The 71,402-nt window shown below is 45.9% G+C and overlaps 5 protein-coding genes across 5 annotated transcripts; 2 read left to right on the top strand and 3 right to left on the bottom strand.

Moving 5' to 3' along the window:
• Window positions 1–3,373: 3,373 nt before the first annotated feature.
• LOC127312906 (uncharacterized) lies at window positions 3,374–4,288 on the bottom strand. Its single transcript, XM_051343444.2, has one exon. It carries the CDS (start codon window positions 4,200–4,202, stop codon window positions 3,507–3,509), a length of 696 nt encoding a protein of 231 aa, XP_051199404.1. The 5' UTR covers window positions 4,203–4,288; the 3' UTR covers window positions 3,374–3,506.
• Window positions 4,289–4,430: 142 nt separating this feature from the next.
• Window positions 4,431–7,212, top strand: LOC127312905 (uncharacterized). The gene is made up of 3 exons (XM_051343443.2): window positions 4,431–4,826; window positions 6,236–6,527; window positions 6,761–7,212. Exons 1-3 carry the CDS (start codon window positions 4,658–4,660, stop codon window positions 7,059–7,061), a joined length of 762 nt encoding a protein of 253 aa, XP_051199403.1. The 5' UTR covers window positions 4,431–4,657; the 3' UTR covers window positions 7,062–7,212.
• A 4,179-nt stretch (window positions 7,213–11,391) lies between these two features.
• Window positions 11,392–12,938, bottom strand: LOC127312908 (uncharacterized). The gene is made up of 3 exons (XM_051343445.2): window positions 12,417–12,938; window positions 11,909–11,956; window positions 11,392–11,644 (listed from the first exon to the last, which is right to left on the bottom strand). The coding sequence occupies exons 1-3, from the start codon at window positions 12,799–12,801 to the stop codon at window positions 11,535–11,537; spliced, it is 543 nt and encodes a 180-aa protein (XP_051199405.1). The 5' UTR covers window positions 12,802–12,938; the 3' UTR covers window positions 11,392–11,534.
• Window positions 12,939–17,232: 4,294 nt separating this feature from the next.
• Window positions 17,233–21,409, bottom strand: LOC139833941 (uncharacterized). Its single transcript, XM_071824316.1, has 4 exons — window positions 21,288–21,409; window positions 18,232–20,203; window positions 17,964–18,150; window positions 17,233–17,249 (listed from the first exon to the last, which is right to left on the bottom strand). The coding sequence occupies exons 1-4, from the start codon at window positions 21,407–21,409 to the stop codon at window positions 17,233–17,235; spliced, it is 2,298 nt and encodes a 765-aa protein (XP_071680417.1).
• A 1,052-nt stretch (window positions 21,410–22,461) lies between these two features.
• On the top strand, window positions 22,462–26,952 carry LOC139833942 (uncharacterized). The gene is made up of 2 exons (XM_071824317.1): window positions 22,462–23,854; window positions 25,118–26,952. Exons 1-2 carry the CDS (start codon window positions 22,462–22,464, stop codon window positions 26,950–26,952), a joined length of 3,228 nt encoding a protein of 1,075 aa, XP_071680418.1.
• The last annotated feature ends 44,450 nt before the right edge of the window (window positions 26,953–71,402 follow it).

The following is a 71,402-nucleotide window of genomic DNA, read 5'->3' on the forward strand; positions in this document are numbered from 1 at the left end:
ACACAGCACATTAAACTTTCTTTCTCCCCTAATCGTATACCAAGGCAGCCCTTGGAGTGGGGAATTTTTCTCTCCCTCCCGACATGCCTACAGGCATGGAGGAGTTCGGCACCTGCATTGCTTGCAACGCAGCGATCCAAGTTACTGTTCATGCGCGGATGAACAGTGCCGTGCATGAACAGTGAGTTGGGTCCATTTTTTTCTTTTCCTACTTTTCTTATATTTTTTAGGGATTTTGTTAACAATTTTTTATGCTGAATTTCTAGCTTTGGTAATCCTTTTAACACTACTTTATTAATGAAAAGCTTTAATTTTCAGCCGTGAATTTAATATATATACATAAGCTGGAAAAAAATTCGCAGCAATTCATCGGTACAAATATTTTAACACTATTTCACCGCGTTAACTATTTAGCAGTTATTTTTCTGAAATACATTTTCTCGGTAAAATTTTTAGACGTCAGAAGTAATTTGCCGATGTCAACTTATTTAAGGGTGCATATTCTTGCGACGGTAAATTATCAACAGTGGACAAGCATGGGCCGATGTCATTAACTAGCTAACAGTAATTATCCGAGGGCGCATATTTCAACGATGATAATTTCTCAACTGTGCAACAACGTGGTAATATCAACCTCAAGTTTAGTTTCCGTACTAATTTTTCGCGAGGTGGTAACTACCTATATTTTTCTAGAAAGCAATTTCTTAGTAGATATCTTGAACATTGCCGATGTCAACTATGAAAAACACTGTTAACTACCTACTATTAATTATTTAAGGCCACATATTTCTTTGTCGGTCATTTTGCAACAACGCACAAGGGTAGTAATTTTTACATGAACCTTCAACGTAGTGTGGTTCTGAACAATAATTACCCGCCGATATTTCTTTAATAGTGCATAATTCTTCAATGGTGATTCAAAAAAAAATCCAACATCCGCCCCCTCTTTTACTCAGGGAAAATAATGTTGTGTTCTTCCACGGTGACATCGAAAAAATGTACTTACTCCATCATCCGTCGCATTTTCGCCTGGGATGACCTTCTTCTACTCCATCACCCGTTGCCTCTTTCGGCCGGAAAAATACTACCACTTCCTTTTCTAGCAACACCAAAAACAAAAGCACTCCGCCATCCGTCACCTATTTCACCGGCACTTCCGCGGTACCTCATCAACCCAAATATTGTTTTATATCTACAATACTTTAACCAACGATTTAGAAATAAAAGCACTCCACCATTCCTCACATACCAAAGACGCGGTGGAGTTTTAGATGTTTATTCAAAAGGAATCCCGTACTCTTAAACCTAAAAAATGCTATTTAAAAAAAAGAATGCTGCACCATAGACAACACGGGCGCGGCGTGCGCCGCGCCGCAAATTTCCTAGTTTGCTTAATCAATACAGTATCATATTGATCTGAAATGAGTAGATAAGTTGGTTGAACCTTAGAAGAAAGTAATGCATATGTTTTAGTTGAGGAATTACATTAACCAAAATTTCAAGCAATTATATGTCTATTCATGTATGCCATCGATTTTTTTCTCTATGTTGGGCCCATTGAGAGCATCTCCAGTCGCGTCCCCCAAACCGTCCCCCAAACCGCGCCGGATCGAGCGTTTGGGGGACGTGTTTTGTTCGTGCCGCGTTTGGGGGACGTCGCTCCCCAGCCGCGTCCCCCAAACGCCGCCCCCAAACATTTAAAATAATTTTTCTTGGCATTTTTATTTCAATTTCCACAAACTAATACATAATTGGGAACGTGGTTTACACGAAGACATAGTTTGGAACATGATTTTCCACAAACTAATACATAGTTTGAACCATGGTGGACACAAATATAAAATATTGCAAAAAAACTAAACCTAACTAGGCCGTGCATCGAAGGTTTCCTGTGTTCGCTGCTAAGAAAGAACACTCGAGGGCACACCAGTCCACCTAAAGCTGGAAAATCCAGCGGGAGGATGGTGCCCTTGTTGGTTCTACCGATGAGGCGAACGAGCGAAACCTCCGTGCACGTATTCGGCTGCGAAGAAACAACACTCGGTCGTCCTCCTCGTCGGTCTTTGTCGTCGTGGGAGTCCCCTGTCGAGCGTGGTAGTCCCGGAGGCGGCGCCTCTCGTCGAAGACCTTGACGCTCATGTCCCTGTTGCCGTAGTATGAGAACACGAGGATGAAGCCGGCTTCGAGGCTGTGGTTGCGCGCGAACTTCTCCCAGCCGATGTTGAGGTACATCTTGCCGCGCGCGTCGTAGATCGCGTCGACGATCCACCGGCAGAAGCCGCACGAATGCTCCCGCAGATGCATCTTGCGCGGGCGTACGCCGCCGACGTACTCGGCGAAGGAGTCCGGCAGCCTCTGGATGCCGCGCGGGTCGCCCTTGAGGACGTGGACGAACTCGAACAGGACGTCCGGCTCCACGTCCATCTCCGACGAAGACGACGGCGTGGGAGGCGACAGCGAGCGTTCAGCTATGCCGCGACCACGACCACGACCACGGCCGCGGCCGCGAGGTCGGCCTGCGCCTCTACCAGACATAGCGTCGAGTCTTGTTGAGAGATGGTGGCGGCTAGGGTTTGGGAGAGAGGCGCTAGGGTTTGTGTGTGAGAGGGACGATGAGAGGCGCCCCTTTTTATAGGCCGGAGGGAGGCGGAGGAGCGGTGGCGCTCATTACGCCGGCACGCAGAGCTAGGCGCGACGGGACGCGTCGCTGCGCCCTCTGCGGGAACTGCACCGTCGCTGCGCGCCAATAACTTCCGTCGCGAGGTAGGCGACGGTTAGGTTTAAATTAATTGTGCCGCTGACGGGTCGGCCCCGCCACTCCCCGCCTCGCTTTTCGTTGTGTCTGGCGTCCCCGGTGCGTCCTCTGTGGGACGGGGACGGGCTCGGGGCGCCGGACACCGTATAGGGGCGTGCCGGACAAAAAAGGGCTTTGGGGGACGCGGCTGGATAGCATTTTTGGTCCGACGCGCCCCAAATCCCTTTGGGGGACGCGACTGGAGATGTTCTGATAGTGTTCGCCCTGGGGCCCTCGAAATCCTAGAGCCGGCCCTGACCATGTACTTGCAAGCGTGGAAGTTTGTGGCTAGAGGACAAGACAAGAAAGCCTTGGAGGTAGTGGATCGACAATATTAAGACGATGCACTCTTTGACCCGAGACAATATTTCATCTTTTCTGAGTTGCCAAGCTTCGCCTGATGGAGCGTGTTTCAGCTTGATGTTAGGGTACATCTGTTGGTGTTTGCACTTTCCTGGACACATGATCACATGTCCAGATGATGTGTATGGTTGGCATCGCATCAATTAGAAAGGAACATCTTGACAATCCGTGGGTGCAAAGATAATGACGAGTGCAAAATCACTAGCGCAAGAACCATAGATACATGTATATGTATATAGCAAGCCGATGAATCGTGCTCGTGAGCTACCAGGAGAAACAAATTAACCGAACAAAATCACAACGAGATGACAGAAATTACCAATGTTTCTCAAAGTTACCAACTGGAAGTCTACTGCGCACCGGCGACGGCGGCCGGCGCGGCGTCGCTAGGGTCGTCCTGGTCGTCGACCCACGCCCAGTAGTGCCGCTTCACGGTGATGGCCGCGCCGCCGCCGTCGTGCCCCTCGCCCTCGCCGCCCTCCTCCGTGTCGAACTCGCCCTCCTCGGGGAGACCCTCCACCAGCTCGGCGTCCACCGCGTACAGCAGGTACCTGGCGGGGAGGCCGGGGTAGGACGCGGACTCGCGCTCCTCCACGCGCGGCCCCGCGTCCGCGCCCGCGCCCGCGCCCAGGATCCGGACGCGCACGCGCTCGCCGAGCTCCTCCCGCACCGCGCGGGCGGCCGCGGCCTCGGGGCTCTCCCCCGGGCGCATCTTCTCGGACACCGGCCGCGGGCCGCGGCGCCGGAGCGTGCCGTCGGAGAGAAGCTGCCGGGTCTCCACCAGCAGCGCGCCGCGGCGGTTCCGGATGCGCACGGTGGCGACGTGGACGGCGCGGACCACGAGCGCGGCCGGCGGGGTGGCGGAGGAGGGGAGGAGCGTGCAGTCGCCGCAGGAGAGCTCCAGGAAGAGGTTGAGCAGGTTCTTGGTCCCCGGCGCGGACCCCCAGGAGGCGAGCGCGGGGGCCGGGAGGCGCGGACGGAGGTACGCCGCCAGCGCGTCCAGCGTCGGGAAGGCTAGCGGCCGCGGCGGCGACGGCGGCCGCATCGGTCGTCGATTTGGTGCTGCGGACAGGAATTTCTCCACGCTGCGACGATGGAATTTTCTCCGGTGGGTTGCGTTGCGTTGCCGGAATGGAAGTCGGGTTAGGCAATGCTGAAACGTGGGCTCGGATAAATGGGCTTGTGCAGGCCCATACTTCCAAACAGCCAGCGTCACGGCCCAGCACGAGTTGGGTACGGAAACGGAAGCCCAGGAGAAATCGGGGGCCCATCCATCCATCACAAAACAGAAGGAACCGATCGAGGAGACGCGTCCTCCAGTTCTCTCCCCAAATCCCCACCGGAATCCCAGACGCGTCCAATCCCTACCGGCGGCCGGGCTCCTCCTCGCCGTCCGCCGCCGCCGCCGCCGGCCACCGATACCTCCAAGGCCCCTTCGAGCGCCGAGGCTCCCCTCCCCTCCCTTCGCCACGGAGCGTTTGCTTTTGGCCGGCTGCAACGATGGATCTGGGGACGGAGAATCGCCTCGCGGCGTTGCTCCTGGAGGAGGCCCGGAGGCTGCGGGCGGAGGCGGAGAAGGAAGGGGTGCACGCCTACCTGCAGAAGCCTAACGTCAGGCACCGTCCCAATTCGCGGTTCCTCACCGCCACCGTTCTGGGTGTTCAGCAAGGTTTGGTTTGCTTTCTCCTTTGCATTTTGTTTCATGTACTTTTTAGTTTTGGTGAACTAGTTTTTCCAGCAGACATGGTGATTTACTAGAACTAGCTGCTGTGGTTTAGGCTCGGAACTCGGCTAACCTGATTAACTAGCTTACCCGCACAAAAAATACCCTGATTAACTAGCTAGAACCAGTTATTGTAAATGGTCCTGACTGTCATAGCAAATCTTTCTGCTAGTCCTCCTAGGTAAAAAACTTAGTACCTCCTGTCGGATTTAATCGACGTGGGCTGTACTACTTAGATACACTGGCGATGCTTTAGCTCCGCGTCGGTCTTTTCTGATCGGAGGGAGTACATCTGAAGGAGCACATTTTGTTGCCGGCTTGCAATTCGAAATCTCAGTTTTAGATACATAATTAGGCCTTGTTTACTCCTAGAGTATTTTCTAACCTCTAGGTGTTGGGGATTGGGAGGAGATTTGGTGAACCCCTCCATTTCACCCAGTCCCCATTTTTCCCCAGACTTCCCCCGCATTTCCCAACCTCTCTAGTTACTTTTATTTTGGGGATGGGAGGGGATAGGAGAGGACTGAAATCATATAATAAAAACTCAATCTTTGCACCCACGACATGATAATGGACAATCACTCAATGAAAAACTCAATCTTTGCACTAGATGCATGATTGTCTGCTGCACGACCAGTTGATAACCAAGTACTAGGTATAATTTTGCATGGCAATACAAAGACACTTGTTAGCACGAACTCAGTGTCATGCAATTTTCCAAGACATGAACACACATACAAATACATGCTCGACCCAGCTGATGGGATCATTCATCCGTCCAGCTGCTGCCAAAAACAGTTGATGCTCCTTCCAAAAACAGTTGATGGAATCATTCATCCGGGCAGCAACTGCAAGAAACATGGAGTAAATAAAATATTTCAAGCCTCTGAATGAAATAAATAACATTCAAACTGAGGTTCAGCGCTAATAAAATATTAGAAGCCTCTGGTTTGAGACATGCAGTAAATTAATACAAGCATGCAGAATAATACTAAATGCTAGCAAAATATTCAGACTGAGCTCAAATGCTACAGCCGTTGACATGCAGCAAACTGACGATGCAACCAGATGGTCGAACGCCCTGGACTATGTTTTGCATACATACAAACATAGCACCCTGCGCTGTAGTCACTTGCATGAACTCAACGGCAAACTGTAATAGATAAGAAAGATCAGCTACCAGCTAGCTTGACACAGCTAATAGACAAGAAAGATCAGACAGAAGCAGACCACCTGACAAATGCAATAGATATGAAGGAATCATACAATCAAAATTCGAAATTCAGTTTTGGATACACAATCATGTGGAAATACTTGCTGTGCTGTTGAACTAAAGTTCCCTTGTCTGTCTGCAGCGAATCGAGTTGTGGAGGTCAATGAGATGTGGCGTGCCAGGGGGAAGGAACTGGAGCTGGAATCGAAGATGGAAACCCGAACCAGTGGTGGCGTTGACTCGAGATCCCAGAAACGAAAGAGCTCGAGAGACCAAAGTTTCAGCTCTAAGAATGAGCAAGACAGACCATATGCTAGATCTTGTTCGTCGAGGGATCCACGCAGCAGTTCTTATTCGGACAGGGAGGATAGTACTTCTTTGGACCGGGAGGATGGCCTAGGTGATGATGAAATTGAGGACTTTCTTCACTCAAGGTCAGTTACAGCTTAAATGATTTTCCCCTTAACAAAAACATAGAAGGAAAATTGCGATATGAAAATCCCATGTTTGTTACCAATGTTCAAGTTTATCCGTGGTTAATCTCAGATTATAGGGTTCCAATATTCTTGTTTAATAAGAAATGTGGTTAGCCTATGCATTTTTCGCTGTCTTATGGATAGACAATCTGTTTAGTCCAACTTTTACTAAATGTACAATTTTATGTTAGGGTGAAGCGCGGACGAGGAGCTATTGGTTCTAGGATGGATGAGCCTGGTCCATACCTCACAGCTCCATCATCTAGGCAAGACGAGTTAGCAAGTCCAGATGCGCGAGTGAAAGAAGAACTCAAACACAGAGTTTATGGTCCAGAGAAGCCATTGTTTTTAAGATCTAAATCCTCAGATGAGGAGCCATCCACCTCCAAGAGGAAGCACAGAGAAAAAAAGAACAATAGCAGTACCCGAGAGAGAAAAGAGGAGAAGAGGAGACATAAGCATCACCATCATAAGCATAGAAGTCATAGCTGAGAGACAAAATAGTGTTATCGAGCAAACATGTAACCTGCAATGTGGCTGATTTGTGATATGTTGTATTGTCGTTACTTGTTCACTTGAATGAAACTCTTGTCTGGAAACATGACACCGTGAAGTAAATAAAAGGTATCTTTTCGCGTTCAAATTCTTGGTCCTAACTTGTGGCCAGAGTACAACATTTAAGACTGATGAATTTTCGAACATGGCATGAGTAGCACGAGTTAGTGATAATTGTGGTAACCAAGAACATGATTGAATGATGGAATACGCAGAAGTAAGTGATAAATTTCAACTGAACAAAATAACCAGGTAGATATAGAAAATTTTGAGATGATGCAACTAAAATTACGTAGTAATAGTTTACTCATATGGTAGCTCTTGCTTAGCAACAATCGACAGCCAGATGAAACTGAAGCCTACAGGTGACGCGCGGTTGCTCTACTTGCCGTTGGCTTCGCCGCTGCAGCAGCACGAAAGGATCAGTTATACGCCGTACAAATTCAGGTAAGATTGATATGGATTCAGAAAGAAGATGTTCAGGCTTCCAACTAATACTATAGAATGCTCGAACAGGTTTAGTCCATCCAGGTTTTAGTTACAATCAACCGGAGAAGCAAGTACTAAACAGCAGTGAGTGAAACAACAAATTGGCTGACAGTATTTATTTCTAGGATTCTAGAGAGACGGTAATAATGTTGACTGAAGAGAAGGTGTACCGGGCTGCTAGTCCTCCTAGGTAAAAACTTACATTTGAAGGAACACATTTGTTTGCCAACTTGCAATTCGAAATTTCAGTTTTAGATACACAATTATGTGGAAATACTTGCTGAGTTGTTGAACTAAAATTCCCTTGTCAGCCTGCAGCAAATCGAGTTGTGGAAGTTAATGAGATGAGGCGTGCCAGTGGGAAGGAACTGGAGGTATTAATCAAAGATGAAAATCCGAACTAGTGGTGGAGTTGACTCGAGATCCCAGAAACTAGAGAACTCGAGAGACCAAAGTTTCAGCTCTAAGAATGAGCAAGACAGACTATATGCTACATCTTGTTCGTCGAGGGATCCACGCAGCAGTTCTTATTCGGACTGGGAGGATGGCCCAGGAGACGATAAATTGAAGAGTTTCTTGGCTCAAGGCCAGTTACATCATACACAGTTTTTTCCTTAACAAAAAATGTAGAAGAAATAATGCGATATGAAATCTCATGTTTTGTTGAAGATGTGATGTTTCTACTTTCTATCAGTGTTAAGTTTATCTGTGACTAATCTAAGATTGTAGGTTATAACATTCGTTTTTAATTTTTATAAGAAACGTGGTTCATGCATGCATTTTCCGCTGTTTTATTTTTTTTCCAAGCGATCCCACTAGATCGAATTTTATTATCACCAGATAACGAAATACAGCGTCAGCGGCTCAAGCCAGAAGAAAAACTGCCCACTTAGAGGTTTTATATATTTACATCACCAACGGTTCAAAAGCCAGAAGATTTAAAGCCACTATCCTACCTCCTCCAGAGATTTACACGTATATAGCAAAAGCATCAACATATATCCATTTTTTGAGATAGGCAAATCAAGCGATAGCATCATCTTAATCATCCTCTTCCATCCTCCTGGCATCTTCCTCGCCTCTATCAACATCCATCAAACGGAGGGGACGGCATCCATCAGTTGTTGCAGAATTTCCTCCAGGAGTAGCAGAAGCACCAGCCAATCTCAGCAAACTGTCAGCCTGCACGAATGTCTTCTGCGTCTTTTCCTTCGTGCAAACCTGCCCAGTGTTTCCTAAACACAATGGAATAACTAATTAATTTAAATGGATTTTTTACCAACTTGTGTTCAAAACATGCCCTGTTTCTGAGCTTCAGATAGCCCAACAAAAAGCAGCCAACCCAGCAACCCACCAATTGCCTGACCTACTGTAGTCCACACAAATTTTGCAGCAGGACAGTTAAAGAATAAGTGAGGGATGGATTCATTCTCATTACAGAACTGACAAACAGAATCCCCCTGCTAGTTGCGTTTCAGCAAGTTGTCTTTGGTAGCAATAGCATCATGCTAGATAAGCCACAACCAAACCTTTATCTTGAGAGCAATCTTGCTCTTCCACAAGTGTTTGAAAGTTTCACAAGTGTTTATATACAGAACCAACAGTGAATTTGCCACTTTTTGTCCACTTCCAGAAAGGTTTATCTGACTCATCACTGAGCGCAGTTTGAGCTACAATCTGTAACACCCATGTATCTGTAAGGCCATATCTGGAGCCATCCATCTCCTGAAGTAAAAGTTCCAGTTCAAAGCAGCTGCATCAGCTAATGTAATCTTCTGTTCCACACATATGTCATATATATCAGGAAATCTTTTCATTAAAGGCATTTGATCACACCAAGCATCTCCCCAGAAACTAGTATTCCTGCCAATGCCATTGCCCACCTTCATTCTCTAATATACTGTATATGTTTGACCTGAAGCATGTCCTTCCACAGGGGAGAATCACCAGATCTATACTTTGTATATAGGCCATCTGTTTAGTCCAACTTTTACTAAATGTACAATTTTATGTTAGGGTGAAGGGTGGACGAGGAGCAATTGGTTCTAGGATGGATGAGCCTGGTCCATACCTCACAGCTCCTATCCATCAGGTAGACAAGACGAGTTAACAAGTCCAGATGCGCGAGTGAAAGAAGAACTCAAACGCGGAGTTTATGGTCCGGAGAAGCCATTGTTTTTAAGATCTTTTATGGTCCGGAGAAGCCATTGTTTTTAAGATCTAAGAGCATCTCCACTTGTCTCCCCGACGAGGCCCCCGAACGACGATATTTCCATCCGGACGGCGTAATTCGGCCCAGTCGCGCCCCCGGTTCCTCGTTTTCGTCCGGATTTGGGCCTAAATTCATCCGGCGATCCCACGCCATCCCCGGCCCCCCGGGGAGCGCTCGGGGAGTCCGGACGAAGCGAAAGCGCGCGTGGCCCCAACTTGTCGGCGACAATGGCCAGGGTTTGTACGGCAATACCCTCGGCTTCCCGATCTACGGCAACACCCTCGTCTTCCCGATCTACGGAAATACCCTCGTCGAACGAAAGCTTTGAACTCTCAAGTGGTGCAACATAGATAGATTATATATATTTCGAATATATTTCGAATAAACGTAAAACTTTAAAACAAACTTAAACTACTTCTTCTTCCTACATGGCCCCGCCTCATCGTCGTGGCGGCGACGCTTCCGGCTCGTCACCTCCTCGTCGGAGGAAGTTGAGTCCTCCTCCTCGTCAGTGTCCTCAGCCTCTTCGTCGTCCTCCTCCTGCTGCTCCTCCTCCGCTTCCTCGGCCTCTTCCTCGTCCTGCTCCTTGGCCTCTTCGTCCTCCTCCTCGTCGTCATCCCATGCGTCCTCCTCCTCGTCGTCATCCCATTCGTCCTCGCTGGCCGGTGGGGGGGAATCGTCGCTGCTGGACGATGCAGCTTTATCCCACCAATGGCGCCATCCAGGCGGCTTCCCCTCGCTGTCGGTGTCCGATGGCCAAGAGAGATCGCTCATGGTTGACGGAGGATGGTGAGGAGAGAACAGATGAATGGCCGCCGGCTGTCGGAAACCGTATATGTAGGTCTCTCGACGAAGAGAGCGGCGGTTGCTCTTCCGCGGAGTTCGTGATCCATTACGGCGGTTCTCGCATCGAGGCCACTTCGACCGTTCCCGACGAGTCGTTTCGGCTCTCCAGACCACTTCGCGACGGTTCAATGCGTGAGGGAACTCCGACGATTGCCCTTCCCGGTGACTGCACCGTCGCTATGCACGCGGTGGGTGCGCGTCAGAAGGCGACCATGGGCTCGCGGCTGGGAAAATGGGCCTCCCCAGGCCACAAAATACATCCATCCGGCGCTAAATAACGCCGGATTTCGGCGTGGGGAGCGCCAACGAGTGGGGATGCTCTAAATCCTCAGATGAGGAGCCATCCACCTCCAATAAGCACAGAGAAAAAAAAGAAGAACAATAGTGGCACCCGAGAGAGAAAGGAGGAGAAGAGGAGGCATAAGCATCACCATCGTAAGCATAGAAGCCAAAGCTGAGAGACATAAGAGTGTTATCGAGCAAACTTGTAACCTGCAATGTGGCTGATTTGTGATATGTTGTATTGTTGTTACTTGTTCACTTGACTGAAACTCTTGTCTGGAAACATGACACCGTGAAGTAAATAGAAGGTGTCTTTTCGCGTTCAAATTCTTGGTCCTGACTTGTGGCCAGAGTACAACATTTAAGACTGATGAATTTTCGAACATGGCATGAGTAATACTCTGGGAGACAGCTTTCTTTTGCAATTAACAGCTGTGGTAACCAAGAACATGATTCAATGATGGAATATGCAGGCGTAAGTGATAAATTTCAACTGAACCAAATAACCAGGTAGATATACATAATTATTGAGATGATACAAATAAAATTACGGGAAGAGTCTAGTCATAGGGTAGCTCTTGTTAAGCAACAATCGACCAGCAGATGAAACTGAAGCCTAGTGCTACGAGGGAAGGTGCAGCCATCAAGGTCAGGTGCCGCGTGGTGGCTCCGCTTGCCGTTGGCTTGGCCACTGCAGCAGCACGAAAGGATCAGTTATACGCAGTACAAATTCAGGCAAGATGGAGATTGATTCAGAAAGAAGATGTTCAGGCTTCCAACTAATACTGTACAATGCTGGAATAATAAAGAAGATGTTCAGGCTCCATACAGGTTTAGTTACAATCAAACGAAGAAGGTAGTAGACTAGTAGTAATAAAACAACAAATTGGCGGACAAGATTTATTTCTAGGATTCTAGAGAGACGGCAATAATGTTGACTGAAGAGCAAGTGTACCTGTAGAAGCAGCAGTTCCCGTTGATCCTGAAGAAGCTGCGGTACCACCTGAAGAACAAAACAACAACATTGCTCAGCATGCCAATGCATCGTTATAACTAACTTAAGTATGACGTGAATGATCTCTTCAGCTGGGATCTAATCAGATCAGTGAAGAGATGTAGCTCGTGCAGGGTGCAGCATGGATAGAAAATAATAATGACGCTGATCTGATAGAGATCCAATAATTGACACTCAGTTCTTCCGCAAACAGAGTTTTGTTTTGTTTTGTCGTAATATAAGGTGAAGTAATCGGCTCAGGGTAAAAGAGATTAGAAAGGTGCATGCCAAGACAAACTTTCGAGTGAGGAACAATCCACCTTGATCTAATAGACTACTACTGTTACCGATAAACAAACCGTAAAATTTCAGGGCTTTGGACGTACGTGCGTGCATGCCAGGCTAGGAACCAAACGAACACATGGATCAATCGATCCTGTCGGCAATGACGGGAGCTTAGCGAGCTTACCGGCACCGGCGGCGGCGTACTTGTTGCAGGTGGAGGCGTCGGTGGTGACGCCGCAGAGCTTGGCGAGGTGCACCCCCTGCTCCGGCGTCACGCCGAAGGTCTGCAGCGCGGCCTTGTTCATGAGGATGGAGCACACGCAGGCCGCCTCCATCGTCGCCACCTCCTTGAGCGGGTTGCAGCAGGAGTCCGGCACCGTCGTTGCGTCGGTGGCGTTCAGGTAGCCCCCGCACGCCGCGAGCTTGGCCGCGCACGACGACCCGGCGCCGGCGCCGGCGTCCGACTCTGCCGAGGACGGCGTGGCGGCCATGTAGCAGGCGATGGCGACGCCGACGGCGAGGAGGAGGGCCTGTGGCAGAGGGCGAGCGCGGCCATCACGGCTCCCCATCCTGCGAGAGCGAGGCTAAGCTGCTGGGAGAGCGAGCTAGTGTGGGCGTAAGAGTGTGTGATCGCGAGCACGTACCGCCGTGCGTACCTGTGGTTTAGCGTTGGTGGAGCGGGTAGAAATGGTGGCGCTCGATCGGGCGCGACCAAGGTACTACTATACTTGACATGCTGCTGCTGCATATGGATCTGGTCTAGTGTAGTGTTGCATGTGTACCTGCAGGGTGGTTTGGAGCTTGCTTGGCTGGCGACATGTTCGTACGTGGGCTGGAATCTTCCGCGCTGTTCAATTTGTACGTACGACAAGGTTGATCCGGTTCGCGAGGGATCGCCACCAAGTTGCCTGCGTGAGCCCAAGCCCCAAGCTTCCATGTGATGCTGCCCATTTGATTTCTATGCTTGTCTAAAAAAAAATGATTTCGATGCAACGCATATAATCCCTACTTCCCTAGATACTTGTCACAAATTTAATCAGGCGAAAATATGTCTACATTTGTTAATCTGCAATAAATATATATTTATAAGTGTCGCTAGTTTTTAGTTAACTTAAAACTAACTTAGTATTCTATCCGATGACGATATCACATCTCAGTTGCAACACGTATTGTAGCTTATAACTAGCATGAATCACGAAACAAATCTAACGGTCTAGAGCAGTTTTCTTAATTATCCTCACTCGCAACTAAAAAAAAATCTCCGTTGCATGCGAAACTAGAAAAAAAAAACTCAGTTACAATTCAACCTACAACTCATATGTATGAATAACGATGCAATCCAAGGGTAGAGTACTTAACTGTGCAAAAACTAGAGATGAAAACTAGCAAAACTGAATATTTAAAGTGGGTAACATCAAATGTAAGTATGTAACTGTTGATACACTAAGGAGTCAAGTCACACATTTTTTTTTTTTTTTTCGAAAAGGGGCAGTGCCCAGCCTCTGCATCAATATGATGCACACGGCTTTTCTTTCTTTATTTCAAAGTTCAGCATAAGAGTAGCAAAGTATAAGTTTTACATCACGGATCAGAGAGGGTTGAGACATGTATCAACCATCGAAAAATGGAGAAAAACTTCAAGCTAATCATTCTTCAATCGACTAGTGTGCCGCCACCCAGTAGCCTGGAAATAGAAGTCCTGAGTAACCGTTAGCAGACGGTTGCATCCAGTATCCAAACTCTCCCGCTGATCCTCCGGGAGCAGAAAGGCCCATTGATGAATCCAATAAGTGGCTCGTCGAATAACCTGCAAAAAATTAGTTCCCTTTTGTTTGTTAAAAATAATGTCATTCCGGCTGGTCCAAATTGACCAACACATAGCTGAAATTCCAATTCTTATTTTTGCTTTATCATCTTTGTCTACCCCATTAAGCCACTTACCAAACATATTGGTGATATTAGTTGGAGGGGGAAGATTATATGTTAAGTAGATCATACGCCAGATAATCTTCGCAAAGGGACAAGTTAAAAATAAATGTTGTACAGTTTCAGATTCATTACAGTAACAACATTTTTGACACCCTTTCCAATTTCGCTTAAGTAAATTATCCTTGGTGAGTAAGACTTTGTTATTGAGAAACCACATAAAGATTTTGATTTTGAGAGGGATTTTTAGCTTCCATAAGTATTTGCGTAGAAAAACAGTATGTCCCTGCATTAAATCTAGATACATTGACTTGACCGTAAAAACACCTGATTCATTAAGTTTCCACACAAACTTATCCGAATCATTGGATAATTCAACTCCCATAAGACGTTGACATAAATTTAGCCATTGATTCCATTTGTAATCATTTAAAGATCTCCGGAAAGTAATATTCAAAGGGGTTTGTGCTAACACAGTAGCCACCGTAATATTTTTTCGTTGCACTATATTATATAATGACGGGTATTGTTGTGCTAAAGGAGTGTTACCTAACCAAATATCTTCCCAAAAGCGAACTGAATCCCCCGTTCCCACTTTGAAAAACCCCCTACGGAAAAAGTCATTCTTCACTCGCATAAGGCCTTTCCAAAAGGGAGAGTCAGTGGGTTTAGCCTCCACTTGTGCCAACGTTTGATGTTTCAAATATTTATTAGTTAAAATTTGTTGCCACATTCCTTCCTCAGTAAGAATTTTGAACAACCATTTACTCAGTAAACATTTATTCTTTAGTTCTAGGACCTCAATACCAAGCCCTCCTTGATCTTTGGGTCGACAAACTATATTCCATTTTGTCAACCTATATTTTTTCTTTGTATCATCCGTTTGCCAAAAAAAACTCGAACGATAAAAATCCAACCGTTTTCTCACTCCAATAGGTATCTCGAGAAAGGAAAGCATGAACATAGGGAGACTTGTCAAAACTGAGTTGATTAACACTAATCGATCTCCATAAGAAAGTAATTTGCTACGCCAACAACCTAGCTTAGCCCCAAAACGACTTTCTATTGGATTCCACTCAGAATTTCTAAGTTTCCTATGGTGAACTGGTATACCAAGATATCTGATTGGTAAGGCACCAACCTCACAACCAAAGATCTGCCTATATTCACCCTCTTTATCTTTCGCATTGCCAAAACAAAAAATCTCACTTTTATGGAAGTTTATCTTTAAACCTGATAGTTGCTCAAACAAGGAGAGTATTAGTTTCATGTTGATAGCTTTTTCGGTATCGTGCTCTAGGAAGAGAATCGTATCATCAGCATATTGGAGAATAGATACACCCCCATCTACCAAATGAGGAATGAGACTTCCAACTTGACCCTCTTCTTTTGCACGGGATATAAGGATAGCCAACACGTCGGCCACTATATTAAAAAGAATGGGTGAGAAAGGATCACCTTGTCTCAAACCCTTCTTCGTTTGAAAATTATGACCAATATCATCATTGACCCTGATTCCAACAGTACCCCCTTGAACAAAGTGTTTGATAAAATGACACCATTTAGGATCAAAACCTTTCATTCTCAACACCTGTTGAAGGAAAGGCCATTTGACTTTATCATATGCCTTTTCGAAATCAATCTTGAAAAGGACGCCATCCAATTTTTTTCGATTAATTTCATGAATTGCTTCGTGCAATACGACAACTCCCTCAAGGATATGTCGACCAGGCATAAAGGCTGTTTGTGTAGGTTTGATAACTTTATGAATTAAACCAGAGGTACGCACCGTTGCTACTTTAGTAAAGATTTTGAAACTCACATTGAGAAGGCAAATCGGACGATACTGTTGGATTTGGACCGCGTTCTCCTTTTTTGGCAAGAGCGTAATGACTCCGAAATTAAGTTTATAGAGGGGTAACTCTCCACTATGAAATTGTATAAATAAAGCCATCAGATCTGCCTTGATTATATTCCAAAAATGTTGATAAAACTCTGCCGGAAAGCCATCCGGTCCGGGGGACTTATTACGTTCCATCTGAGAAATAGCCTCAAAGACCTCCTCCTCGGTGAAAGGTGCTGTGAGCAAAGTGTTTTCGTCTTGTGACAATTGTGAGATATCCGCCACACGCTCCTCCATCAAAGAGAATGAGTTATGCTCAGGTGCCCCAAAAAGTTGTTTGTAGAATTCAGTTATGTATGATTTTAAATTCTCATCACCAACTATAGTTCCTTCGTCTTGCTCCAATTGGAAAATTCTTTTCTTCCTATGCTTCCCATTTGCAATTAGGTGAAAGTATTTTGTATTGTTACCTCCTTCCTGGATGTTCTTAACTTTCGCACGCTGCGCCCATTTTTGCTCCTCATCACGTCTCAATTTATTAAGACATTCATGTGCCCGTTTTAATTCTTCTCTTTCTAATGTTGACAATGATTGGATTCAGCCTGTATATCCAAAGTATCAATGATATTTAGAAGACGCTCTTTCTCCTTTTTATATTTTCCACTTAAGTTCTTTGCCCACCCTCTGAGATAACGTCTTAAGTGTCTAATTTTATTTTGCCATGTTTGGATAGGTGAGGTTCCCTGGGCCACAGCTGCCCATTCAGTAGAAACCATTTCATAAAAACCATCATGTTGCAACCAAGCGATTTCAAAAGAAAATTTAGGTTTGTTGCCCCGATGTGCATGTTGTCCAGAGTCAATTAACAGAGGTGTATGATCCGAACCAGCTCGTGTGAGTGCCCGCACAGTGACTAAGGGAAATTTTTGTTCCCACTCAACACTCGCCAAAACTCTATCCAATTTCTCATATGTTGGATTTTCTCTCCTATTTGCCCATGTATATTGTCTACCAGAGAGCGTTATCTCTCTTAGATTTAAATTTTCAATGATTGCATTAAACACAAAAGGCCAATGAGCATTAAAATTATTATTACTTTTATCCTCTGGTCTTCGCAAAATATTGAAATCTCCCGCTAAAAGTATTGGTAAAGTCTCGACCTCACATAACCGGACTAACTCAGATAAAAACTCCGCTTTATGGTTGTCTTGTGCTGCACCATACACAGGGACTAAAATCCACTCAAAACTGTCAAATTTAGATTTAATATGGAGCTTTACACAGAAATCACCATTATCCACCTTTTTAACTGAAAGTGTTTGAGTATTAATTCCTACAAGGATGCCCCCAGATCTACCATGCGGTGGCAAACAGAACCAAACAAAGTTCTGACCCGCAGCCAAGTTAGACAAGAAAGGAATAGTAAAATTCGAACGACCAGTTTCCAGAAGCGCAATAAAATCCAACCGGTGATCACGAATCGCCTCTTTAACAAAAATATGCTTCCCCGGATCACGAAACCCCTCACTATTCCACGTCAAACCCCTTAAACCCTCCATCAAAAATAATTTTTCTTTTTAAGCCTTAGTCTGTCACTTCTCCTAACTTTAGTCTTGTCATAAGACCTTTTTTTACGTTGACATTTATTTTCCTTGCGAGGAATCAAAATTTGTGAATGATCTTCACCAAAATATTGATCTTCCTCATCTAAGTCCTCACAAAGATTTGAAGCACGGCTCACTGCTAGACAAGTAGGTACAGTATCAAGACCCTCCTTTGCAGAGCTATTACTAGTATCTAGAAAAGTTATCATTCTTTGTTTTTCAATATCTTTAATTAATCTAGCCGCATGTAATCTATCATCCAAGTTAACTCCCATTGACACCCCAATAGCAGTAGCTTTATCAATTATTTGCTCATCAGTAAAAGCAGAAAAGGTAGGGATCGTTGATTTTTGTGTACCTTGAGCCTGAACGTCATCACGCTTAGAGGCAAGCATCATCGCTCTTTCCATCTGAGACACATCCGCATTTGGTTGAGCACTCAACCTAGCACTTGACCGAATTCCCTTCATCGAATTTGGAGTAATCCCTCCAAAGCTGATAACCTCTGTCATAGAAGGTTTGCAAATTGGAGTTGCACCAAAAGCCTTGGACGAAAAACATATATTAGGAGAAGAAAAAGCATTGTTTGTATGATCATTATCATTAAAAATTCCAAAACATGGTACCTTATTTACTCCAACAGGAGTCATACACTGAGAAGGGCTAGATGCCTTTCCATCATCAATAGAAATTTTGCCCATCGTATCCAAAACTGCAGCCCGAGATGCATTGGCAGACAATGCCGTAGCACACTGAGTAGGCGTGATCGACGTTGCTTCTCCGATCGACGTACTCTCATGCATAACGGGCTGGACTGGCTTCAGCAGAATTTGCCCAGTAAGTGTCTCGGACTGAAAACCAGATGGTACCAAATCTTCAGTTAAAAGCACAGGTGATGCACATATCATATTTGCTTCATCTGGTGAATCCTCTTGCACATCACAAACAGACACCACTTGCTGCCTCGACCCTAGAGTCTCTTTTATATGCTCATAAACCGATTCACTGAAAGTAACCATGGGAGACTCCACCATAAATTCCAACGGCTGTAGTAGCCCAAACTTTATTGGGGATACCTCAAGCCTATTTGCACCACCAGGTATATTGACATCAGTACCACCTGTAGTTGTATTCTTTTCCTCATCATTCTGTGAACCAAGCCTGCTAGCCTCATCCTCCTGATTCTCCCTATGTCCATCGTGTTCCATGTCCCCATCCCCATTAGGTGCATCATCCATATGCACATCAGAAGCTATATTGGGTTGAAGTCCTTCTACCTCAAATCTAAGTCTATAGAATTGTTCATGTACTCTGACATCCATCCTAGTAGGTATCAGACTTGAATTGAGGCAAGTGATACAAATACGCAAAATGTCATTAGCACGAGTAAAAGCCATATCTATATCTTTTGTCTTTCCAAAAAGAGACCCAAGTGCCCAGAGAGCCAGAAAATCATCAAGTACAGGAGTTGGCAGATCATGCACCCTAACCCAAACATCTTCTGCTGTCCATGCAGGTTCCACTGACCTTGTCCAAAAATCAAAGGTCATAAACATCTCTGAATTTGGTATATTAAATCTGCCAAAGTGTTGCACCCTAACCAGATCAATCTTGCTAGGAAAATTAACACGGTAAATATTTGGCTCCACCATAACCACATCCCACTGATAATTCTCTTCAGGTACAATCCACTGGAGTTGAGTAATTATTTCAGGGATTGTGAGCTGCCCACCAGAGACAGTAACTCGACCCATCCGAGTGTTCTCCAATCTTGGCCTAACCATACCTGAAAAGGGGAACTCCCAGAACATCAAATCCTCATGAGCCAGACCATACATAACCATAGTTGGTTTAGGAGCAGAAATCAGCGGACAATTTCTCGACAAGTGATCTGGGCTTTGACAACAATCACAGATGTTTTGAGTACAGTCATTCAGACAATGCCCTGGTTTGCCACATCGAAAACAGCCAGATCCTTTCTTTTTTTTCGCCATATGTGCATCCCCTGCAGCCTCCGGAAGGACAGGCGTTGTACCTTGTTGTTGTGGCGCTGAGATACCAGCAACTGACAGCAGAACTGCCTCAGCACGTTGTTCAGTTTCGCCCTGTCGCCGAGGAGCATCCCCAGGCACAGCCAGTGAACCAGTTGCCGTCGGTACACCAGAAGAAGGTGTCACCATGGTCGCAGTCGCCTGAGCACCCTGCGGCTGACTCGCTGTGAGCTGTTTTGCCAATGCCGCTGCTGTCTCTTTCACCAACAACATCTGAGCTGCTGATAGCCCATCTGGCAACATCTCAGTATCATTTGCTCTAGCAGAAAACCCAGCAGTATTGTTTCTATAGCCTGAATCTCTAGCAGAAAAGCTATTATTGAACCTTCTGTTATTGTAGTTACCTTGCCCATTGAAGGCACGGCGATCATTGCCGCGATGAAAGTTTGGAGCATTGTTGAACCTATCTTGACCTGTCCCATTATTGCGGTAACCACTCCCTGCCCGGAAGACTCCATCAAAATCACCTCCTTGCAGATCTCCACCATTGCGTGATCCAGCATCATCTCCCGCAGTACCACCATTGAGATCAACGAAAACTTTACACCTGGTCACATGAATGTGTGAGCCTTTCACACTCCTACTCAGGGGCTCTTTGTTTGGGCTGGCTGCGTGGCTGTGAAGGAAAAGCTGATGTGCAGGAAAAACTGTTGTTTTGAGCTAAGCAAAAAAGCTCGGGAAGCACCTCCCACCCGTGCTTTTCTGTGTATGTGGGAAGGAGACCTGCTTTGACAGAAGCCACAGCAAAGCCAACCCCTTTGTTTTGTTTGGCTTGCTTTTTTATGTGGAAGCTAAAAGCTGAAACAAAGAGGCTCTCACTGATTTAATGTTTTCTCGGCCATAGTTTAGGCCACTTCTTTGTGCTTGTTAGAAATCTCATGGCAACGATTTTTGTAAGTTCAAGCATGGAGGGATTTTAAACTACACCAAGGAATTGAAAAGTTGGAAACCAACACAAAGCTGACCTTTGGCCGGATGCGGTTGTAATATAACCAGTGGCGCAGCCAGAATTTTGGTTTGCTGGGGCGAACAATTTTGGGGATAAATATTTGACGCAAAAATGCAAGTTTACTATATAAAATTCGTAGGGTAAATTGTAAACGAAATTTAACTATCATGGTCAATGAAATAAAACTACCAAAAAAACATGAAAAAGCACAAAATACACTTAAAACCTACTAACATGGACTTCATCACTGTGAGATGCCCTTGGTAACCATAAGTCCATAATAATATGCCCCAAGGAGGTAAAGAGTAAAGTCCAAATAAGACCTACAATATGTGAATAAAGCAAAAGTAGTAGTGTAAATCATAGCAAAATTGTAAAGTTTTGGATTGATAGTTGGTTGCGGTCACTCATTTGTTTTGGGAACCACGTGAACCATTTCCGCACAAAACTTATTTGTTTCTTGTTGGATGTAGCCCCATCCCTTTTGGATTGATATATAGTTGGTTGCGGTCACTATGGATTCGAAAGGGGTCATGTTGTTGGCGCTCATGGAATTCTTAGGCAACCTTCCTCCAATAAGAATTTCCTTTTTTGCTCGACACCGCTCTTGTCTAATTGCAACCCAAGATTTTCAAAGGCACAGGTCTTGTTTGTCGGTGTAGCCTGCGGTGTTTTGACTCACCTTTTTATTTGGATCACCGCGTTGGCAACGCGTTCGGCATCGCCCAGGCCCTGGCTATTGGCATCGCCACAGCCGTCTCCCTCGCCCTCGAAATTAACATCCACGACAGTGTCTTGGGCCATTCGCTATCCATATTGATCGAACAACGGCTCCACATCGATGTCGTATCCCCGAGTCATTCCCTCCCGTCCGAAGGCGGCCTTTCTAGGATGAAGCCACCACCATTCATCAGGGAGTGCATGTAGGTGTCGTCGTGCTTGGCTTAGTATTCATGCCGATCATTGACCATTACAGCGCCGTTGGCAAACGGTTATGGACAAGCAAGCATATGGGTTGCTGGCATACCTTGTCGGCCGACGTTGGGCCGGTCATTCCATCGAACAAGATCCGGGGCACATGCATGTTCTCCGGAGTTATCACATGTGCCTTCTTGGCAGGTGCCACACCTGAGTCGCCACCTACATGCATGCGTTTGAGGTCAAGGACCCGTGCCACAAGGCCGCCCTGGTAGAATGGGACGTCTGCCAAAGATGATCTTGACCCACCGAGGCGGGTGGTCAACGCGTGCGCGATGGGAGGCGACATATGGTGCGTGCGACGTAGCAGAGGCTGCTTTGCGGCATTGGAAGGCACTGAGCTTATGATAGAGTTGTCTTGAACCTAGGCGAGCGCCTCGTGCTTGATTAAGGGATAGCATGCACAACGGTTGTGGAGGTTAGCACTTCGGCATTCGCGTTGGCCTAAAGGACCATGGCCATCTCAGCGGTGGCCTTAGCTATCGCGTCGGCAACTAGCTGACAATTCCTTGCCCACGTGAGAACACACTTGTTACCGCACTTATTGGTCTCGATGGCCCTCTCCGCTGGTGTCATCTCTTTCTTTGGTGTCGTGGCCTTCTTCTTGCAGTTGGCAGTGATAGAATATGTATTAGAGTTATACGTGTATACGTGTTGGGTTTTGTGTATATCCAACATATTGTATTTGTACTGTAACTCTTGGTCTATATATATATAAAGAGAAGGACACGCCGGCCACATTGTGTTGTGCAACCCTAAAAACACTTTCCCTAAATTCTATTATGGTATCAGAGCCTAAACGCTCCTAGACCTATTTCTTCCGCCGCCGCAGTCGTCTCCCGCCGCCGTCGCTAGCGTGACCCTCCCACGCCGTCGCGATGCTGCCGGCCGCCCCCGCTGCGACTTCGTCCTCGTCCACGGCCGCAACAACCAGCGCCGTCATCACCAGCGTGGTCTCCACCGCGCCACTCCCGGTCGATCCAATCTCCACCGCGCCACTTGGGACGATCACCTTCACACCGCCATCGGTCTATACTGGATCGATCGTCGCGGTGCCTGCTGATGTTAACGCGGGTCTCCCCGCGCCTCCGCCCGGAATCCCTGCCATGCCCGCAGGATATCTGCCAGGGTTCCAACTCCCGCTTGCGGGAACTCCGAGAGTCGTCTCTATCGCCTCAGCCATCACTATACGGCTGACGAGCGAGAACTACAAGATCTGGAGAGCTCAGGTTGCTCCCCTTCTGCGCAGCCACCTTCTCATGGGGTACGTCGATGGCTCAATCGTCTGCCTGGCTGCTCACACCGTTGTTGACAATGGCGGCGTCATGATTCCGCAGTCAAACCCTCTACATCAACGGTGGGTGCAACAAGATCAAGCCATACTGTCTGCGTTCGTCTCTTCGATGACGGAGAGCGTCGTGGGCATGGTCATGTTTGCCACCACGGCGCACGATGCGTGGGAGACGCTCGCCGGCGCCTTTGCTGCGACCTCGATCGCACGTTCCTCCAGTATCCACCAGCAGATGGCTGAGCTCAAGAAGAGAGACTCCACCATTAACGTCTACTTTCACAAGATGAAGGCCCTGGCTGATGAGCTGACTAGTATTGGTCAACCTCTCCGTGACTCCGAGATTATCTCATACATCCTCGCTGGCCTCGGCAAGGAATACGACGCTCTTTATGAGGTTGTGAATGCCAGGACTGAGCCCATGCCACTCCGTGACCTCTACGCGCAGCTCTGCGCCACGGAGCACCGCAAGTCCACTCAGCGCGAGGAGCCAGGCCATTACTACCCGGCGGCTCACTTTGCCCCGATACAGCCCTCGTACAGCCCCATGGTGAATGCTACAACCTTTGGCGCTCCACGAGGGTATCGTCCTCCGCAGTACCGCCCTGACAGTCGCCCACAGCAGCAGCAGCAGTCCACCCATGGACAGCTAAGGCCGTCCTCTAACACTCAGGGCAAGACAGGTCGGGCACCGGTGGTCTGCCAACTCTGCGGTGTTCCCCGTCACACGGCTGCGCGGTGCTATAAGCGCTTCAACCGTGATTTTCTTGGAGTGGGCAATGATGGCAGGGATACTGAACGACAGCTCTCTATGGCAGCAAATGCCGTTGCTTATGGTACTCATGGAGGACAGCAGATGACTATGGACCCGGCATGGTACGCTGATTCTGGGGCCACTCACCACATTACCCATGATCTCGACAAGCTGACTACCAAGGAGCCCTACCACGACAACGAGCAAGTCCACACGGCAAATGGAGCAGGTATGCGTATACATAATATTGGTCATGCTGTTTTACCTACTCCATCCTCTAAGTCACTTGAGTTAAATCATGTCCTTCATGTTCCACATGCTCGTCATAATCTTTTATCTATGAGTAAACTTTCCCATGATAATAATGTCTTTATTGAGCTTCATCCTCATGATCTTTTTGTAAAGGATCGGGACACGAGGGCACCCATTCTTAGAGGTCGTTGCCATGGTGGTCTTTACGAGATCAAGCCTCCTATCATCAAGCAAGCACTCAGTAGTGTCAAGGTGTCACGTGATATGTGGCACAGTCGCCTAGGTCATCCAGCTTTGCAAGTGGTCCAACATGTTCTTCATAGCCATGATTTACCTTCTATAGTAGAGTCAAATAAGAATAAGAGAGTTTGTGATGCTTGTCAACAAGGAAAGAGTCACCAGTTGCCTTTTTCCTTGTCCACACGTGTAACAAAGTCTCCTTTCGAGATCATTTATTCTGATGTATCGGGTCCTGCTCAAACCTCTGTTAGTGGACATCGTTTTTATGTCAGTTTTGTTGATGCATATAGTCGCTTTACTTGGCTCTATCTTCTTAAACGCAAATATGATGTCTATGATGTTTTTCTTCAGTTTCAGAAACACGTTGAACGCTTGCTAAATCGTAAGATTATTCATGTGCAAACAGATTGGGGTGGAGAGTATGAAAAACTTCATCCCTTCTTTCACAACCTAGGCATCTCTCATCGAGTTTCATGTCCCCATACTCATCAACAAAATGACACTGCTGAACGTAAACACCGACATATTGTTGAGACTGGTCTTACTTTGCTTGCACACTCGTCTGTCCCATTACACTATTGGAATGATGCTTTCACTACAGCCTGTTTCTTGATTAATAGGCTTCCCAGTCGCACTATCGACATGAAAACCCCTCTTGAGCGTCTTCTCAATGAAACGCCTGACTACACCTTCTTTAAGGTGTTTGGTTGTGCTTGTTGGCCTCATCTTCGCCCTTATAACAATCACAAACTCGAGTTTCGCTCTAAAAAGTGTGTCTTCCTTGGGTATAGTTCGCTACACAAAGGATACAAATGTCTCCATGTTCCTTCTAACCGAGTCTATATTTCTCGGGATGTCATCTTCGATGAAACTGTTTTTCCATTTGTCAACTTGCCCACTTCCTCCACATTACCACCTATCACGGAGTCCTCTTTACTTACAGCTGACCAGTTTATGGATACTGCATATGCCCCGCATTTGCTTGCTAATCATGGTGCAGGTACCGGTCGAGGTGCGCGTTTGGAAGTACTCACTCTGGACGATGAGTGCCTGGAGCCATCTGCCGAGGCGCACGTCGATCAGCCCGTGCAGCAGCCGCTGCATGGCTCGTCATTGCATGGCGCGCCCTTGGGCTTGCTGCCCATGCATGATGGAGCGGCTCATGCATCCGGCTTCGCTCCCGGCTCAGCTGCGTCGGGCTTTGTACCCTGTCCAGCCCAGGAACGCGCGAACGCTCCCGCGTCTCCGCTGGCCTCGAGCCCCGCTTCTCGCTACGATGCGTCTTCGCCTGTGACAGACACATCAACCTGTTCCAGTCCTGTGTGTCCGTCTCCGACAGCTGCTGACTCCCCTGTGGCTGCTCCCTCGTCCGCGACAACGACTGCTGTTGCACCTGTCTCGACAGTAGTGCCTCCCACAGCTCAGTCTCCTCCTGTAACTCGACGAAGCAGAGGTATTATTCAGCCCAAAGTCAGGACTGATGGTACTGTAGCCTATACCAGTATATTGGCTGCCCGTGACGCAACTAGAGACACTACTGAACCCTCTGACTATCGTACTGCACTTCGGATTCCTCATTGGCGCTCTGCTATGGAAACGGAGTTCTCTGCACTACAGGAAAATGGCACTTGGAATCTTGTGCCTCCTATTCCTGGTGTCAACTTGATTGACTCGAAGTGGGTGTTCAAGGTGAAACTGCGTGCTGATGGTTCTGTTGAGCGCTACAAAGCCCGGTTAGTTGCTAAAGGCTTCAAACAGCGGTATGGTCTTGACTACGAGGAAACATTCAGTCCTGTAGTTAAGCCCGCGACCATCAGATTGTTACTCTCTATGGCTCTCTCTCGGCGATGGCATCTTCGCCAGTTGGATATTCAGAATGCCTTCCTCAATGGTTTTTTGGATGAGCAGGTATATATGAGACAGCCTCCTGGATTTGCTGATCCTGATAAACCTGGTCATTACTGTCACCTCATTAAGTCACTCTATGGCTTGAAGCAAGCCCCTCCTGCTTGGCATGCTCGTCTCAGTTCAGTGCTTGGCTCCCTGGGATTCTCACCGTCTGCCACTCACACCTCACTGTTTATACTTCGGCGGTCTGATATTACTCTGTTTCTGCTGATCTATGTTGATGATATTATTGTCATTAGTTCCACAGCGGCAGCTATTCCCAGGTTGATTGCTCAGTTGCGGTCAGAGTTTTCTGTCAAGGATCTTGGCGTCTTACACTATTTCCTTGGCATTGAGGTGCACTCTCCATCCCCTGACAGTCTTCACCTTCGACAGCGCAAGTATGCTCTTGAACTCCTTGCGCGCGCTGGTATGCTGAAGTGTAGCCCCGTCACTACTCCTATGCCATCCTCTGAGCAGTTGTGTAGTACTGATGGTGATCTCCTTTCATCTGATGAGGCTACACAGTATCACAGTCTTGTTGGCGGTCTTCAGTATCTTACAGTGACCCGGCCAGACCTGTCCGTTGTTGTCAACAAGGTCTGTCAGTACCTTCACGAGCCTCGCACTCCTCATATGACTGCTGTCAAGCGTATTCTTCGGTATGTGCGCTTCACCATTGATAGTGGTCTGCTGTTTCGGTCCTCTTCCTCTACCTTGCTCTCGGCGTTCTCTGATGCAGACTGGGCTGGTAGTTTGGATGATCGACGATCCACGGGGGGATATGCCATATTCTATGGTGGCAATCTGGTCGCCTGGAGTGCTCGTAAGCAATCTACAGTGTCCAGATCGAGTATTGAGTCTGAGTATAAGGCTCTTGCTGATGCAACCGCGGAGCTTGTTTGGGTTCAGTCTTTGTTACGGGAGCTTGGTATATATCAAGCATGATCTCCAGTGTTATGGTGTGACAACATTGGAGCGACTTACCTGTCATTGAACCCAGTTTTTCATGCACGGACAAAGCACATTGAGGTTGATTTTCACTTTGTTCGTGAGCGTGTTGCTAAGAGACAGCTTCAGATTCGGTTTATCTCTTCGAAAGACCAAGTTGCAGATATCTTCACCAAACCACTTCCGCTGCCTTTGTTTGATCGTTGTAGGCACAATCTCAATCTAGTTTCACCAGTTGAGATTGAGGGAGGGTGATAGAATATGTATTAGAGTTATACGTGTATACGTGTCACTACGGGAGTCACGGGGTGCGCCGACGGCCCCGCACCGTCGGCACAGGGTAAAGCACCGTCGGCACCGTCTCTGCCGACGGTGACCCGTCGGCGTCTGCACGTCGGCACATATCGCGTCGGGGGCGGCGCGCTCACCGTCGGCACACGCGTACGCCGACGGCTGGGCGGTGGCCGTCGGCCGTACCACCGTCGGCGCAGCCGGCTCGCCGTGACCCAGCTCGCCGTTACCGTCCCCTCTGGGCCGACGGTGTAACCGTCGGCACATGCCGTCTTGTTTTTTCCCAGAAACGGCGCCAACGCACGGCATTTCAAACTGGAAAAAACGCGCGAAGCGGCAGCAGCTGTGCCGACGGTGTCACCGTTGGCACAGACCCTGCCATTTGGCACAGCTATGGGCCTGTGCCGACGGTGACACCGTCGGCACAGCTGTTGCCCAGATTTTTTTTATTTCCCTGATTTGGCTCCATTTGCACAGCAATTGCATATAAAATAGCAGTATCATATATGAATTGCACACATATAGCTCACATCACATATATAGCACAAATATGGCACCAAATCCCAAATTTAGTACAAATATAGCACACAAGCAATACGGTACATATAGTCATCCTACATAGATCATTCTACACATATAGCATGTGTCATGTAGCTAGTACAATGTAGAAACTATGGTGGTGCACCACCCGAGAGACGATCTAGCTCCGAGTGGGTGAAGCGAGGCCGCTGTACTTCGACGGTGCTCGGTGAGGTAGAACCACGACGAGAGCCACCGGAAGCAGAACCATGCCGAGGTTCGGCAGAAGCACCAGGAGAACAGCGACCGGGGTGCATCGGCGTACCATCAGGAGCGTCGTTCCCGGATTCTCCCAATCCCTACATGTTGGAGGGAGTTAGCAACTTAGCCATCTCACACCAAGTTAGCAACTTAGCCAAGTTAGCAACTTACCGGGGTCAACTGACGCTGACGCTTGTACATGCAATAGAACTCCTCCTTGGACGGGAACACTGGCGTCGGCCCCGGATGAGGTGGCTCTGGGAGTGGTTCCTCTCGCACTCCAGTCATCATGAACCGAGTGAAACTCTGCAAGAAACGGGAGAGATAGCTCATATTCAAACATGGGGACTTATGATGTTTTGCAACCATAGAGATTGAAACTTACCGCCATCTGGTTGCTCGTCCACTGGACATAGGCCTCTTTCACAAGGTCATGCTCCTTAATCTTCTCGAGATACTCCTCGTAAGCTACTGCATAGGCCTCCTCGAGCTGAGTCTACAATTTCAGAAATAATGCGTCTCATCAACATAGCCATTCAGGAACAAGAGTCAAAACAGAGGATGAAAGTGTGGATGACTTACATCTACCTCTACCCGAGAACGGCATGTAGTCCGCGAGGAGGTAGCGTAGCTGCCGGAGGGGAGGGTAGCCTTGATCTGCGTGAAGTTCCTCTGAGGCTTGAAACCCCCAGCAAGGCAGGCAGGACGTCCATGCGGCTGGCTGGACCCCGCCAGCATCATCGCCACCTCGTCGACCGGCTCGGTCATCGGGTCCTCCACCTCTGGATGGAGCTTGGCGTACTCCTCGCAGTATTTTTCCTTGCTCTCTTTGGCCTTGCCGTAGTACATCTCAGGCGCGGGCCGAGGCTCGTTCGGACCGGGCGTCACCAGCTTCATGTGCGTCCACGCTTCCATCTCACCAACTTCCCTCCCGAGCTTCTTCCCCTGCATCACAAAACAAATGTTATGCATATCATCGAAAATCAAAAAATGCAGCTTGTTCCATTTTTATATGTACCAGACGGTCCCGATAGCGATCGGTGCTGCTGCTCCCCGCACTGTGTGTTCCCTGGTGCCCACGGTTGGCCTTGTTCCAGTCGCTCACGGCCTTGAAATCGGGGTTTTCACCGACCCAATTCTTGACCAACTCCATGAAGGCGTCCCTCTTATTATTATCAGCCCAATGTGGTACAACCTGCAAAATCAAAACTCATTTGAAGAACAAACAATATAGTTGCAAGTTAGCCGCAGTACATAGAATCGCATTGACAATTACTTACCGACATGAAGTCCTCTATCGTCATAGCCGGGGCGAGTCCCTGCACAATCTCAGGCTTTGTGTACCTTACGCCCTGCTCAGCATAGAAGTGGCCGATGCACGTGATCCTCTGGTTGTACCACTGCTGCCGTGTCAACTTCTGACACATGTTACGGAGGATCACGTCCGCCCTCTCCTTATGCTCAGTCGCCACCCTATAATTGCGCTGCAATCAAGCATAACAGAAAGTGTGAGAGGCATGAGTTATCATGGTGGGGTTATCAACTACATATGAACGAAACCCAAAGAGTATGCATTACGTACCCAAAACTTCTTGATCACGGCGTCGGCGGCGGAAGTAAAGCCAGGGTAAGGCGCTATCTCAAAGTCTTCCCAAGTGTAGGCTAGCTTGGACTCGCCCCCAAGGACCGGAGTGTACATCCCCGGCCAGTACTTCCTAATAGCAGCTCCAATCAGACTCCCTGGCACGCGGACATTCTTCCCCGTATATGTGAAATTTCTGCACAATTATCAAACATTAGAAAATGCTAAGTGTCATAACGAAAATGAAATCACCTTACTACTTACTCTATCTTTCCTGGGACAAGGAGCCACTTCTCATCCTCCGTAGCAGGTTCCTTACTCTCATCGGGAACCTGCGCTTCCCCACGAATCCGCAACTTCTTCGGAGCCATCTCCGTCGAAGCCTCCTCGTCCCTAGACTCCTCCTCCTCCCTAGTGTCCTCCTCCTCCTCCCTAGTGTCCTCCTCCTCGTCCATAGACTGTGAAGCCACTGAGCCAGAAGAAGAGGGAATGTCAGCTAGAAGGAGCTGTGCATCCCCCCTCATCCTCCAGCTCGTCCTCCCCCTCGTCCTCCAGCTCGTCCACCCCTCGTCCACCCCCTCGTCCTCCCCGTCCTCCGTCTGCGTCTTCGTAACGCTGGGTGGGAACAATGGGTCTTCCACTCCGTCTGGAAGCACCCGGCCCTGGCTTCCGCTGATGCATCTGATCAAGCAAGGAGCTCGATGATGCCTTCCGTCCGCTCATATTGGGCAATTACCTGCATAAGAAAAGAGAAAATAATTAATAAGCATGTTGAAAATGAGTAAACACTAAGCATAATGACAATGTAGGTACTAAGCATAATGAAAAATGTAGGTATTAAGCATAATGACAATGTAGGTACTAAGCATAATGACAAATGTATGTATTAAGCATAATGATAATGTAGGTACTAAGCATAATGACAAATGTATGTATTAAGCATAATGATAATGTAGGTACTAAGCATAATGACAAATGTATGTATTAAGCATAATGATAATGTAGGTACTAAGCATAAAAGACCCTCACCATTCATCACCACTCTCATCTCTAGGCATTGGGTTCTCAGCCTCACTATCAAAATCAATATCATATGAGTATTCATGGTCGGCATTGGGTTCCGGTTGAGTCTCGACAATGTTGTCTTTGTTCGCATGGCGCTTGGTGAGCATAGCTATGTCCTTCAGGTCCACCATGGTCTCACCAAGCATTTGTACATCGTTGTGGAGATCCTGAAGACTGATGGCGTGTAACACACACGTTCGTTGGGAACCCCAAGAGGAAGGTATGTTGCACACAGTAGCAAGTTTTCCCTCAGTAAGAAACCAAGGTTATCGAACCAGTAGGAGCCAAGAAGCACGTTGAAGGTTGATGGCGGCGAGATGTAGTGCGGCGCAACACCAGGGATTCCGGCGCCAACGTGGAACCTGCACAACACAACCAAAGTACTTTGCCCCAACGAAACAGTGAGGTTGTCAATCTCACCGGCTTGCTGTAACAAAGGATTAAATGTATAGTGTGGATGATGATTGTTTGCAGAGAACAGTAGAAACAGTATTGCAGTAGATTGTATTCGATGTAAAAGAATGGACCGGGGTCCACAGTTCACTAGAGGTGTCTCTCCCATAAGAAATAGCATATTGGGTAAACAAATTACAGTTGGGCAATTGACAAATAGAGAGGGCATGACAATGCACATACATGACATGATGAGTATTGTGAGATTTAATTGGGCATTACGACAAAGTACATAGACCGCTATCCAGCATGCATCTATGCCTAAAAAGTCCACTTTCAGGTTATCATCCGAACCCCTTCCGGTATTAAGTTGTAAACAACAGACAATTGCATTAAGTATGGTGCGTAATGTAATCAATAACTATATCCTCGAACATAGCATCAATGTTTTATCCCTAGTGGCAACAGCACATCCATAATCTTAGAGGTTGCTGTCACTCCCCCAGATTTACGGAGACATGAACCCACTATCGAGCATAAATACTCCCTCTTGGAGTAACAAGCAATGACTTGGCCAGAGCCTCTACTAGCAACGGAGAGCATGCAAGATCATAAACAACACATAGATAGATTGATAATCAACATAACATAGTATTCTCTATTCATTGGATCCCAACAAACACACATGTAGCATTACAGATAGATGATCTTGATCATGATAGGCAGCTCACAAGATCAGACAATGAAGCACAATGGGGAGAAGACAACCATCTAGCTACTGCTATGGACCCATAGTCCAGGGGTGAACTACTCACACAACAATCCGGAGGCGACCATGGCGGTGTAGAGTCCTCCGGGAGATGATTCCCCTCTCCGGCAGGGTGCCGGAGGTGATCTCCAGAATCCCCCGAGATGGGATTGGCGGCGGCGGCGTCTCAGTATGTTTTCTCGTATCGTGGCTCTCGGTACTGGAAGTTTCGCGACGAAGGCTTTAAGTAGGCGAAGGAATTAGGTCAGGGGGGCGCCCGAGGGGCCCACACCACCTGGCGGCGCGGCCAGGGCCTGGGCCGCGCCGCCCTATGGTGTGGCCACCTCGTGGCCCCACTTCGTCTCTCCCTCGTACTTCTGGAAGCTTCGTGGAAAAATAGGGACCTGGGCGTTGATTTCGTCCAATTCCGAGAATATTTCCTTACTAGGATTTCTGAAACCAAAAACAGTAGAAAACAAAGAATCGGCTCTTCGGCATCTCGTTAATAGGTTAGTGCCGGAAAATGCATAATAATGACATATAATGTGTATAAAACATGTGAGTATCATCATAAAAGTAGCATGGAACATAAGAAATTATAGATACGTTTGAGACGTATCAAGCATCCCCAAGCTTAGTTCCTACTCGTCCCGAGTAGGTAAACGATAACAAAGATAATTTCTTAGTGACAATGCTACCAACATAATCTTGATCATACTATTGTAAGCACATGTAATGAATGCAGCGATCGAAACAATGGTAAATGACATGAGTAAACAACTGAATCATAAAGCAAAGACTTTTCATGAATAGTACTTAAAGACAAGCATCAATAAGTCTTGCATAAGAGTTAACTCATAAAGCAATAATTCAAAGTAGAAAGTATTGAAGCAACACAAAGGAAGATAAAGTTTCAGCGGTTGCCTTCAACTTGTAACATGTATATCTCATGGATATTGTTAACATAGAGTAATATAACAAGTGCAATATGCAAGTATGTAGGAATCAATGCACAGTTCACACAAGTGTTTGCTTCTTAAGGTGGAGAGAAATAGGTGAACTGACTCAACAATAAAAGTAAAAGAATGGTCCTTCAAAGAGGAAAGCATCGATTGCTATATTTGTGCTAGAGCTTTTATTTTGAAAACAAGAAACAATTTTGTCAACGGTAGTAATAAAGCATATGAGTTATGTAAATTATATCTTACAAGTTGCAAGCCTCATGCATAGTATACTAATAGTGCCCGTACCTTGTCCTAATTAGCTTGGACTACCGGATCATCACAATACACATGTTTTAACCAAGTGTCACAATGGGGTACCTCTATGCCGCCTGTACAAATGTCTAAGGAGAAAGCTCGCATTGGATTTCTCGCTTTTGGTTATTCTCAACTTAGACATCCATACCGGGACAACATAGACAACAGATAATGGACTCCTCTTTAATGCATAAGCATGTAGCAACAGTTAATGTTCTCATATGAGATTGAGGATGTATGTTCAAAACTGAAACTTCCACCATGATTCATGGCTTTAGTTAGCGGCCCAATGTTCTTCTCTAACAATATGCATGCTTAATCATAAGGTGGTAGATCTCTCTTACTTCAGACAAGACGGACATGCATAGCAACTCACATGATATTCAACAAAGAAATAGTTGATGGTGTCCCCAGAAACATGGTTATCGCACAACAAGCAACTTAATAAGAGATAAAGTGCATAAGTACATATTCAATACCACAATAGTTTTTAAGCTATTTGTCCCATGAGCTATATATTGTAAAGGTAGAGAATGGAAATTTTAAAGGTAGCACTCAAGCAATATACTTTGGAATGGCGGAGAAATACCATGTGGTAGGTAGGTATGGTGGACACAAATGGCATAGTGGTTGGCTCAAGGATTTTGGATGCATGAGAAGTATTCCCTCTCGATACAAGGTTTAGGCTAGCAAGGTTATTTGAAACAAATACAAGGATGAACCGGTACAGCAAAACTCACATAAAAGACATATTGTAAATATTATAAGACTCTATACCGTCTTCCTTGTTGTTCAAACTCAATACTAGAAATTATCTAGACCTTAGAGAAACCAAACATGCAAATCAGATTTTAGCATGCTCTATGTATTTCTTCATTAATAGGTGCAAAGTATATGATGCAAGAGATTAAACATGAGCACAACAATTGCCAAGTATCACATTATTCAAGGTGTTATACCAATTACCACATATATCATTTTCCAATTCCAACCGTACAACAATTTAACGAAGAAGAAACTTTCGCCATGAATACTATGAGTAAAGCTAAGGACATACTTGTCCATATGCTACAGCGGAGCGTGTCTCTCTCCCATACAATGAATGCTAGGATCCATTTTATTCAAACAAAACAAAAACAAAAACAAACAGACGCTCCAAGCAAAGTACATAAGATGTGATGGAATAAAAATATAGTTTCAGGGGAGGAACCTGATAATATTGTCGATGAAGAAGGGGATGCCTTGGGCATCCCCAAGCTTAGACGCTTGAGTCTTCTTGATATATGCTGGGGTGAACCACCGGGGCATCCCCAAGCTTAGAGCTTTCACTCTCCTTGATCATGGTGTATATCATCCTCCTCTCTTGACCCTTGAAAACTTCCTCCACACCAAACTCAAAGCAACTCATTAGAGGGTTAGTGCACAATTAAAATTCACATATTCAGAGGTGACACAATCATTCTTTATACTTCTGGACATTGCACAAAGCTACTGAAAGTCAATGGAATCGAAAATGCATCAAGCATGACAAAACAGGCAATGCAAAATAAAAGGCAGAATCTGTCAAAACAGAACAGTTCGTAAAGACGAATTTCTAACAGGCACCAGACTTGCTCAAATGAAAAAACTTAAAACTAATGAAAGTTGCGTACATATCTGAGGATCACTCACGTAAATTGGCATAATTTTCTGAGTTACCTACAGAGAAAACAGCCCAGATTCGTGACAGCAAAGAAAACTGTTTCTGCGCAGTAATCCAAATCTAGTATCATACTTCTATTAGAGACTTTACTTGGCACAACAATGCAATAAAACTAAGATAAGGAGAGGTTTCTACAGTAGTAAACAACTTCCAAGACTCAAATATAAAATAAAAATACTGTAGTAAAAACATGGGTTGTCTCCCATAAGCGCTTTTCTTTAACGCCTTTCAGCTAGGCGCAGAAAGTGTGTATCAAGTAACATCAAGAGACGAAGCATCAACATCATAATTTGTTCTAATAATAGAATCATAAGGTAACTTCATTCTCTTTCTAGGGAAGTGTTCCATACCTTTATTGAGAGGAAATTGATATTTAATATTACCTTCCTTCATATCAATGGTAGCACCAACAGTTTGAAGAAAAGGTCTTCCCAATATAATGGGACAAGATGCATTGCATTCAATATCCAAGACAACAAAATCAACGGGGACAAGGTTATTGTTAACGGTAATGCGAACATTATCAATTTTCCCCAAAGGTTTCTTTGTAGAGTTATCAGCAAGATTAACATCCAAATAACAATTTTTCAATGGTGGCAAGTCAAGCATATTATAGATTTTCTTAGGCATAACAGAATTACTTGCACCAAGATCACATAAAGCATTACAACCAAAGTCCTTGACCTTCATCTTAATGATGGGCTCCCAACCATCCTCTAGCTTCCTAGGAATAGAAGTTTCGCGTTCTAATTTCTCTTCTCTAGCTTTTATGAGAGCATTTGTAATATGTTTTGTGAAAGCCAAATTTATAGCACTAGCATTAGGACTTTTAGCAAGTTTTTGTAAGAAATTTATAACTTCAGAGATATGACAATCATCAAAATCTAAACCATTATGATCTAAAGCAATGGGATCATTGTCCCCAATGTTGGAAAAAATTTCAGCAGTTTTATCACAAATTTATAGTTTTAGCAGTTTCAGGCAATTTTTCGCGCTTTGCATTAGAAGTGGAACCATTGCTAACACCAATTCTTTTACCATTATTAGTAGGAGGTGCAGCAACATGTGTAGCATTAGCATTACTAGGGGTGGTAATAGTCCAAACTTTAGCTACATTATTCTCTTTAGCTAGTTTTTCATTTTCTTCTCTTTCCCACCTAGCATGCAGTTCAGCCATTAATCTTATATTCTCATTAATTCTAACTTGTATGGCATTTGCTGTAGTAACAATTTTATTTTCATTATCCCTATTAGGCATAACTTTCAATTTCAAAAGATCAACATCAGCGGCAAGACTATCAACTTTAGAAGCAAGCATATCAATTTTCCCAAGCTTTTCTTCAACAGATTTATTAAAAGCAGTTTGGGTACTAATAAATTCTTTAAGCATGGCTTCAAGACCAGAGGGTGTATTCCTATTATTGTTGTAAGAATTCCCATAAGAATTACCATAGCCGTTGCCATTATTATAAGGATATGGCCTATGGTTGTTACTAGAATTGTTCCGGTAAGCATTGTTGTTGAAATTATTATTTTTAATGTAGTTTACATCAACATGTTCTTCTTGTGCAACTAATGAAGCTAACGGAACATTATTAGGATCAACATTTGTCCTATCATTCACAAGCATAGACATAATATCATCAATCTTGTCATTCAAGGAAGAGGTTTCTTCGACAGAATTTACCTTCTTACCTTGTGGAGCTCTTTCCATGTGCCATTCAGAGTAATTAATCATCATATTATCAAGAAGCTTTGTTGCTTCACCAAGAGTGATGGACATAAAGGTACCTCCAGCAGCTGAATCCAATAGGTTCCGCGAAGAAAAATTCAGTCCTGCATAAAAGGTTTGGATGATCATCCAAGTAGTCAGTCCATGGGTTGGGCAATTTTTAACCAAAGATTTCATTCTTTCCCATGCTTGTGCAACATGCTCAGTATCTAATTGTTTAAAATTCATTATGCTACTCCTCAAAGATATAATTTTAGCAGGGGGATAATATCTACCAATAAAAGCATCCTTGCATTTAGTCCATGAATCAATACTATTCTTAGGCAGAGATAGCAACCAATCTTTAGCTCTTCCTCTTAGTGAGAAAGGGAACAACTTTAATTTTATTATGTCACCATCTACATCTTTATACTTTTGCATTTCACAAAGTTCAACAAAATTATTGAGATGGGCAGCAGCATCATCAGAACTAACACCAGAAAATTGCTCTCGCATAACAAGATTCAGTAAAGCAGGTTTAATTTCAAAGAATTCCGCTGTAGTAGCGGGTGGAGCAATAGGTGTGCATAAGAAATCATTATTATTTGTGGTTGTGAAGTCACACAACTTAGTACTTTCAGGAGTGGCCATTTTAGCAATAGTAAATAAAGTAAACTAGATAAAGTAAATGCAAGTAACTAATTTTTTTGTGTTTTAGATATAGAGTGCAAGACAGTAAATAAAGTAAAACTAGCAACTAATTTTTTTGTATTTTGATATAATGCAGCAAACAAAGTAGTAAATAAAATAAAGCAAGACAAAAACAAAGTAAAGAGATTGCGATGTGGAGACTCCCCTTGCAGCGTGTCTTGATCTCCCCGGCAACGGCGCCAGAAAAAGAGCTTGATGGCGTGTAACACACACGTTCGTTGGGAACCCCAAGAGGAAGGTATGTTGCACACAGTAGCAAGTTTTCCTCGCAAGAAACCAAGGTTATCGAACCAGTAGGAGCCAAGAAGCACGTTGAAGGTTGATGGCGGCGAGATGTAGTGCGGCGCAACACCAGGGATTCCGGCGCCAACGTGGAACCTGCACAACACAACCAAAGTACTTTGCCCCAACGAAACAGTGAGGTTGTCAATCTCACCGGCTTGCTGTAACAAAGGATTAAATGTATAGTGTGGATGATGATTGTTTGCAGAGAACAGTAGAAACGAGATTGCGATGATTGTATTCGATGTAAAAGAATGGACCGGGGTCCACAGTTCACTAGAGGTGTCTCTCCCATAAGAAATAGCATATTGGGTAAACAAATTACAGTTGGGCAATTGACAAATAGAGAGGGCATGACAATGCACATACATGACATGATGAGTATTGTGAGATTTAATTGGGCATTACGACAAAGTACATAGACCGCTATCCAGCATGCATCTATGCCTAAAAAGTCCACTTTCAGGTTATCATCCGAACCCCTTCCGGTATTAAGTTGTAAACAACAGACAATTGCATTAAGTATGGTGCGTAATGTAATCAATAACTATATCCTCGAACATAGCATCAATGTTTTATCCCTAGTGGCAACAGCACATCCATAATCTTAGAGGTTGCTGTCACTCCCCCAGATTCACGGAGACATGAACCCACTATCGAGCATAAATACTCCCTCTTGGAGTTACAAGCAATGACTTGGCCAGAGCCTCTACTAGCAACGGAGAGCATGCAAGATCATAAACAACACATAGATAGATTGATAATCAACATAACATAGTATTCTCTATTCATCGGATCCCAACAAACACACATGTAGCATTACAGATAGATGATCTTGATCATGATAGGCAGCTCACAAGATCAGACAATGAAGCACAATGGGGAGAAGACAACCATCTAGCTACTGCTATGGACCCATAGTCCAGGGGTGAACTACTCACACATCAATCCGGAGGCGACCATGGCGGTGTAGAGTCCTCCGGGAGATGATTCCCCTCTCCGGCAGGGTGCCGGAGGTGATCTCCAGAATCCCCCGAGATGGGATTGGCGGCGGCGGCGTCTCAGTATGTTTTCTCGTATCGTGGCTCTCGGTACTGGAAGTTTCGCGACGAAGGCTTTAAGTAGGCGAAGGAATTAGGTCAGGGGGCGCCCGAGGGGCCCACACCACCTGGCGGCGCGGCCAGGGCCTGGGCCGCGCCGCCCTATGGTGTGGCCACCTCGTGGCCCCACTTCGTCTCTCCCTCGTACTTCTGGAAGCTTCGTGGAAAAATAGGGACCTGGGCGTTGATTTCGTCCAATTCCGAGAATATTTCCTTACTAGGATTTCTGAAACCAAAAACAGCAGAAAACAGCAACTGGCTCTTCGGCATCTCGTTAATAGGTTAGTGCCAGAAAATGCATAATAATGACATATAATGTGTATAAAACATGTGAGTATCATCATAAAAGTAGCATGGAACATAAGAAATTATAGATACGTTTGAGACGTATCAAAGACCTATGTCTATTTGAAGGTCTCCGAACTGCTCTTCCTCTTGATAGAAAATTCCCTCATATGTTACCGGGTCAATGTTGTTGTAATCGTCCTCGGAGGGGATGGGTAGCTTACCATGTGGCGATACCTGGAACACGACTTCCCAGCCCATGAGTTCCTCATTCTGACATGGGTAGGACAAATAATAAACTTGCTTGGTTTGGTGAGCCACAACATAGACGTCGGATTCGATGTAGGTGGTTGTAGGCCTAACTTTTGTTTCCACATTTGTACCAAATATACTTGAACTCCCTCTCAATACAAAACTGCCAACGATACTGCACCGGTCCCCCCAAGAGTGCCTCGTTGGCGAGATGCACGATGAGATGTAACATCGGAGTGAAGAAGCCTGGGGGGAATATCATCTCTAACTTGCATAGCATGTCCGGCACTTGCTCCTGCAGCTTCTCAATCACCTTGGTACATATCTGCTTAGCACAGACCGTGCGGAAAAAATGGCTCACCTCCGCAAGCACTCGCCAGACATGATCGGGGAGATACCCTCGAAGCATCACCGGCATCAGCCGCTCAATCCATATATGATAGTCGTGACTCTTGAGCCCGTTTATTTTTCCTGTAGCAAAATTGACTCCCTTACTCATATTCGAACAATAACCATCAGGGAACATCACGTCATATTTGAGCCACGTAAATGCCTCCTTCTTGTCGGCGCTATCAAGACAGTACTTGGCATGCGGCTTTAACCAACCTTTTCAATTGCCCTCAGGAGGCTACATGTGTAGAGCCACCCTGTCACATATCTCCTCAATATCGACTCTAGCTGAAACATTATCCCTTGACTTGCCTGGTATGTTGCAGCAGGTGTTAAGGAATGCCTCCCCGCAATTCTTTTCGGTGTGCATCATATCGATATTATGGGGAAGTTCAAGGTCCTTGTAATACTCGAGCTCTGTTATGCCTGCTATGTGAGTCCAGTTGTGCGTTTTACCATATCCCTCAAATTGGTGGCCGGGTTCCCTACTAGGCTGGAGAGCACGTAGCTCAGCATCAACAGTTGCACCATCGAACTTTGGTATTTCTTTATGTTCAAGCACAACTACGCCTTTCGTGAAGTTCTTCTTGTCAGATCTGAACCGATGCCCTGGACTGAGGAACTTGCGGTGTTTGTCAAAGGCAACATATTTGTGTCCAACTTTTAGGTGCCTGAATTCTAGTTCGTGCCTGCACACTGGGCATGGAAACTTACCAGCTGTACTATGCCCACAGAATAGGGCGTACCCGGGTAGGTCATGCATCGAATAGTGGAACCAAACTTTCATGATGAAGTTTCTCTTTGATGCTCGGTCGTATGTCAATGTACCGTGATGCCACGAGTGGTGCAAATCATCCACAAGTGGTTGCATTAAGACACTCAATTTCTTCCCTGGATATTCAGGCCCTGGAAGGATCATCGACAAGAATATGTTCTTCCTTTGCATTACGACTCCAGGAGGGAGATTGAGCGGAATAACAAACATGGGCCAGCAGTTGTACGCGGCAGTCGACATATCATATGGGTTGAATCCATCGGTTGCTATCGCAATTCTAACATTTCGAGCCTCACTTGCCTCATTTGGGTGCTTTTCATCGAAGTGCTTCCATGATTGACCATCATATGGATGTACCATGGGTACCCGTTTCTTCTTGTCCTGCAATCTTATCCCGGTCTTATGCCATGTCATCTGCTTGGCAGTCTCCTCGAACATGTAAAGCCGCTGGATTCTTTTGATGAATGAGAGATAATGAAGAATCTTTATGGCTACTTTTGTCTGCCTCTTCTGACCATTGCCTACATCTACCTCATGATACCTAGAGTGACCACACTTGGCACAGTACTTGTCATCCGCATAGTCTTTCCAAAACAAAAGGCAAAGTTTTGGACAGACATCATATGTTACATAATCCATTTTCATTGCTTTCAAGATTTTCTTCGTTATGTACATGGTCTTGGGCAAGCAATGACCTTCAGGCAACATGTTACCTACTGTGTTCAGAGTCTTTTCAAAGGATGCTCGAGTACTCTCAAACATGCACTTGTCGGCTAGCAACTGCGTGATGCCATCAAGTTGAGACATTTTTGCACCCGGGTATAGAGGCCTCCTAGCTGAGGCCATCATATCAATGAAGGCCCTCGCGGTTGGCTCAGGTTCCTCCTCTGGAAGTTCCTCCGGTTGTGGCGGTCCCTCCGGTTTAGGCGGTTCCTCCGGTTTAGACTGTTCGTCCCATGGTAACTCTGGCATGTCAGCATCCCGAAGATCATCTAGCAAGTTTAAGATGCCATCGTTCTCATTGCCATTGATCCGCAGCCGCATCACCTCACCTCTATCACGTTCGTGCCGAGAAAAGTCGACCGGCGGGTCGTAGTCACGCATATACCCATTCCACCAAAGGTGTTTAGTCATCTCTAGAATATCCTTAGGATGACGCCTCCTGCAGACACTACAAGGGAAACAGGGATGAACGACCCCCTTCGAACCACGAGCTAACTCCTTCACTAACAAATCGGTCTTCCATTTCCATTCATCTGTCACTTGAGTTGAACTAACACGGCCACTGTACATCCACTCATTATCAGCCATCCTGCTTTATTGCGTGACAAACAACAAATAGTAGCATGAAATTGAATGCATCATATTTTTATTTTTCTACCGGCGAAAACGCGTGCATCAACCTACATCTCAACTAGGTGGGCTCCTAGCAGCCCCCGGACCCGTAGTTGGGTACGTTCTCCACGTTCTGCTCGGGTGCGAGACAGAATTTCGGCAGCACCTCCCCGCTGCTCTCCCGATACACGTCTCGGCAAAAAGCCGATAGGATGTGCATCCGGAGAACAATAGGGAGGCGCTGACGAAATCCTGTCTCGCACCCGAGCAGAACATGGAAAACGTACCCAACTACGGGTCCGGCGACTGTCCCGTAAATGCCACAAGCGTTACGGTTCAAAATATGCTGACCACTAATGCATATTTATCCGCGTAACGCTTGCGGACGGGAATTGACACCTAGGTTGCGCGACTTGACGGAGAAATTAAATCTAGTGACATAAAAAATGCAAAGGGGGAGTCGGCAATTCAGCTCACCCTCGGCTGTAGAGGAAGTAGTCGAACAACCGGTGGGCGTATGCCTACGTTTGAGCTTGGTTAGGTCATAGGTACATGTGGAAACAAGGATCATCCCATATGATCCCAAGGTTCTCTCCGGTTCACCTCCGAGGGAGTTCCCCCCTATACATGCAGAATCTGCCTAAGTGTAGGAACCCCATGGCCGAGAAGCCGGGCACACCCGGAGGGGGTAGCATTGGATATAGAACCATCTCAAATCACTTTTGTGCATGCCATGTGGACACACACAACTTTTGGGGCCATTCCCTAGGTCCGATGCTCGATTTCTGACGAAACCCTAGTTCTGTTGACCGCGCCGTCTACCCCTTTGACTGCATCCCATCGGGGTTCCCCCGGTGGGCGTATGCCTACGTTTGAGCTTGGTTAGGTCATAGGTACATGTGGAAACAAGGATCATCCCATATGATCCCAAGGTTCTCTCCGGTTCACCTCCGAGGGAGTTCCCCCCTATACATGCAGAATCTGCCTAAGTGTAGGAACCCCATGTCCGAGAATCCGGGCACACCCGGAGGGGGTAGCATTGGATATAGAACCATCTCAAATCACTTTTGTGCATGCCATGTGGACACACACAAGTTTTGGGGCCATTCCCTAGGTCCGATGCTCGATTTCTGACGAAACCCTAGTTCTGTTGACCGCGCCATCTACCCCTTTGACTGCATCCCATCGGGGGTCCCCCGGTGGGCGTATGCCTACGTTTGAGCTTGGTTAGGTCATAGGTACATGTGGAAACAAGGATCATCCCATATGATCCCAAGGTTCTCTCCGGTTCACCTCCGAGGGAGTTCCCCCCTATACATGCAGAATCTGCCTAAGTGTAGGAACCCCATGTCCGAGAAGCCGGGCACACCCGGAGGGGGTAGCATTGGTATAGAACCATCTCATATCACTTTTGTGCATGCCATGTGGACACACACAAGTTTTGGGGCCATTCCTAGGTCCGATGCTCGATTTCTGACGAAACCCTAGTTCTGTTGACCGCGCCGTCTACCCCTTTGACTGCATCCCATCGGGGTTCCCCCGGTGGGCGTATGCCTACGTTTGAGCTTGGTTAGGTCATAGGTACATGTGGAAACAAGGATCATCCCATATGATCCCAAGGTTCTCTCCGGTTCACCTCCGAGGGAGTTCCCCCCTATACATGCAGAATCTGCCTAAGTGTAGGAACCCCATGTCCGAGAAGCCGGGCACACCCGGAGGGGGTAGAATTTGATATAGAACCATCTCAAATCACTTTTGTGCATGCCATGTGGACACACACAACTTTTGGGGCCATTCCCTAGGTCCGATGCTCGATTTCTGATGAAACCCTAGTTCTGTTGACCGCGCCGTCTACCCCTTTGACTGCATCCCATCGGGGTTCCCCCGGTGGGCGTATGCCTACGTTTTAGCTTGGTTAGGTCATAGGTACATGTGGAAACAAGGATCATCCCATTTGATCCCAAGGTTCTCTCCGGTTCCCCTCCGAGGGAGTTCCCCCCTATACATGCAGAATCTGCCTAAGTGTAGGAACCCCATGTCCGAGAAGCCGGGCACACCCGGAGGGGGTAGCATTGGTATAGAACCATCTCAAATCACTTTTGTGCATGCCATGTGGACACACACAAGTTTTGGGGCCATTCCTAGGTCCGATGCTCGATTTCTGACGAAACCCTAGTTCTGTTGACCGCGCCGTCTACCCCTTTGACTGCATCCCATCGGGGTTCCCCCGGTGGGCGTATGCCTACGTTTGAGCTTGGTTAGGTCATAGGTACATGTGGAAATAAGGATCATCCCATATGATCCCAAGGTTCTCTCCGGTTCACCTCCGAGGGAGTTCCCCCCTATACATGCAGAATCTGCCTAAGTGTAGGAACCCCATGTCCGAGAAGCCGGGCACACCCGGAGGGGGTAGAATTTGATATAGAACCATCGCAAATCACTTTTGTGCATGCCATGTGGACACACACAACTTTTGGGGCCATTCCCTAGGTCCGATGCTCGATTTCTGACGAAACCCTAGTTCTGTTGACCGCGTCGTCTACCCCTTTGACTGCATCTCATCGGGGTTCCCCCGGTGGGCGTATGCCTACGTTTGAGCTTGGTTAGGTCATAGGTACATGTGGAAACAAGGATCATCCCATATGATCCCAAGGTTCTCTCCGGTTCACCTCCGAGGGAGTTCCCCCTATACATGCAGAATCTGCCTAAGTGTAGGAACCCCATGTCCGAGAAGCCGGGCACACCCGGAGGGGGTAGCATTGGATATAGAACCATCTCAAATCACTTTTGTGCATGCCATGTGGACACACACAAGTTTTGGGGCCATTCCCTAGGTCCGATGCTCGATTTCTGACGAAACCCAAGTTCTGTTGACCGCGCCGTCTACCCCTTTGACTGCATCCCATCGGGGGTCCCCCGGTGGGCGTATGCCTACGTTTGAGCTTGGTTAGGTCATAGGTACATGTGGAAACAAGGATCATCCCATATGATCCCAAGGTTCTCTCCGGTTCACCTCCGAGGGAGTTCCCCCTATACATGCAGAATCTGCCTAAGTGTAGGAACCCCATGTCCGAGAAGCCGGGCACACCTGAAGGGGGTAGCATTGGATATAGAAACATCTCAAATCACTTTTGTGCATGCCATGTGGACACACACAACTTTTGGGGCCATTCCCTAGGTCCGATGCTCGATTTCTGACGAAACCCTAGTTCTGTTGACCGCGCCGTCTACCCCTTTGACTGCATCCCATCGGGGGTCCCCCGGTGGGCGTATGCCTACGTTTGAGCTTGGTTAGGTCATAGGTACATGTGGAAACAAGGATCATCCCATATGATCCCAAGGTTCTCTCCGGTTCACCTCCGAGGGAGTTCCCCCCTATACATGCAGAATCTGCCTAAGTGTAGGAACCCCATGTCCGAGAAGCCGGGCACACCTGGAGGGGGTAGCATTGGATATAGAAACATCTCAAATCACTTTTGTGCATGCCATGTGGACACACACAACTTTTGGGGCCATTCCCTAGGTCCGATGCTCGATTTCTGACGAAGCCCTAGTTCTGTTGACCGCGTCGTCTACCCCTTTGACTGCATCCCATCGGGGTTCCCCCGGTGGGCGTATGCCTACGTTTGAGCTTGGTTAGGTCATAGGTACATGTGGAAACAAGGATCGTCCCATATGATCACAAGGTTCTCTCCGGTTCACCTCCGAGGGAGTTCCCCCCTATACATGCAGAATCTGCCTAAGTGTAGGAACCCCATGTCCGAGAATCCGGGCACACCCGGAGGGGGTAGCATTGGATATAGAACCATCTCAAATCACTTTTGTGCATGCCATGTGGACACACACAAGTTTTGGGGCCATTCCCTAGGTCCGATGCTCGATTTCTGACGAAACCCTAGTTCTGTTGACCGCACCGTCTACCCCTTTGACTGCATCCCATCGGGGGTCCCCCGGTGGGCGTATGCCTACGTTTGAGCTTGGTTAGGTCATAGGTACATGTGGAAACAAGGATCATCCCATATGATCCCAAGGTTCTCTCCGGTTCACCTCCGAGGGAGTTCCCCCTATACATGCAGAATCTGCCTAAGTGTAGGAACCCCATGTCCGAGAAGCCGGGCACACCCGGAGGGGGTAGAATTGGATATAGAACCATCTCAAATCACTTTTGTGCATGCCATGTGGACACACACAAGTTTTGGGGCCATTCCTAGGTCCGATGCTCGATTTCTGACGAAACCCTAGTTCTGTTGACCGCGCCGTCTACCCCTTTGACTGCATCCCATCGGGGTTCCCCCCCGTGGGCGTATGCCTACGTTTGAGCTTGGTTAGGTCATAGGTACATGTGGAAACAAGGATCATCCCATATGATCCCAAGGTTCTCTCCGGTTCACCTCCGAGGAGTTCCCCCTATACATGCAGACCGCCTAAGTGTAGGAACCCCATGTCCGAGAAGCCGGGCACACCCGGAGGGGGTAGAATTTGATATAGAACCATCTCAAATCACTTTTGTGCATGCCATGTGGACACACACAACTTTTGGGGCCATTCCCTAGGTCCGATGCTCGATTTCTGACGAAACCCTAGTTCTGTTGACCGCGCCGTCTACCCCTTTGACTGCATCCCATCGGGGTTCCCCCCCGTGGGCGTATGCCTACGTTTGAGCTTGGTTAGGTCATAGGTACATGTGGAAACAAGGATCATCCCATATGATCCCAAGGTTCTCTCCGGTTCACCTCCGAGGGAGTTCCCCCCTATACATGCAGAATCTGCCTAAGTGTAGGAACCCCATGTCCGAGAAGCCGGGCACACCCGGAGGGGGTAGAATTTGATATAGAACCATCTCAAATCACTTTTGTGCATGCCATGTGGACACACACAAGTTTTGGGGCCATTCCCTAGGTCCGATGCTCGATTTCTGACGAAACCCTAGTTCTGTTGACCGCGCCGTCTACCCCTTTGACTGCATCCCATCGGGGTTCCCCCGGTGGGCGTATGCCTACGTTTGAGCTTGGTTAGGTCATAGGTACATGTGGAAACAAGGATCATCCCATATGATCCCAAGGTTCTCTCCGGTTCACCTCAGGAGTTCCCCCTATACATGCAGAATCAGCCTAAGTGTAGGAACCCCATGTCCGAGAATCCGGGCACACCCGGAGGGGGTAGCATTGGATATAGAACCATCTCAAATCACTTTTGTGCATGCCATGTGGACACACACAAGTTTTGGGGCCATTCCCTAGGTCCGATGCTCGATTTCTGACGAAACCCTAGTTCTGTTGACCGCGCCATCTACCCCTTTGACTGCATCCCATCGGGGGTCCCCCGGTGGGCGTATGCCTACGTTTGAGCTTGGTTAGGTCATAGGTACATGTGGAAACAAGGATCATCTCATATGATCCCAAGGTTCTCTCCGGTTCACCTCCGAGGGAGTTCCCCCCTATACATGCAGAATCTGCCTAAGTGTAGGAACCCCATGTCCGAGAAGCCGGGCACACCCGGAGGGGGTAGCATTGGTATATAACCATCTCAAATCACTTTTGTGCATGCCATGTGGACACACACAAGTTTTGGGGCCATTCCTAGGTCCGATGCTCGATTTCTGACGAAACCCTAGTTCTGTTGACCGCGCCGTCTACCCCTTTGACTGCATCCCATCGGGGTTCCCCCGGTGGGCGTATGCCTACGTTTGAGCTTGGTTAGGTAATAGGTACATGTGGAAATAAGGATCATCCCATATGATCCCAAGGTTCTCTCCGGTTCACCTCCGAGGGAGTTCCCCCCTATACATGCAGAATCTGCCTAAGTGTAGGAACCCCATGTCCGAGAAGCCGGGCACACCCGGAGGGGGTAGAATTTGATATAGAACCATCTCAAATCAATTTTGTGCATGCCATGTGGACACACACAACTTTTGGGGCCATTCCCTAGGTCCGATGCTCGATTTCTGATGAAACCCTAGTTCTGTTGACCGCGCCGTCTACCCCTTTGACTGCATCCCATCGGGGTTCCCCCGGTGGGCGTATGCCTACGTTTGAGCTTGGTTAGGTCATAGGTACATGTGGAAACAAGGATCATCCCATTTGATCCCAAGGTTCTCTCCGGTTCCCCTCCGAGGGAGTTCCCCCTATACATGCAGAATCTGCCTAAGTGTAGGAACCCCATGTCCGAGAAGCCGGGCACACTCGGAGGGGGTAGCATTGGATATAGAACCATCTCAAATCACTTATGTGCATGACATGTGGACACACACAACTTTTGGGGCCATTCCCTAGGTCCGATGCTCGATTTCTGACGAAACCCTAGTTCTGTTGACCGCGCCGTCTACCCCTTTGACCGCATCCCATCGGGGTTCCCCCGGTGGGCGTATGCCTACGTTTGAGCTTGGTTAGGTCATAGGTACATGTGGAAACAAGGATCATCCCATATGATCCCAAGGTTCTCTCCGGTTCACCTCCGAGGGAGTTCCCCCTATACATGCGAGAACCGCCTAAGTGTAGGAACCCCATGTCCGAGAAGCCGGGCACACCCGGAGGGGGTAGCATTGGATATAGAACCATCGCAAATCACTTTTGTGCATGCCATGTGGACACACACAACTTTTGGGGCCATTCCCTAGGTCCGATGCTCGATTTCTGACAAAACCCTAGTTCTGTTGACCGCGCCGTCTACCCCTTTGACTGCATCTCATCGGGGTTCCCCCGGTGGGCGTATGCCTACGTTTGAGCTTGGTTAGGTCATAGGTACATGTGGAAACAAGGATCATCCCATATGATCCCAAGGTTCTCTCCGGTTCACCTCAGGGAGTTCCCCCTATACATGCAGACCGCCTAAGTGTGGGAACCCCATGTCCGAGAAGCCGGGCACACCCGGAGGGGGTAGCATTGGATATAGAACCATCTCAAATCACTTTTGTGCATGCCATGTGGACACACACAAGTTTTGGGGCCATTCCCTAGGTCCGATGCTCGATTTCTGACGAAACCCTAGTTCTGTTGACCGCGCCGTCTACCCCTTTGACTGCATCCCATCGGGGTTCCCCCGGTGGGCGTATGCCTACGTTTGAGCTTGGTTAGGTCATAGGTACATGTGGAAACAAGGATCATCCCATATGATCCCAAGGTTCTCTCCGGTTCACCTCCGAGGGAGTTCCCCCTATACATGCAGACCGCCTAAGTGTAGGAACCCCATGTCCGAGAAGCCGGGCACACCCGGAGGGTAGCATTGGATATAGAACCATCTCAAATCACTTTTGTGCATGCCATGTGGACACACACAACTTTTGGGGCCATTCCCTAGGTCCGATGCTCGATTTCTGACGAAACCCTAGTTCTGTTGACCGCGCCGTCTACCCCTTTGACTGCATCCCATCAGGGTTCCCCCGGTGGGCGTATGCCTACATTTGAGCTTGGTTAGGTCATAGGTACATGTGGAAACAAGGATCATCCCATATGATCCCAAGGTTCTCTCCGGTTCACCTCCGAGGGAGTTCCCCCCTATACATGCAGAATCTGCCTAAGTGTAGGAACCCCATGTCCGAGAAGCCGGGCACACCCGGAGGGGGTAGCATTGGATATAGAACCATCTCAAATCACTTTTGTGCATGCCATGTGGACACACACAAGTTTTGGGGCCATTCCCTAGGTCCGATGCTCGATTTCTGACGAAACCCTAGTTCCGTTGACCGCGCCGTCTACCCCTTTTTTCCCGCCCGCCCTTTCCCGCTGCTTCTCTCCCGCCCTTTATTTCCCGCCCACCCTTTCCCGCTCCTTCTCTCCCGCCTTTTTTTCCCGCCATGATTTCCCACCAAGTTTTCCCGCCCACCCTTTCCCGCCCATTCTCTCCCACCAAGTTTTCCCGCCGTTTCAGCCCCTCGTCGGCCTATATATAGCCGTGTCTTCTCCACTAACAGCACCAGCAACATTTCACCCCTCATCACTTTTCTCATCCAACAGCACCACAAAATCCTCTGAGCTGAGCTACCGCTGAGATGGCTCCTCGTCGCCGTAGCAACACGGGCTTCATCGGCGTTCGCCTGCGGCCTGCGGGACATTTCGCGGCTGAAATCACCGCTGGTGGTACGCGTGTGTGGCTCGGCACCTTCTACACGAAGGAGGCTGCTGCCCGCGCATACGACGTTGCGGCTTGGAGGTTTGGCCGGCAGCGCCACGAAATGAACTTCCCGGAGGTCAGGTCTCTGACGGAAGCTCAGAGTCTCTCTACTGAGCCGCTACTTCGGTCACAGGGTGAAGTGCGGCGGTACAGGTCTGGCCAGCGGTGGATTGATACCACCGAGGCGGACGAGCAGTTCATGGCACAGTGGCGCAGAGACCATCCCGGAGCCGTCGAGGCAGAGCGCGCATTCTGGAAGGACAAGCAGACGTACAGGAGAGAGAGGAGGGCGGGAAAGCGGCAGAGGAAGGCCGCGGTTGAAGCAGAGTACGCCAAAGGAGAGGCGTCGACATGGGGGGAGGATGATGAACGGTGGTCGTGGAACTTCACAACCACCGCTTCAGAGGACACCCCCAGCGAGGACGAAGATTTCGACTTCTCTGATTAATATGTGTGTGTGTCGAGTCCGTGTGTCTAGCGGGTCATGCGTCGACCCAGCTAGTGTTAAGTGCTTTGTTCGTGTGTGGGTGTAGTTCTTTAAATGTTTTGGTTTGTGTGTGGGTCTAGTTCTTTAAGTGTTTTGGTTCCTGTGTGGGTGTAGTTCTTTAAGTGTTTTGGTTCCTGTGTGTGGGTGTAGTTCTTTAAGTGTTTCGGTTCGTGTCTGGGTCTAGTTCTTTAAGCGCTTTGGTATGTGTGTGGGTCTAGTTATTTAAGTGTTTTGTATCGTGTATGGGTCTTAAGTTCTTAAATGTATCAATTTTGTGCTTGTCATGTGTACACACACAAGTTTTGGGGCCATTCCCTAGATCCGAGGCTCGATTTCTGGTGAAACCCTACTTCTGTTGACCGCGCCGTCTACCCCTTTGACTGCATCCCATCGGGGGTCCCCCGGTGGGCATATGCCTCCATTTGAGTTTGGTTAGGTCATAGGTACAAGTGGTAACAAGGATCGTCCCATATGATCTCAAGGTTCTCTTCGGTTCACCTCCGAGGGAGTTCCCCCAATACATCCAGAATCTGCCTAAGTGTAGAACCCCATGTCCGAGAAGCCGGACACACCTGGGGGGTAGCATTGGATATAAAACCATCTCAAATCACTCTCCGATCCTCGATTTCTGAGAAAACCCTAGACCGGGGTCCCGGCGGGGGATCTATACCGCCCTTATACATATATATAGGTTTCCCGCAAAGGGGTTCGCCAAAATAGCAGTGAGAAAGAAATAAACAAAAAAGTGATTGGGATTAATAATTATATGGGTAATAATTATCTCTTTGATGCAAAAAAATGGAAAAACAAAAAACGTGCATAATTGGCTGTGCCGACGGCCTTGTTTGTGCCGTGGGTGACCGTCGGCACAGCAGAAGGGGGACCCAGTATTCAGTCCCTGTGCCGACGGCCGCCGTTGCGCCGTGGGCTACCGTCGGCACGGTGTAGACGGCGCCGTGACAGCCTAACGGCTGGGCCCGCCTATCTGCGCGTGTACCGACGGCCGTGGCTGTGCCGACGGTGACCTTCGGGCGCCAACTTCCTGTGCCGACGGTCCGGTTTGCGCCGACGGTGACCGTCGGTGTAGACAGCAGTGTGCCGACGGTGACCGTGCGCCGACGGTCAGCTCCGTCGCCGGTCGACGAGGGCCTCTGTGCCGACGGCCCCGACATTTGGCTGTCGGCACATGGGCTGGCCGTCGGCACATGCCGGCTCTCCCGTAGTGTGTTGGGGTTTTGTGTATATCCAACATATTGTATTTGTACTGTAACTCTTGGTCTATATATATATATATATAAAGAGAAGGACACGCCGGCCACATTGTGCTGTGCAACCCTAAAAACACTTTCCCTAAATTCTATTAGGCAGTAGAGGCGTTCGTTGGGGAGGGTGTTTGGGACGAAGGGGTGGTGGTTGGGGTGGCAGTGTCAACATCCATGGTGGTGGTGAGTCCACCGCAGGCAAGGGTTTTGGCGCCGATGAGTTTTGACTTTTTGGTGGCGGGAGGTAAAGTGGCTTGTGTGCCACTAGCGGTCGGGCCCTCGGGGTTGAAGAGGTGGACGTGTGAGGACGCGCTTGCTACCCACGGAGACGCATTGACAACCCAAATTTTGGCCGTGAATGGGTCACAGCTGATATGCTTGTCCGGTTGCGTCGGGATGCTAGGCTGGTTCTGCCCTCTCGCTTTGTCCGCCCCGAGCAAAACGATAGGCATGGTCCGTTTGTGTTGGGCCGCTGGAGATGGCCTAAGATCCCACGAATGAAGATCCAATGGATACAGCTGATCTAAATTTTAAAATCAAACTTCAAACTGTATCTACAAAAAATTGATTTTTTTTGTAAGTCATACATGTTCCACTATATATTCAGGAAAAAGTTTCGTTTTACTTAGATAAATCGTTTACGATTAACTAGCTTTTTATGTTTCGATCTCAAAATATAGTCTAATCGTAAACTAACCATTCAAATGAAACAAAACATCTCGAGAATACTTAATTGAACATATATGATTTACTTACCTTTTCCAATTTTCTTGGTACCCAGTTTGAATTTTAATTAAGTTAAAATTTTAGATCAACCATGTCCATTGGATGCTAATTCGTAGGGCACTCACATAGACAAAGTCACCTTGAGATTTTTTGTGCATAAAGGCACCCAAAGCTTCTAATTCTGCCCCCGCCATTGAGATGGTAGTCCCAAACCTGACATCCTCGATAATCTAGAGAGAACGCGTTGTTGGCTCCCTGCTGCATGGTATCATCCTCACTCTCAGGGTTCTTGTGATGTGTCACATTAGTGGTTAAATTTTTTCATAACTAATATTTTGAGCAAGAGAATACAATCCATTTTCGGTCCATCATTACCCACAAGTTTTTCTGCAATATTTATAAAAACATAACACTTTGAGGTGTATTATTAATTGATGGGTTATTCAAAAACAAAGCGTGCAACCATTGCCCGTAAACTCTACTACAAATCTAAAACAAATGCTTGTTAATTTATAACGGCTAATGCGATAGTGTAATACATTCAATATTCTCTACATTTTCATATGTTCTCTAGTTCAAGTGATCTCTTGCAAACCCATGATGAAAATTTGGGCAGCATATATAGTGGTTTTAGTGTTCTTTGTTGGAGCCGTCAGCTATCCAATAGGCCTGATGGGATTCGTAGTATAGAAAAAAAAAATTTCCTACCGCAAGAACGAAAACCAAGCAAGATGCAATCTAGAAGACGGTAGCAACGAGGGGATCACGAGACTAACCCTTGAAGATTTCCAAAGCCTACGAGATTAGATCTCGTTGTTGCAGAAGATGATCACTTGCCGCTTTCAAAAGCGCGTAGAAGATCTTGACGGTGCCACAATCGGGCAGCACCTCCGTACTCGGTCACACGTACGGTGTTGATGAAGACGACGTCCTCCTCCCCGTTCCAGCAGGCAACGGAAGTAGTAGATCCTCCTCGGAATCCCGGCAGCACGACGGCGTGGTGGCGGTGGTGGTGGAGAACTCCGGCAGGGCTTCGCGTATGCGCTGCGGGAGTAGTATGTGGAGGAGGGGCGCTAGGGTTTGGGGAGAGGGAGGCCTTGGGCGCCGGCCACAAAGGGGGCAGCCAAGGTTGGAGGCTAGAGTGGCCGGCCACCCTCTCCTTGTCCCTCTTTTTATAGGTGGAACCCCCAAGAGTTAGACTCCAAGTCTTCGAATAAGACCCCAACTCAAGAACTTGTCATAAGGTGGGAAACCTACCCAAGGTGGGACTCCTACTCAAGGTGGGACTCCCACCCCTTCCTTTGGGGGGGGGGGGGGGGGGTGGCTGGCCACCATGGGGTGGAGTCCACCTGGGACTCCTCCTCCTTAGGCTGGCCGGCCATGCTAGGTGGAGTCCCTCCGGGACTCCACTTTCCATGGTGATTTCTTCCGGACTTTTCTAGAACCTTCTAGAACCTTCCATAAATGCACCGGATCATTTCCAAACTTGGAAAGTGACTTCCTATACATGAATCTTATTCTTCGGACCATTCCGGAACTCCTCGTGATGTCCTGGATCCCATCCGAGACTCTGAACAAAACTTCGAACTCCATTCCATATTCCATATCTACTTAAAACGACATCAAACCTTAAGTGTGTCACCCTACGGTTCGCGAAATATGCAGACATGGTTGAGATTTCTCTCCGACCAATAACCAATGGCGGGATCTGGAGATCCATAATGGCTCCCACATATTCAACGATAACTTAGTGATCGATTGTACCATTCACATACGATACCGATTCCCTTTGTCACGCAATATTTTACTTGTCCGAGGTTTGATCATCGGTATCTCTATACCTCGTTCAACCTCGTCTCCTGACAAGTACTCTTTACTCGTACCGTGGTATGTGGTCTCTTATGAACCATTCATATGCTTGCAAGCTAATTAGACGACATTCCACCGAGAGGGCCCAGAGTATATCTATCCGTCATCGGGATGGACAAATCCCACTGTTGATCCATATGCCTCAACTCATACTTTCCGAATACCTAATCCCACCTTTATAACCACCCATTTACGCAGTGGCGTTTGATGTAATCAAAGTACCCTTCCGGCATAAGTGATTTACATGATCTCATGGTCGAAAGGACTAGGTAACTATGTATTGAAAGCTTATAGCAAATGAACTTAATGACGTGATCTTACGCTACGCTTAATTGGGTGTGTCCATTACATCATTCACATAATGACATAACCTTGTTATTAATAACATCCAATGTTCATGATCATGAAACTATGATCATCTATTAATCAACAAGCTAGTTCTACAAGAGGCTTACTAGGGACTCCTTGTTGTTCACATAACACACATGTATCAATGTTTCGGTTAATACAATTATAGCATGGTATGTAAAAATTATCATAAACTCAAAGATATATTATAATAACCATTTTATTATTGCCTCTTGGGCATATCTCCAACAGTCTCCCACTTGCACTAGAGTCAATAATCTAGTTTACATTTGTAAAGATATAACATCTTGGCCTTCTGGTGCTTTATCATGTTTTGCTTACGGGAGAGGTTTTAGTCAACGGATCTGACATGCTCAGAAACGTATGTATTTTGCAATTCATTTGCGACTTCACGCATTACTCATTTTCAAAATGAGTTGGCATTAAATATGTTTGGTCTTCTGGTGGAACCTTAATTCCGCGGTATGAAATATGTCACCAATATTGTCATACACAATATAGCTTCAAAGTTCTGACACTATCGGAACTACACCAAGTTCTCAAAGAACTCCTCGACTTAAACATCCCCAGTCATTGTCAAAACATTGACATACTCTGCCTTCGTTTGTAGAATCCGTCACAATATTTAGAACTCATCTAAATCTAGCATAGACAATTTCTAGCTCATTGTGATACCTTTTAAACAACACTCAGCTTAATTGAGATTTGAATTTCATTTTTATATGTGACCAAACTAATATCGGTGCAACACATTACAGCGATTTGTTTGTCATTACCCCATATAAAACTATATATATCCTTGGTTCTTCTAAAGCACTCAGGGATATTCTTACTGTTATCCAATGATCATTACATGAATCATTCTGGTATATGCTCCTAAGTTTTTAGAACATAGGATATCTGATTTTGTACATATTACTCGTGATCTAAAATCACTCATGTGTTTTTACTCATCGAGTGTTAAATACACTCAAGTCTTGTTAAACCTTCACATGAAAAGAACACCTTCTTAATATTTCTATATTGAACTACTTCAATATCCATTCTATGTACTTTGACTTAAACTTATTATGTGTTTCAATCTATCTTCATAGATCTTGACACTAAATATGTTTTAGTCCATATCCTTTCATTGAAGTTAATTCTCAATGAAACCTTTTATAATCAAATATACAATTACATCATTTATAACCAACTATATCTCATCTACATAAACTGTTATAAATATGTCTCAGCGCTCCCACTTAATTTCTTGCAAATGCAAGCATCTTCATCGTTTCTGATGAAATCAAAAACTCTTTGACTATTTCATTCGGTGAAGATTCCAACTCCGCGATACTCACTTCATCCAATTGAAGTTTGTATACCTATCTAGTATTCGACGGACCAGCAAAACTCTTGTTTGTATCTTGTATACACACTTCTGTTAAGTAATGTATTTTGCCATCCTACTAGCATATCTCATAAAAGAAATATGTAGCGATTAATAGAATAATCCATATAGACTATAAACATCGCTACGGAAGATCTAATCTTATCGTAGTCAACTCTTTGAACTTTGTCGTAAACAATTTTTCGCCAATTCAATCTTATTCAAGGATATTCCATCCAAGTCCATCAATTTTATAGATCCATTTACTTTCAAAAATTATTTATCTATCTTGGATTTCATGGCGTATAGCCATTTTAACGGAGTCAGAGCCCATCATAACTTCTTTGTTTGTAGTTGGTTTATTATTGTTCAAAATCAATCCTTTGTCCACAATTCATTTATTTGATCACAAAGTAAACCATATATACAAGATTCAATATGTACTTCGATCTCCATGGCTAAAAAATTTTGTAGTCATGGGAGCCATGATCGTCGTGGCCGCTTCCGGAACCATTTCCGATGCTGCACTACTCTGATCATTATGCTCAGGTTCATAAACCTTATCAAGTTCTATTGTCCTCCCACTCAAATACTTCGCTAGAAAACAATTTCTTGGAAATAAGCAAGTAACATTAACAAACACTTTTGTCTTTTACTTTATAGTGGGAAGAATTCCCAATCAACTCTTTGGGATAACCAACAAAGACATTCATCCGATTTTGGTTGTAAACTTATTTACATATGCTATGCATACCAAAATTAAAAAAGGACTATTAAGGTTTATACCCATGCCATAACTCGTATGGTGTCATTTCAACGGATCATGATGATGCTCTATTCAGTGTAAAAGCGGTAGTCTCTAAAGCATAATCCACAAAAATATAATGGCGTTATTTTATTTTATCTCATCATTAACCCAACAAGGTTTGGATACATTTCTCGGATACTACATCATCACTATGATGCTCCAAGAAATGTGAGTTGTAGAACAATTTTATAACTCTCTTAGATGTTCGCTAAAACTCGTAATTCAAATATTTCTTCCATGATCCAATCATAGATATTTGACTTTTCTATTACGATGATTTCCACTTCATGCTGAAATTTATTTGAATCCATTCAAATGTTTCAAACTTCTTCCTTATCGAATATATCCACATATATATATATATACTCAATTCATTGTTGGAAGTTTTTCATGAAGTAGAAGAATCTCCCGCACACAACTATGCCCAGTGAACCACATACATCATCATGTATGTTTCCACTAAGTTAGTTGCCCGTTCAACTCTTGGCCTATAAACGGTATTTTAGTCATTCTCTTTAGAAAAGATTTGCAAGCGCCAAACGATTCAAAAAATCAAGTGACTCCAAAAATCCATTTGCATGGAGTTCCTTCATGCATTCCTTTCTAACATGACCTAAATGGCGGATCCACAAATAAGTGGAATTCAAATCATTTGCCTTATGGCATTTTAGCGTCAGTGTTATGTATGTGTATTTCACCATTAAGATTTATAATAACTTATCCATCATACATGGAGTAATGTCATAATTTGAACAACTCATTGTTTTCATTTGATCAGATCAAAATAACAATTATTAAGTTCTTCATTATAAATTCTAAGGGCTAGGTAGAATGCCAACGACAAACATAATAACACTTTATTATGTTCCAGACGTGCATTATTACCATATTCCTTATCAGTCATTTAGGCCATCGTATTCTTGTATTGCGTTGTACTGTATGACATCTCATACCAACCAATCTGGTACAAATACCCAAGAATTTTATTATGTGACCAAACAAGGAATACATCCATAACATGTATATCATTTATATACACCTGAGCTTAGATTTTCTAGTATTTTCTTTCTTTCTGCCAAAATATCTTTTGTAGTTTCTCTTTTAGCTTTCCTCATTCTCAGAAAACACTTCACCTTCAATAACTTCTAGGTCCATTGGTCAAATACCAATAACCTTGAGGTTCTTACTTTGAAGTTGATCATCATATGACAAGTGTTCCAGATTTCACTATTAGTAACTTTGTAATATGATGAATAATTTCACTCATAATTTTATCCATCATATCATGACGACTTTCCGAGACCATGTCTGTACATGCTAGGCTCGTAAAGTTTAACCTCAGTATTTGCATGTGCAAATCTGGCTTGCACCCGTTGTATGCACACGTAGAATCTAACACCCGATCATCACGTGATGCTTCGAAACGACGAGTCTTAGCAACGGTGCATACTAAGGACCATCACTTCATGGATATGCGAATATCGTTAGTGCTCCAATAGTTGGAGGATTGGGACGTCTGGCGTCTTCAACCTGGTATCACTTCAGTGACGATGTATGGTCCTTCCCATGGAGATTCGAGTTTCAAAGGTCTCTCCTGCTTCAGCCGTAGTACCATATCCCCAACATTAAAGCTTCGACTGCGTATTCGTCGGCTGTGATAATTTCTCAACGCCTGCTGGTATACCGTCATTCTTGCCAAAGCAATATCTCGAGCTTCGTCAAGGAGGTCGACAGCATCCTGCAGCGCGATGTTGGAAGAGGATTCCGTGTATGCTGTCACCCGAGGAGCTTCAAACCGAACGTCGGCTGGCAAGGCTGCTTCGGCTCCGTGTACTAGGAAGAACGGGGTGTACTGGGTCGACCTGTTGGGTGTGGTACACAAGCTCCAAAGCACGGAAGGTAATTCCTCGACCCAAGCTCCAGCCGCGCCCGTAAGGCGTTTCTTGAGGCCGTCCCCTATTAGACCATTGATCCTTTCCACTTGGCCGTTGGTATGCGGGTGGGCCACTGATGCGAATTTTAGCTTGATTCCGCCGTCGTCACAAAATTTCCGAAACTCTTTGGAGTCGAAGTTAGTTCCGTTGTCTGTGACGATGCTGTGAGGCATACCAAATCGACAAGTTATTCCCTGGAAAAACTGAACTGCGGTTTCGGCTTTCTGGTTTCGAACAGGTACTGCCTCGATCCATTTGGTGAACTTGTCGACTGTGACCAACAGGTACGTGTGTCCTCCAGGCGACGATCTTGGTAGTGGTCCAACTTGATCGAGCCCCCATTGAGCAAAGGGCCATGCCAGAGGTATTGTCATCAGATCTGTTGCGGGAGCGTGCGGTTTTGGTGAAAAACGCTGGCAGGGGTCGCACTTCATGACCAGATCTCGAGCATCCAACGCCGCTGTTGGCCAGTAAAATCCTGCCCTGAAGGCTTTTGCCACAAGGGCTCTACTTCCCGCGTGGTGTCTGCAAGTTCCCTCGTGTATCTCGCGTAGTAGTGCTTTTCCATCGTCGATGGCAATACACCTTTGAAAGATACCTGAGATGTTGCGCTTGTAGAGTTCTCCATTGACCACAGTGAAGGCTTTTGACCGTCTGACGATTCGTCTTGCTTCTAGCTGGTCCTCTGGTAGCTCCTGCTTCATCAGGTATGCTAGGAAAGGTTTGGTCCATAGTGGTTCGAGGAGGAGGACCTGTTCGGCAGATGAAGGCGGAGATTCTTCGGCAGCTTGTTGCGAGCTTGCCTCCGGTTCTTCAGCCGATGGCTTTGGGGGTGCCGACGCCTTCTCTTTTATCGATCGTTGGGTGATGACTTCGTAGAACACTCCGTCTGGAATGGGGGAGCACATGGACCTGATATTTGCCAGAGTGTCGGCCTCCTCGTTACTGGCTCTGCCGATATGTTTAAGCTCACACCCTTCAAATTTGGCCCCCATATTTTGGTACAATTGTCGGTAGGCGATCATGTTGTCACTGACCGCATCACATAGGTTCATCGACTGCTGTACCACCAGCTTTGAATCTCCGTAAATTTCCAGGAGAGTTGCCCCACATGCCTTTGCCATCTTCATTCCGTGTAGCAATGCTTCGTATTCTACTTCGTTATTTGTTGGCAGGGAGAAATTCATACGTAATATGTACTTCATCTTATCTCCCTGTGGCGATATCAGTATCACCCCTGCTCCTGCGCCTGTGCTCCGTTTCGACCCGTCGAAGTACATTGTCCATGACCCTGACATGTCGGGTGTCTTTGGCGTACGTGATCGGATCCAATCTGCCACGAAATCTGGGAGGATTTGGGATTTTATCGCCGTTCGATTAACGTAAGTTATATCTTGTGGCGCTATTTCGATGGCCCATTGAGACACTCGACCCGTGGCTTCTGGGTTAGTCATCATGTTCTTCAATGGTGCTTCGCTTACGACGATAATCGGGTGCTCCGTGAAATAATGCCGCAGCTTGCGAGCTGACCTCCATACCGCGTACGCCAGCTTCTGATGATGAGGATACCTCTGTTTGGCGGGTGTGAGTACTTCACTGAGGTAGTAAACATGTCTCTGCACACCGTGAACTCTCCCTGCTTCTTATCGTTCGACGACCAGAACGCTACTGAAGACTTGCGCCGTTGCGGCTATGTACATAAGCAGTGTTTCTTTCTCGCGTGGGGTTACGAGGACTGGGGATGTCGATAAGATTTTCTTCAGATTGTCGAAAGATTCCTGCGCCTCCTTCGTCCACTCGAATTTTTCTGACTTTTTCATCAAGTTATAGAAGGGCAAAGCTTTTTCTCCTAGCTTGGCGATGAATCTGCTAAGCGCTGCCAATCATCCTGCCAATTGCTGCACTTGGTGCAGATTCTTTGGTGGCTCCATGTCGAGAATAGCTTTGATCTTCAAAGGATTGGCTTCTATTCCTCTAGCCGAGATGAAGTACCCGAGTACTTGTCCCCCTAGCACCCCGAAGAAGCATTTTTTTTGGATTCAGCTTGATTTTGTATTTATCTAGGTTGTCGAAGGTTTCCCGCAAATCGTCGATGAGAGTGGCGGTGTGCTTCGTCTTTACCACAATATCGTCAATGTAAACTTCGATGTTCCTCCCAATCTGTTCTCCAAGGCAAGCTTGCATGCACCGTTGGTAAGTCGCCCCCGCGTTTTTCAGTCTGAAGGTCATGACGTTGTAGCAGAAAACGCCGTGTGGGGTGATGAACGCAGTTAAATCTTGGTCTTATTTCTTGAGCTTGATCTGGTTATACCCGTAGTATGCATCGAGGAAGGAGAGGCGATTGCATCCAGCTGTGGAATCGACTATCTGGTCGATACGAGGCAGCGGGAAGTGGTCCTTCGGGCAGTGCTTATTAAGACTGGTGTAATCGATACACATGCAAAGAGCGGTTGTGTCTTTTTTCGGCACCATGACAGGGTTAGCCACCCACTCAGCTTCCTTGAGCTCCCGAATGAATCCTGCCTTGCGGAGCCGACTAACTTCTTCGCCAATTGCTCTTCTCTTCGGCTCGGAAAACCGGCGCATCGACTGTTGTACTGGTTTGGCTGTTGGGTCAACGTTAAGGGCGTGCTCAGTGAGTTCCCTGGGGATACCTGACATGTCGGATGGTTCCCATGCAAATATCTCCCAGCGCTCATGGAGGAATTCGATGAGCGCGCCTTCCTATGCCTCAGTAAGGTCTGCCGACGTATTGACCGTTTTCTTCGGGTCAGTGGGGTGCACCTACAGCTTCTTTGCTTCTTTTGCAGCGTCGAACTCGTCGGATCTTACATTTCGGTTGTCGGCTGGTGGCTGTGTGTGGTCCGTGACGGTGTTGACTGCGTTGAGTTCTTCCTTAGCCCCGAAGTTCGAGGCGATCTTTTGGAAATCCCTGTCGCAGTTGTCTGAACGGGAAAAGCTTCCATGGACGGTTATTGGTGTCCCATTGTTGCCTGGCATCTTCCGTTTCAGGTACGCATAATGAGGCACGGCCATGAATTTGGCAAACGCAGGCCTGCCGAGGATAGTGTGGTAGTGAGATTCCCAATCAACTACTTCAAACTCGATTTTTTCCTTCCTTAAATTGCCTCGCGTACCAAAAACTACATCCAGTGATATTTTACCGAGGGAATAAGCGGGTCGAGTCGGTATAATGCCATGGAAACCTGTATCGGATTCTCTTAGCATGTCGACTGTTAAACCCATTGCTTTCATCGTGCTGGCAAATAAAAGGTTCAGACCACTTCCTCCATCCATGAATACTTTGCTCATATTGTATCCTCCGATCTGTGCTTCAAGGACAAGGGCTGCATGGCCAGGCCTTGGGATGGCCTTTGGGTGATCTGCCTTGCTGAAGGAGATGTCCTGCCCTGACCAGTCGATGTATTCGGGTGTGTCGACCATGGCAACCTTTGCATACTTCACTTCTCGCGAGAACTTTTTGATTTCTCTCTTTGAAAAGCTGGTTTTATGGATCATGCTGACCTGCCCGCATGGCTTCGGAAACTCCTCAGTTGGTACATACTTGCCTTCTCCTGCTGGCACGTATGGCTCCGGTACGTATGGTTCTGGCGGATAACTGTAGGATCCTGCCCCCCTCTCCATTGTGCGGACTCTTGACACGGCTTTGGCTCTGAGGTCATCGCAGAACTGCCGAATCTCCAGGAAGTGTCGACAGTTCCTTAGCAGGTGGCTGGATTTCTCTCGACCATCCTTCGGATCAATATAAGAGTGAAGATAACACGGTGCCTCAAGCTGCTCCGTGGCCGATAGGTATGGTGAACGAGTGCGGCCCTTGATCGATTGTGTGTCCTGGCATCCTCGTTCGTACTGATAAGGGTGAGCTGCTATCCGTTCTTCCTCTTCGCGGCGCGAGTCCCTTCGCCTTTTCCTTCGCCCCGTCGTGACGTCGAAACTTCCTCGGTTGCCTTCTTGCATGTACCTGGATGGGACTTCCAGGGTTGTCGCTGGAGTGACGCCTCCCGAGACTGATGTCCTTGGGCTAGACGCGCTTGACCTAGGGAGGCGAAGGAAGCCTCCGGAGTCGATGATGAAGTGGAGACCACCAAAAGTAGTATCCATGCCACCGCTCGATTCTGCAGGGATCGGGTGCGGCGCCTCGGAGTGTGGTACAAACTCGAAGGACCCGCAGCGGATTGAATCTTTCGGATCTGATGGCGTTGGTGACTCGAGTAAGAACGCCGCAGATGTGACTGGTACTGCCGATGACCTTCCTAGTGCCGACAGACTCCCCACAGATGGCGCCAATTATCGAGGGTATTCCTCGGCAATGCCCTCCGATTGGGGCTTAGGGTTGATGGAATCCTGTAGGCTGACACGAGACATCGGTTCACAGACAAGCGGGGAGAGCGATTTACCCAGGTTTGGGGCCCTCGATGAGGTAAAACCCTTACGTCCTTCCTGTCTGATCTTGATTATGAAAATATTGGGTTACAATGGGGTGCCGAAGGGTTCGGCTGAGATCTTGTCGAGAGTTGATACGTCCATTTTGCATCACTATTTTATATCATAATTTGCTGTTATTCATTGATATATTTCATATTTGGAGATGATACTTATGTTATTTCATCTATTTTGCATGTTTCATGATTATTGGAGGATCGCGCACCGGAGCCAGGATTCTGCTGGAAAAAGCGCCGTCAGAAAGCAATATTTCGGAAGATCAACAATTGCCAGAAATTATATGAAAAATCCTATTTTTCCAGAAGACGAAGGGAGCCAAAAGGGGGAGCCGAGGAGGGCCACCGTGGGCCCACCTCACAGGCCGGCGCGGGCCAAGGCCTGGCCGCGCCGCCTTGTGGGGAGGGGGCCCACAGCCCCCTCTGGCCTCCTCTCCTTCGCGTACATCTTCGTCCCGAAAACCTAAGACCTGGAGGATAGTCGCGAGGAGTCACAGCCACCTCTGCGGGGCGGAAAACACCAGAGAGAAAAGAGCTCTCCGGCAGGCTGAAATCTGCCGGGGAAATTCCCTCCCGGAGGGGGAAATCGACGCCATCGTCACCGCCATCGAGCTGGACATCATCTCCATCACCATCGTCATCATCTCCATCATCATCACCGCCATCTCCACCGCTGCACCTCGTCACCGCTGTAACAATTAGGGTTGAATCTTGATTGTTTGATAGGGGAAACTCTTCCGGTATTGATCTCTACTTGTTATTGATGCTATTGAGTGAAACCATTGAACCAAGGTTTATGTTCAGATTGTTATTCATCATCATATCACCTCTGATCATGTTCCATATGATGTCTCGTGAGTAGTTCGTTTAGTTCTTGAGGACATGGGTGAAGTCTAAATGTTAGTAGTGAATTATGGTTGAGTAATATTCAATGTTATGATATTTAAGTTGTGGTGTTATTCTTCTAGTGGTGTCATGTGAACGTCGACTACATGATACTTCACCTTTATGGGCCTAGGGGAATACATCTTGTACTCGTTTGCTAATTGCGGGGTTGCCGGAATGACAGAAACCTAAACCCCCGTTGGTATATCGATGCAGGAGGGATAGCAGGATGTCAGAGTTTAAGGCTGTGGTTAGATTTATCTTAATTACTTTCTTGTAGTTGTGGACGCTTGCAAGGGGTATAATCACAAGTATGTATTAGTCCTAGGAAGGGCGGTGCATTAGCATAGGTTCACCCACACAACACTTATCAAAACAATGAAGATTAATCAGCTACATGAAGCGAAAGCACTAGACTAAATCCCCGTGTGTCCTCAAAAACGTTTGGTTATTATAAGTAAACAAACCGGCTTGTCCTTTGTGCTAAAAAGGATTGTGCCACTCGCTGCAATTATTACTCTCGCACTTTACTTACTCGTACTTTATTCACCTGTTACACTAAAACCCCCTGAATACTTGTCTGTGAGCATTTACAGTGAATCCTTCATCGAAACTGCTTGTCAACACCTTCTGCTCCTCGTTGGGATCGACATTCTTACTTATCGAAAATACTACGATACACCCCCTATACTTGTGGGTCATCAAGACTATTTTCTGGCGCCGTTGCCGGGGAGTGAAGCGCTATTGGTAAGTGGAATTGGTAAGGGAAACTTTTACTGTTAGTGCTGATTTTATTTCTGCCTGCTGCCATAATTCATTATGGAGAGATCTTCTCTTGAATTTTTATTTGGAAAATCTACTACTACTGCAAAGGTAGTGGATAAGGCGCCAGGTAAGGAAGAGGTTCCATACAAAATGCCTATGAAAATTATTGAACGTGTCGTGGATAACCGTTATACAGGGGATGGAACTGTCCATCCTGGAGATCATTTACTGTTCTTACATGAATTATGCAGTTTATTCAAGTGTGCAGGTATTGGTATGGATGAAGTGAGGAAGAAACTATTCTCTATATCGCTGTCTGGTAAAGCGGCGCATTGGTATAAATTACTGGATGATGGGGATTCTCTTGAATGGAATGATATTGTGCCCCGATTTTATTCTAAGTTCTATCCTCCAAGTGAAATTCACAAAGACCGGAACCACATATATAATTTTTGGCCTCATGATGGAGAGAGTATTGCCCAAGCGTGGGGGAGATTGAAGTCTTTAATGCTCAAATTCCCCATTCATGAGCTTCCTGGTAATATTATTATTGATAATTTCTATGCAAGACTTTCTTTTCAAGACAAGACCTTGCTGGATACTTCTTGTTCGGGATCATTTACACGCAACATAGAAGAGTTTAAAAGGGACCTTCTTAATCGGATCCAGGAGAATACTGAAGGATGGGAGAACGACAAGGATAGAGAATCAGGTATAAATTATGATTATAAATGCATTGAAGCTTTTATGGATACTGATAAATTTCGTAATATGAGTGCTACTTATGGTCTTGATTCTCAAGCTGCTGCAAATCTTTATAAAGCTTTTTTCCTCTCATTATGAATTTCCTAAGAAGAATTTTGATAAGTTTCATGAACCGTATAAAGATAAAATTGATTCATCTATAAATAAATGTGTTGTAATTGAAACTGTGGATCATGTTATTCCTGAAGCTATATTGAAAAAACTCCTTTCCCTGCTAAAATGAAGGAGTACTCTGTTATAAATAGTGCGGTTAATAAAAGTGAAAAGAAACCTATAGATCCTGAAGAGCAAATAAAAGTTGAACCCGCTATTGCAATAGTTAAAGATCTTGTGACTGAAAATGTGGAAGATGGTCATATTATTTTCTGTGAAGATGCTTCTAATATTGTTTCACATCCTAATAAGTCTAGGAAAGCTAGTGTTCCTATGCTATCAGTTAGAATTGGTAATCATTGTTATTATGGTTTATGCGATATTGGTGCAAGTATTAGTGCTATTCCTTATGAGCTTTACACGGAGATTATGCACGAAAATGGTTCTTGTGAACTTGAAGATATTGATGTGGTTATTCGGCTGGCTAATAGAGAAACTATCTCTCCAATTGGTATTGTTCGAGATGTGGAAGTTCTATGTGGTAAGATTAAATATCCTGCTGACTTTTTGGTACTTGGTTCTGCTGCTAGTAAGTATTGTCCTATCATTTTTGGTAGACCTTTTCTAAATACTTGTGGAGCTGTTATAGATTGCAAGAAAGAGAAAATTTTGACTAAATTTGCTGGTGAATCTTATGAGTTCAATTTCTCTAAATTCGCCAAAACCCCTTATAAAGCTGATTCGCCTAATAATGATTTTAGAGTTGAACAGTGTGCATCTATTGCTCTTGCTCCTAATAATCCTTTGCAGCAACATTTGGAGAATAGTGAGAGTGAAGTTTTTAGGAAGAAAGAAATGAGCTTGATGAAATTTTCCTTCGTCAACCTATACTTAAACATGATTTACCGGTAGAAGATCTAGGTATAACATTGCCACCAAAAGAAGATCCTGTTTTTGATTTAAAGCCATTGCCTGATGATCTTAAATATGCTCATATTGATGATAAGAAAATATATCCTGTTATTATTAGTTCTAAGCTTTCAGAGATTGAGGAAGAGAGGTTATTGGAAATATTGAAGAAACACCGAGGAGCTATCTGCTACACTCTTGATGATTTGAAGGGGATTTCGCCCTCTATTTGCCAACATGCCATTAATATGGAAGATGATGCAAAGCCTGTTGTTGAACATCAACGTCGTCTAATTCCTAAGATGAAGGATGTGGTAAGGAATGAGGTATTAAAACTTCTTGAAGCTGGTATTATATATCCTATTGCTGATAGTAGATGGGTTAGTCCTGTGCATTGCGTTCCTAAGAAAGGAGGAATGACTGTTGTGCCTAATGACAATGATGAGCTCATACCTCAAAGAGTAGTTGTAGGGTATAGAATGTGCATTGATTATCGAAAAGTTAATAAGGTTACTAAGAAAGATCATTACCCTTTACCTTTTATTGATCAAATGTTAGAAAGGTTGTCTAAGAATACTTGATACGTCTCCGACGTATCGATAATTTCTTATGTTCCATGCCACATTATTGATGATATCTACATGTTTTATGCATACTTTATGTCATATTTATGCATTTTCTGGAACTAACCTATTGACGAGATGCCGCAGTGCCAGTTCCTGTTTTCTGCTGTTTTTGGTTTCAGAAATCCTAGTAAGGAAATATTCTCGGAATTGGACGAAATCAACGCCCAGGTTCCTATTTTACCCGGAAGCATCCAGAACACCCGAGAGCCGCCAGAGAGGGGCCTTGTGGGCCCCACACATGCAGGTGGCGCGGCCCAGGCCCTGGCCGCGCCACCCTATGGTGTGGTGGCCCCACAAGCCCTCTGACGCCTCCCTTCCGCCTATTTAAAGCCTCCGTCGCGAAAACCCTGATACGTTCGACGAAACCCACAGAAACCTTCTGTAGCCGCCGCCATCGCGAAGCCAAGATCTGGGGGACAGGAGTCTCTGTTCCGGCACGCTGCCGGGACGGGGAAGTGCCCCCGGAAGGCTTCTCCATCGACACCGCTGCCATCTCCACCGCCATCTTCATCAACGCTGCTGTCTCCCATGAGGAGGGAGTAGTTCTCCATCGAGGCTAAGGGCTGTACCGGTAGCTATGTGGTTCATCTCTCTCTCTATGTACTTCAATACAATGATCTCATGAGCTGCCTTACATGATTGAGATCCATATGATGATGATTGTAATCTAGATGTCGTTATGCTAGTCAAGTGAATTTTACTTATGTGATCTCCGGAGACTCCTTGTCCCACGTGTGTAAAGGTGACAGTGTGTGCACCGTGTGGGTCTCTTAGGCTATATTTCACAGAATACTTATTCACTGTTATGAATGGCATAGTGAAGTGCTTATTTATATCTCTTTATGATTGCAATGTGTTTTGTATCACAATTTATCTATGTGCTACTCTAGTAATGTTATTAAAGTAGTTTTATTCCTCCTGCACGGTGTAATGGTGATAGTGTGTGCATCCGTGTTAGTACTTGGCGTAGGCTATGATTATGATCTCTTGTAGATTATGAAGTTAACTATTGCTATGATGGTATTGATGTGATCTATTCCTCCTACATAGTGTGAAGGTGACAGTGTGCATGCTATTTTAGTACTTGGTTTAGTCTTATTGATCTTTCATGCACTCTAAGGTTATTTAAATATGAACATTGAATTGTGGAGCTTGTTAACTCCGGCATTGAGGATTCGTGTAATCCTACGCAATGTGTTCATCATCCAACAAGAGTGTAGAGTATGCATTTATCTATTCTGTTATGTGATCAATGTTGAGAGTGTCCACTAGTGAAAGTCTAATCCCTAGGCCTTGTTTCTTAAATACTGCTATCGCTGCTTGTTTACTGTTTTACTGCGTTACTACTGCTGCATTACTACTGCTTGTTTATTGTCCTGGGCAAAGCACTTTTCTGGTGTCGTTGCTACTGCTACTATTTATTCATACCACCTGTATTTCACTATCTCTTCGCCGAACTAGTACACCTATTAGGTGTGTTGGGGACACAAGAGACTTCTTGCTTTGTGGTTGCAGGGTTGCATGAGAGGGATATCTTTGACCTCTTCCTCCCTGAGTTCGATAAACCTTGGGTGATCCACTTAAGGGAAACTTGCTGCTGTTCTACAAACCTCTGCTCTTGGAGGCCCAACACTGTCTACAAGAATAGAAGCTCCCGTAGACATCAAGCACTTTTCTGGCGCCGTTGCCGGGGAGGAAAGGTAAAAGGCACTCATACTTCGGTTCCAGGTCACAGTACTTTTCTGGCGCCATTGTGTTTGTGCTCGAAGCTATTTCCTTTAGATCCTGCAATTGCAACTTTTTGTTTCTTGTTTACACTAGTTAGGCATAATGGACAACAATGAGCTTCTTATTCTATTTCCTGATTTAAGACATGGATGGTTTGATCCAAAAATTAAAAAACCCATGGAACATGTTAGCATGAATACTTTGAACACCATTGTTGCTAATGATATGGAAAATTCTAAGCTTGGGGAAGCTGGTTTTGATGAGCATGATCTTTTTAGTCCCCCAAGCATTGAGGAGAAAATTTACTTTGATGATACTTTACCTCCTATTTATGATGATTATAATGATATTGGTCTTTTGGTTCCACCTGTTATGGAGGATGAATTTGATTATGATTACAATATGCCTCCTATATTTGATGATGAGAATAATAATGATAGCTACTTTGTTGAATTTGCTCCTACTACAATTAATAAGAATAACTATGCTTATGTGGAGAGTAATAATTTTATGCATGAAGCTCATGACAAGAATGTTTCATTTGATAGTTATATTGTTGAATTTGCTCATGATGCTACTGAAAGTTATTATGAGAGAGGAAAATATGGTTGTAGAAATTTTCATGTTACTAAAACACCTCTCTATGTGCTGAATTTTTTTAAGTTACACTTGTTTTATCTTCCTGATCTTGTCACTTTGCTCTTCATGAATTTATTTCTGTACAAGATCCCTTTTGATAGGAAGCATGTTAGGCTTAAATTTGTTTTGAATTTGCTTCTTGATGCTCTCTTTTGCTTCAAATACTATTTCTTATGAGTGCATCATTAAAACTGCTGAGCCCATCTTAATGGCTATAAAGAAAGAACTTCTTGGGAGATAACCCATGTGTTATTTTGCTACAGTACTTTGTTTTATATTTGTGTCTTGGAAGTTGTTTACTAATGTAGCAACCTCTCCTTATCTTAGTTTTGTGTTTTGTTGTGCCAAGTGAAGCCTCTAATCGAAGGTTGATACTAGATTTGGATTTCTGCGCAGAAACAGATTTCTATCTGTCACGAATCTGGGCAGTTTTCTCTGTAGGTAACTCATAAAAATATGCCAATTTACGTGCGTGTTCCTCAGATATGTACGCAACTTTCATTAGTTTTGAGTTTTCTGATTTGAGCAACGGAAGTATTTATTTAAAATTTGTCTTTACGGACTGTTCTGTTTTGACAGATTCTGCCTTTTATTTCGCATTGCTTCTTTCGCTGTGTTGGGTGGATTTCTTTGTTCCATTACCTTCCAGTAGCTTTGAGAAATGTCCAGAAGTGTTAAAAATGATTGTGTCACCTCTGAACATGTGAGTTTTTGATTATGTACTAACCCCTCTAATGAAGTTTATGAGAAGTTTGGTGTGAAGGAAGTTTTCAAGGGTCAAGAGAGGAGGATGATATACTATGATCAAGGAGAGTGAAAACTCTAAGCTTGGGGATGCCCCGGTGGTTCACCCCTGCATATATCAAGAAGACTCAAGCGTCTAAGCTTGGGGATGCCCAAGGCATCCCCTTCTTCATCGACAAATTATCAGGTTCCTTCTCTTGAAACTATATTTTGATTCGGTCACATCTTATGTGCTTTACTTGGAGCGTCTGTGTGCTTTTATTTTTGTTTGTGTTTGAATAAATTGGATTACATCATGCTTGTGTGGGAGAGAGACACGCTCCGCTGTTGCATATGAACACATGTGTTCTTAGCTTTACTTTTAGTGTTCATGGCGAAAGTTTCTTCTTCGTTAAATTGTTATATGGTTGGAAACAGAAAATGCTACATGTAGTAATTGGTAAAATGTCTTGGATAATGTGATACTTGGCAATTGTTGTGCTCATGTTTAAGCTCTTGCATCATATACTTTGCGCCTATTAATGAAGAAATACATAGAGCTTGCTAAAATTTGGTTTGCATAATTGGTCTCTCTAAGGTCTAGATAATTTCTAGTATTGAGTTTGAACAACAAGGAAGACGGTATAGAGTCTTATAATGTTTACAATATGTCTTTTATGTGAGTTTTGCTGTACCGGTTCATCCTTGTGTTTGTTTCAAATAACCTTGCTAGCCTAAACCTTGTATCGAGAGGGAATACTTCTCATGCATCCAAAATCCTTGAGCCAACCACTATGCCATTTGTGTCCACCACACCTACCTACCACATGGTATTTCTCCGCCATTCCAAAGTATATTGCTTGAGTGCTACCTTTAAAATTTCCATTCTTCACCTTTACAATATATAGCTCATGGGACAAATAGCTTAAAAACTATTGTGGTATTGAATATGTACTTATGCACTTTATCTCTTATTAAGTTGCTTGTTGTGCGATAACCATGTTTCTGGGGACGCCATCAACTACTCTTTTGTTGAATATCATGTGAGTTGCTATGCATGTCCGTCTTGTCTGAAGTAAGAGAGATCTACCACCTTATGATTAAGCATGCATATTGTTAGAGAAGAACATTGGGCCGCTAACTAAAGCCATGAATCATGGTGGAAGTTTCAGTTTTGGACATACATCCTCAATCTCATATGAGAACATTAACTGTTGCTACATGCTTATGCATTAAAGAGGAGTCCATTATCTATTG

The sequence above is a fragment of the Lolium perenne genome, chromosome 7 (genome assembly GCF_019359855.2).
Source record: "Lolium perenne isolate Kyuss_39 chromosome 7, Kyuss_2.0, whole genome shotgun sequence".
Taxonomy (NCBI): domain Eukaryota; kingdom Viridiplantae; phylum Streptophyta; class Magnoliopsida; order Poales; family Poaceae; genus Lolium; species Lolium perenne.

What these genes read in the sequence shown, in the direction of transcription:
- LOC139833942 (XM_071824317.1), top strand. Translation starts at nt 22,462, where the DNA reads ATGCTGCCGGCCGCCCCCGCTGCGACTTCGTCCTCGTCCACGGCCGCA. An exon ending in CCACACGGCAAATGGAGCAG is followed by an intron (nt 23,855 to 25,117) that starts GTATGCGTATAC and finishes ATCATGGTGCAG; the next exon opens with GTACCGGTCGAGGTGCGCGT.
- LOC127312906 (XM_051343444.2), bottom strand. Translation starts at nt 4,202, where the DNA reads ATGCGGCCGCCGTCGCCGCCGCGGCCGCTAGCCTTCCCGACGCTGGAC.
- LOC139833941 (XM_071824316.1), bottom strand. Translation starts at nt 21,409, where the DNA reads ATGGCCCAAGACACTGTCGTGGATGTTAATTTCGAGGGCGAGGGAGAC. An exon ending in GCGGTGATCCAAATAAAAAG is followed by an intron (nt 20,204 to 21,287) that starts GTGAGTCAAAAC and finishes TCATGTGACCAG; the next exon opens with GTGTAAAGTTTTCGTTGATC. An exon ending in CTCCTGTTGGAGTAAATAAG is followed by an intron (nt 18,151 to 18,231) that starts GTACCATGTTTT and finishes TTTTCGTCCAAG; the next exon opens with GCTTTTGGTGCAACTCCAAT.
- LOC127312905 (XM_051343443.2), top strand. Translation starts at nt 4,658, where the DNA reads ATGGATCTGGGGACGGAGAATCGCCTCGCGGCGTTGCTCCTGGAGGAG. An exon ending in CGTTCTGGGTGTTCAGCAAG is followed by an intron (nt 4,827 to 6,235) that starts GTTTGGTTTGCT and finishes GTCTGTCTGCAG; the next exon opens with CGAATCGAGTTGTGGAGGTC. An exon ending in GAGGACTTTCTTCACTCAAG is followed by an intron (nt 6,528 to 6,760) that starts GTCAGTTACAGC and finishes ATTTTATGTTAG; the next exon opens with GGTGAAGCGCGGACGAGGAG.
- LOC127312908 (XM_051343445.2), bottom strand. Translation starts at nt 12,801, where the DNA reads ATGGGGAGCCGTGATGGCCGCGCTCGCCCTCTGCCACAGGCCCTCCTC. An exon ending in GTACGCCGCCGCCGGTGCCG is followed by an intron (nt 11,957 to 12,416) that starts GTAAGCTCGCTA and finishes TTTGTTCTTCAG; the next exon opens with GTGGTACCGCAGCTTCTTCA. An exon ending in GGGAACTGCTGCTTCTACAG is followed by an intron (nt 11,645 to 11,908) that starts GTACACTTGCTC and finishes GTGCTGCTGCAG; the next exon opens with TGGCCAAGCCAACGGCAAGC.